This window comes from Urocampus carinirostris, chromosome 12, assembly GCF_059441175.1.
Source record: "Urocampus carinirostris isolate Australia breed hairy pipefish chromosome 12, RoL_Ucar_1.0, whole genome shotgun sequence".
Lineage (NCBI taxonomy): Eukaryota > Metazoa > Chordata > Actinopteri > Syngnathiformes > Syngnathidae > Urocampus > Urocampus carinirostris.
This window is the reverse complement of record NC_142360.1, coordinates 19,691,504-19,763,592: the sequence shown is the minus strand read 5'-3', so window position 1 is coordinate 19,763,592 and position 72,089 is coordinate 19,691,504. Positions and strand designations below refer to the sequence as shown.

Sequence of the window (72,089 nt, the reverse complement as noted above, 5' to 3'; positions counted from 1 at the left end):
AAGCAGGGTGTCTACTGTGTCAGCCGGGGACTCAAATGTGGCAGTTTTTGTCGCCTGCTTTGAAGCCCAGGCGCAGCGCTCAGCCACACCAACCCTGGTTCCCCTCCCCTGCCTCCACTACAGCACACAATACTCTCCAGCACAGCTATCCATCCCCTACCTTGACCAACAACAATCACCAGCACTCCCCAGCTTGCCCTGAGGGTCACTCCTGGTAGGTGAAATGAGTGCTCAGGGCTGTTAACCTGAGCAAAGCCACTGACCCTGAGGGAGTGCCAGGAAAGGTGCTTAAAGCCAGTGCTGACCAACTAGCACAGGTCTTCACAGACAATTTCAACAAATCACTGGCATAATCAATCATCCCGTCCTGTTTAAAATCTGCCACGGGAATACCTGTCCCCAAAAAGTTACCCAGAAGCAGCCTCAACAACTTACGCCTCGGAGAATTTACCCCCTTCATAATAAAGTGCTCTGAGAAGCTGGCTGAGCCTACTCTTGTATTCGCTCTACAAGTATGACTGCAGCTCCACCCACCTAGAGAAAATCATTGTTAAATTTGCAGACGACACAACGGTGGTAGGGAGGATAACAGAGGAGAACGAGGAGGCCTACAGGTATGAGGTTTTGAACCTATAAGGGGGTGCGCAACGAACTACTTAGCACTAAACATCTTCGAGACGAAGGAACTTGGACTACCAGGCAGTGCTCCCTCTAAGCTGCGCGCGTGCGCAGTTGCGCACTGCTCGCACATTCTCAGCGCACAAGAAAATCTATCCAGCGCACAAAAATGAGGGCTCAAAATTACTAATTAAGAAGCGACTTAAGTTAAAGTTACAGTGCATGAATGTAAAAATACACGGGTTCCCCCGACGCTGTGTCCTAAATGCGGTATTTTGAAGTCGAGTCGAAGTAGAACGAAGTTGAGTAAAGTTGGTAGAGAACCGGCTTCTTCGGCTCGGCTCACTAAAAGGTACCGGCTCTTTCGGGTCCTAAACGGCTCTTCAGCTTGTTTTTGCTTCTTTAATCCCAACATGACCAAATATTATGTAAAACTATGCACAAAATGACTTAAAAGAAGGGGGGAATAGAACAAAAAAGAAAAAAATACCAAAATGAAAAAGTAGTGAAAAGCTGAAAAAAAAAGAAACAAAAGGAAGAGAAAGAAAGAAGGAAAATTTTACAAAAAAGCCAGAAAAAAAGAAAAGAAAGAAATGTAGGAAAAGAGTAAATAGAGAACAAAAAGAAAAAAGTAACAGCTCGGAAAAAATAAACACAATGAGACTTTTTTTTTTAAAGAATTTTAAAAAAAAGTAGAAAAAAAACACGGAAAAAAGAAGAAAAAGTTTGTGTTGCATTCAAATAATTTCCAATTATATCAAGGGAATCTTGCTGCCAACATTGTATTTCCACTAAAAAATGTGATTAAGTATCATTAAGATCATTAAGTACAGTTCTGTATCTTACAACCGACTAAACAAGCCCCCAAAAATGTTAATAATTTGCGACAAAATTTATCAGGAAAAAAAAAGAATTGTGAAAGAATTGTAAGAACAAACAATGTTTGTAGGCCGTACAACCTTTGCAATAGTACATGAGTCAATTCATTCAAAAGAGAAAAATAATTTTGCATTGCCGGAAACTCAGCAAAATGTAAAGTTTTGGACATATTTGATAATTAATCATCTTGCCACACTTGGGATAATGGTTGCTCACTGTTGTGTCAAGCTTTGCTCACCGACTTTCTGTGAACGCTCAGACCCGTGGAAAATTAGAGGGAACATTTCTACCAGGGTAACAGCGCCACTCCTGCCCCCCTGTATATCTAAGGCGAATGTGTGGAGCAACTACAGCCGTTTAAATTCCTGGGGTCCATATCCCTGCGGACTTATAATGGACGGCCAACAAGACAGCCTTGGTCAAGAAGGCCCAGCAACACTTACACTTCCTGAGAGTGCTCAAAAAGGAACTGCTGAGCACAAGCCTGCTGGTGACCTTCTACAGCTCCACTATAGAGAGCCTGCTACCCTTCGCTGAGTCAGTGTGGGACTCAGGCTGCACAGTAGCAGACAGGAAGAGGCTCCAGAGGGTGACAGATACTGCGCAAAAAAAAAGAAAAACTTCCTTACATCACATTTAAAAAAAAAGAGCAAAAGGCATTGCAAAGGACATCACTCTGCCCGGTTTTCATTCGTTCAGCCTGCTACCCTCTCGTAGGCGATACCGATCCATTCGAGCCAAAATAAATATACTCACAGTTTTCCCAAAGCTGTCACAATACTAAATTCAAATTTGCACTGAACTAAACTGCACCTATTTATCAAATCATGTAATCTGTATTTGGACTTTAAAAGACCAAATATCTTTAAATAACCAATATTCATCATTGATCGCTGCTACATAAGGGGCATGCATACTGGGTTTTGGTATCGTGTTCCATTTTGTGTTGTGCAATTTAAAATTCTACGTCACTTTAGATTCTAAGTGTATATGCGCACTATATATACTATTTCATTGACACTTTGGGTAATGACAATAAAGGCGTTCTATTCCATTCTATTTTAGATTGGCGAAAAATAATACTAGTACATTTGATTTTCAGTAAAATTGTAGCTTTCCTGTTTTTAATTTGAAAGTATTCTTTGACAAACAGATGACAACGAAAGAGATCAAATGCAGTGGTTCTTCACTGGTCTGATTTGAAGGAAACCATTAGTTTCTCTAAATACCACCCTATGTGGTTTCCGACAAGGTGAGCCACATAATTTGACAACTGCACAATATTCCTTTGACTAGTTATTGCCAATGGTGTTGAATAGTATAGCTTTTTTGTTGTAGTTGTCTACTGTTTACTGGCTTTGTCCAGTGTATACTATGGCTTCTCACTGTCCACCATGCTGTCGTTACGTGGTTACTCGCATATGAACCTCCATCGCATATAAACAACTCCCTAAAACAAAGTTTTAAAATAGCCTCGTAGAAAAATAAGTTTGTCCACAAAATATCCAGAAAGTGTACCCAGCCAACGATAATTACCTAATTGCGGGGTTAAAGATCAATAAACAGATAAAAAGCTAGAAATGTAACGTTTTTAAAACAAATTACTGTACCGTGAAGCTGTGCTTCAATGGAAGACACTCATACAATATTTTTGCATTTTTGCAATAATTTCCTTCTTCAACTCGAATACTGTTGTCACTGTTTCCCACTTTTCTTTCTCCTTATCAATAACTTTATTGGGACCCATCATTATGGGAAGAAAAGGGAAATAAAACAAAAAAAATCACAATGAAATGAGATGTGATGTCTCTCAAACACAATTGAGACATCCCTGGTTGACTTAACAGGAAGAATGGATCAAACAGCGCATTATCGCCATCTACTGTGTAATTGACCCTATTGTTTTTCTTTTTAGCATTATCTTACAAGGGCAAAGGCCCACGACCCACTCTGGTCCCGACCCACCAGTTGAGAAATCAAATTGACCGGCTATTGATTGAAAACTGCTGTAACATTCGTCTTTTTTCACAAAGTTTAGTTCAACTGATGCAGAGTCTTTAAGTACCCTTTGTTGTGAAACGGCGCTCAAAGAATACGCTGAATAGACCCAAAGCAAATCAGCATTTCCCACAGTCCCCACCTGCCTTCACAGTTTCGAAGCCTCGGGAGCCTTTTGGCAGCTTTTGAACATCAACAACTGCTGGTCGAAGCGTTACACTCGAGCGAGCGTATCCCTGCTGAGATGCTTTTGCAAATTATTACTGGAAATCGTGACAGGGGCACATTCTTGGCATACAATTACGGGAATGGTAACTGTTTGAAATACCTTTCCATTGATTTTTTGAATAGACCGTGTTAGTCGACGAGTAACCATTACATCACCACATTTAAACAAACTCCCTTGCCGAAGCTTACGCACTAACACCCGTTAATCCGTTTTAATCGAATTTGGTTTTCTCCCTGGTGTGGTTCAGTTATACGTGTGTCAAGACAAATCATCTAAAACGGGTGTCAAACTCGTTTGAGCTCAAGGAACCACGTGCTAGAAAAAACACGGGGGCCAGACTAGAAGAAAGAGTAAAGATGAAAGTAGAAAGAGAGAGGGGTGAGGGAGAGAAAAAAAAACAAAGAAAGGGGATGGGAAAGAGAAATAAAATAAACACAAAAAAGAAAGAGGAAAAAGAGAAAAGAAAGAGAGCGAAAGGAAGGAATGGAGAGAGATACGGAGAAAAGGAAAGGGAAATAAAAATAGAGGGATAGATTTAAAAAATTCTACTGAGGTTGCATATCTTATCAAGTCAAGTCAAGTCATTTTTGTTTGTAGAGCCCTTAATCACAAAGAATCTCAAAGGGCTGCACAGGTTATTGCAAACCACAGACTATTATTACAGACTATTATTACACTATCCCCTGGTCTAAAACCTACATGAGGGCAAGGAAAAACTCAAAAGACCTCAACATAAGCCTAGATTTAAACATTTCCACTGAGGTTCCAGAACGGATCTCAGGGGGAAGAGCATTCCACAGCACCGGGGCCCGGATGGAGAACGCTCTCGAACCTGCGGAAATCTTCTTGGCTCTTGGAATCATTAGTAGACCAGCGCTTTCAGAACAAAGGCTCTGGACCAGAACATAGGGGGATATTAAATCTGAAAGATATGAGGGAGCAAGTCCATGCATGATCTTGTATAATACCAAGAGAACCTAAAAATCACATCTTAAGCTAACAGGGAGACAATGGAGGTTAGCTAAAATCGGGGTAATGTGATCAAACTTTCTTGTCTTAGTTAAAAGCCTAGCTGCAGCATTTTGTACCAGCTGAAGGCTCTTGATTTCTCACTCCGGGAGACCGGAGAGTAGTGCATTACAGTAATCGAGACGGGAAGTAACAAACGCATGATTTCCGCATCTGACTGAGACAGCATAGGACGAATTCTAGCAATGTTGCGAAGATGGAAGAAAGCTGTTCTAGTAATATCTTCACGTGTGTTTGAAAGGACAGATCGAGGTCAAATATGACACCTAAATTCTTAACCAAGTCACTCTGGGTTATCTTACATTTGTCAATGTTTAGAGCAATTTTTGAGAACAAGTCACAGCATTTAGATGGACCAATAACTAACATTTCGGTCTTTTCAGAGTTAAGGCGCAAGAAGTTGAGTGACATCCACTCTTTTATCTCAGTGAGGCAGGCCTCCAAATTTCCACAATTTAGTGTGGCAGATTCCTCCATCGGAAGATATAGTTGGGTGTCATCTGCGTAGCAATGGAAACTGATATTATACTTGCGAATAATATCACCTAGTGGAAGCATATAAATGCTGAAAAACGTATCTCATAATATCTTCCTCAACGCTTGCGAGACATGGACACCCACAGAAAGGCTGAAAGAGGAAATCCAGGCCATGGAGATGCCATGCTGTAGGAACCCTTTTAGGCATCCGCAACATAGCCCAACGATTCGCAACTCCATAAAGGGTCTCGTGGGTACGAAAAACTGTTTTCAACTGTGCGCATACAAAAACATCAGTGGCGGGTAACATCACAAGATCACCAAGACTGGCCAAGATCATTCTCCAGGGCACAGTCAAAGGGGGTAGTTCAAGAGGAAAACCGAACAAGAACTGGGCTGACGACATCAAGGAATGGCCACCACCCAAAATGAGACCAAGAACTGTCAGCAGTGTAGAAAAACTGTCCAGAATTGCGTCCTCAGTCGTGCACTGACGACCCAGACTGTAAACAGTCAACTGTATAATTGTATCAATCTGATTGTTGTGGTGATCATACTCGGCTGCCAAGGTTTGTGCATTTGCATACATTATTTTATTTTTTGGGGACTAAATAAAACCAGTTAAACCCCTTGAACTCCCAAAATGATGTATTTCTAAAATAAATGTGTATAATGGTTTATTTTCACTCAGAGTCCCTCGTTTTATTTTTAATCAGTGTAAAGCTGGGGTGACACATTTGTAGTGTCCTTCAAAAAAAAAAGTATTTTTCCCATGAACAAAGCTGTCAACCTCCAGGGCTCCATGCCCTTACAAATGTTGTATATTCCCTTACAAAATACAAAATAATCTTACACCATATTTTTTTTTCAAACGTGTTTATTTATATAGTTTAACATGTTATATTGTACATGTGCTTCGTTATATCATATATATTGTTAATTAACATTTTGTCGTGAGCTACTGAGTTGCTCGACATGAATGAGGTTTAATATAAAAAAAGTTCAAAAACTAAGTAGCTTGGACGTTCACTGTAGAAGGAAAAAATACGTGCAAATATAATGAAGTAGAATAATACATTTTCTTATTCAAATTATTAATTCATTTTCTGCATTAAATTATTTTTGGTAATATACTGATTAAAGGAATAACCACAAACCTGTTTTTTTTCTCCTTTTATACTTCCTTTTTTTCTTAACTTCTTTCGTCATGGCACCCAGCTGGCCCTTACCTTGACACCGGCTGAGACGCATTGAATTGATTGCTTGTGGAGTACTTAAACGCTCCTTTTGGGACTGCCCGTTACCAGACCATTGCTTAACCTTGAGGAAAACCCGTTCATGCCTGTTTGTTCTGAGTAAATGCCTAGTTTGTAATTTTGATTGCCTTTAAGCCTGTTTTGTTTTGTCTTTGGTCCGTTTGTGTTGGACAACTTTTCTTTCCTAAATTAAAGTGACGGATCGTCTACGCATTTGAGTTCACACTTCCTGCTTCCTGGCCCGTTTTCTGACATATACAACAATAATCCTTCTCTCCTTGCACATTTGCTCTCTGCACTATTGTACTTACAGCGTTATTGTTACAGTGTTACTGTTACTGTTTACCTGACTTGTTAACCTGACTGCCCATTTTGCACATCTGGTTAGCTACTCCTCTTGCACTATCGGCACTATGGTATGGTAAAATACTATACGTAGCCATAATACAATACAACTTTTACTTATATCTGTACATTCGAGGAAACTGTGCGGGTCAGATGTATCGACATTTCGTTCTGTATACACGTGTACTAGAATGACAATAAAGTAGATCTGAATCTGAATCTGAATCTGAATCTGAATAATGATTCGTAAAATAATGCAAGGGCAGCACGGCGGCGCAGTGGTTAGCGCGTGTGCGGCACAGTTCTGAGGTCGTGGGAACCTCCTGCGTGGTTTCAGATCCAGCTCCCGACCTTACTGTGCGGAGTTTGTATGTTCTCCCCGTGCTTGCGTGGGTTTCCTCCGGGCACTCCGGTTTCCTCCCACATTCCAAAGACATGCATTTCAGGTGAATTGGCCGGTCCAAATTGTCCCTAGGTGTGACTGAGCGAGTGAGTTGTCTGTCCCCGTGTGCCCTGCGATTGGCTGGCAACCAGTTCAGGGTGTCCCCTGCCCACTGCCCGATGATTCCTGGGATGGGCTCCAGCACCCCCGCGACCCTACTGAGGATAAGCGGTGCAGCTGATGAGATGAGATGAGATGAATATAATGCATCAAAGCAAGTGAGCCGTTTGAGAGCCGGCTCTCTTTAATGAGTTGAGCCGAAAAAGCCGGTTCTCTAAAAAGAGACGGACTTCCTTTCAGTACATAACTACCACATGAAATCCAAGGTGGCAGATACATGCGCACAGTAGCATCAAAGCGCTTGCTTCGTTTGCAACGGAAAAAAAACATACCGAGATAGAGGATACCACGGCGAACTTGTTTGACTTGATTGATTTGCCATGACGTGATGGTACCCATAATTGATAAATTTGCGTTTTTCCATACAGATTTTCTTGTACGTCGTACACATCTTAAAATGCATAAAAAACGCACTTTGTACGGCAAACACGTACAGGTTGACAGGTATGCATGAGGTATTTGTTAACAATGCCCAAGTGAGTTCAACAAGCCTTTATTCTTAATTTTTTCACAGCGCCTGCTTTTATCTCACTTTTGTGTGAAGCACATTGTAAAGCGCTTCTGGAGGTCTTCAGTGGCTTGAAAGAACTATATAAATGCAGTCCAGTTACTATTTACTTTTAGAAAAGCCTTTCAGGGCAGGAGATATTAGGGACGGAGGAAACAGGGGTTGGAGAGTTATGCTTGTCCCAGTGTTTTTGTGTTTTATTTGTTAAATTAGCATGAGATTGGTGAAAGTAGGAAACAACCTGCTTTGAGTACAGTCCTAACGCCAACCCAAACCCCAAGAAAGATGAAAAAAGAAGAGTTTATTTCAGCGCTTCTATAAATTCCACGTGCCTGCACGAGCATCATGAAGGAGCTGTATTGATGACATGAGCGAGGAGATGGCGCCAACAGGTGGGGGGGGATATCCTATTCAGTCGAGCTCCTTTAAAGAAAATATAGATGTTTCATTCCACTGACTACATTAGACTGAAACAGTCAAACCATCATGCAATTCAGAGTAAACAAACCCCACTAAAGGTCCCCACCACCGAGCCAGAAATGCCACCATTTCCGCGTTAATTGAACTCGACCTTCTTCGGAAATAAAGAACAAGAAAACATGGTGCTTTTGCCTTATGTAAGAAATTCCATTATGTTCCAATCCAACAACCTCCGCCCGTCCAAGTTAAACTAATGCCTTACATTCCTCAACCTTTATAAGCTGTCGAGGTCCGGATGCACGTTGGTCTAGTGCACGGGTGTCAAGCAGGCGACCCGCGGGCCGGTCCAGGCCCGCCCAGGTTTTTGATACAAATGACACGCAGAGAAGCGCGAGAGAAAAATGAGCTGCAGTTTTAAATGTGTCCACTTGAAATCACCCTAGCCTGGCACCACTCGCGAAGCAACTGTAGTAGTGTTACTTTTTCTCTCACTCCTTCTGCCGCTCTTTTTTTCTTTTTTTTCGTTTCCCCCTCTCAATTTTTTCTCTCTATGTCGCTCTCTATTGTTCTCTCTCACTTTATCTATCTATTTCACGCTTTCTTTCTTGCTCTCTTTCTTGTATCTCTCTCTCACTCTCTCAAAGTCTCTCACTTTCTTTCTTCTCTCTCTTTTTTCTCTTTTTTTTCTCTTTCTTCCTAACCCTCTCTCTCCTTCTCTCCCTTTTATATTCCTCCCCCTTTCTCTCTTTTTCATCTTCTTCCTCTTTTGCACTTTCCTTCTTTTTTGTCACTTTCTGTCACCCTTTCTCACTCTTTTCTTCCTCTCTCTCTTTCTCATGCTCACTCTTTTTATCTGTCTTTCTCACTTTTTTTTCCCTTTATTCATTTCTCTTTCCTCTTCTGTGTTTCTCTCTCTCGTTCTTTTTCTCCTTTTCGCCTACCTTTCTGTTCTTCTCTCTCTCTCTCTCTCTCTCTCTCTATCTATCTATCTATCTATCTCTCTCTCTCTCTCTCTCTCTCTCTGACTCGCTCTCCTTCTGTCCCAAACCTTGTAGCCCGGACCCTGTGAGTTTTTTTTCCTAGCGTGTGCCCCACCACCTTTTTTGGGACCCACTATTATGGGAAGAAAAAGGAAATAAAACAAACAAAAACACAATAAAATGTGATGTGTTCCTTCTCAATTTGGAGGACACTGGTTGACAGGAAGAAGAGATCGAGCATTGTGTTATCGCCATCTGCTGTGTTACGAACCCTCAGTTTTTTCTTAGCATTATTTTGCCAGGGCCTGCGACCAACTGAAATTAGGTCTGCGACCCACCTTGGGTCCCGACCTACCAGTTGAGAAACACAACCCATGCGGGACTAAACCTACAGAGCTCATGAGATTTGTACTTCCAAAGCACCCACCACATTTTATTCTCAGAGGAGAGTTCAAAGAGCTCACACGAGTCATTAACCCTATCAAGCGAAAATCTCAAACTCCCGAGGGGCCGCCAGCGTGCTTTTTCTGCAAGTGGAATTCGAAAAAAAACGGGGGAGGGGAGTCAAAAGTTCAGGTTATCTCAAATCGCCATTATATGATAGAAAATGCTTACGTATCGCTGCCGTTTGTGGGATATCGTGGAGATTCTTGTTCGGTTCTAATTGGCTGTATTCGGGGCAGCTGTCTGGAACAGTCGAGTGGACATTTGGCGGGAGGGCGGGAGTTGCGCCATGTGGCCACTTTGCCTCGGGCTACGCCATAATGAGGCTCTGGGAGGCCACACCAAATGAAATCGTCCGTTGTGTCTTCATGGAGGCAAACATCTCAATTGCAATTGTTGGTACATATTGCAAAACGCAAGATAACCTTGAGGTGACGTCCTTAACGACTGAGAGTATACGACTGTGAACAAACAACAACCATAGTCCTGCAAATAAAACAGAATTGCAGTCTTGAATAATAATAATAATAATATCGAAGGGCCTTTCGGGACACCCAAGGTCGCTGTACATATGAGTAGGACACAACAATAAAGCAAGAGTAAAACAAGAGTTAAACAAGAAAGTATAAATAGCAAATAAAACACATTATATATCAGGAAACCAGAACAGACCAGTGGACCCCAGAGCATTCGTTTAAGTCTTCAGGGCTTGCTGGAGACGTGATGGCCGTCAGACGTCAGCAGCGGCACCGGGAAGATAACTTCGGAACGAGCCCGGAATCGTAGTGCGGAAGTCAGGCAGGTCGTGTTTACCGGGGCTGGAGAGAAGATCAAAACGTGGGACAGAAACAGGTCGGATCGGAGGCAGGCAGAATCGGGTAAGCAGAGTTGTTAATGAACGGGATATCAGGAGAAACACACAGAGTTACAAAATGTACACTCTGACACTGCTCTCTGGACGCAGCGCGCTTAAGAGAGAAGTGCAAGCCAATCAGAAGGCGCCCACCCAGGCGCCACATGATTGCTCCAGGTGATCTGAGTTAGTAATCATGACATTATAGTTAAAAGGGGCGGTGTGTGAGTCATATGGTCAAGAATAGGCAAGTCGAAAGAGGTGAGTTTTGAGTCTGGATTTGAAGGTGAACAGGGTGGCAGAATTTCGCAGGTCAGGCGGCAATGAGTTCCAGAGCTGGGGGGCTGAGCGGCTGAAAGCTCTGCTCCCCATGGAGGTGAGGCACGGGGTATAGTGAGATGGAGGGAGGAAGATGATCTGAGAGTGCCGGATGGTGTGGCAATGTAAAGGAGGTCAGAAAGGTAGGGAGGGGCAAGGTTATGAATGGCCATGTAGGTGTAGAGCAGGATTTTGTAGAGGATTCCATGGTAGATTGGGAGCCAGCGGAGTTGCTGAAGGACAGCGGTGATGTGATGGCGAGAGGGTGTTTTGGTGATGATGCATGCAGCAGTTATGGCCCAGCTGAAGTTTATGGAGGGACTTTTGAGGTAAATCGTAGAGTAGGGAATTGCAGTAATCGAGGCGTGAGGATGACAAGGCTATGGACGAGGATGGCTGTTGTGTGTGGGGTGAGGGAAGGGCGAAGACGGTCGATGGAGCTGACTGGGTGATGTTATTTATTTGAGAGTTAAAGGAGAGTGTGCTATCGAGGATGACACCCAGACTCTTGATCCGAGGGGAGGGAAGAACTGAGGAATTGTCAACAGAAAATGAGAAGGAGTCATCTTTAGAGAGGATAAATTTGGTGCCAATGAGAAGTAGTTCCGTTTTATTGCGGTTCAGTTTTAGGAAGTTGACGGTGAGCCATGATTTCATCTCAGAAAGGCAAGAGTTGAGGTCAGGTGGTGGGAGAATTGAGTTGGGTTTGCAGGAAAGGTAAAGCTGAGTGTCATCCGCAAAGCAGTGGAAGGAAAATATTTAATTTTCTGAAGGTATGACCTATTGTCATAACATAAAAGTACAATAAAATTCAGCGCTGGGTATCTCCGGAATGAACCAGGTCTCTGTGATGATTAAAAATACAACCCTCTGTAATTAAGCGGTTTACCATGAATTGTAGCTCCAGATAAACCGTTTCATTAGTAAAAAACAGGCTTGACAGGGGAAGCTTATGAGAGTTGTCACATAGCTTAGCCGTAGCAGTACACCGGACATTAAGCCTCACACTAGTCCCTTCCTGGACCTGATAACAATCCACCCAATGGTGATACTCCTTTCCATGCGCTCTTCTGACTTTCCTCAGAGTCCGTCCAATTTGATTGATTAATTTATTTTCAATGTAACAAGCCGCCAAAAGCTTGCTGTCACCATGCTCCGCAGTTTGTTTTGGTGGACACACTGAGTTGTGCCTATCACAGCTGCCCACCTAACACACACACACATACAGCCTCTCATAATAGCATTTGCTGTGTGCTGTCTGCTGCAGAACAATATGCACATTATCAATGCCAATGAAGACAATTCAACAGAAATCAAAATCCCAGATGTAGTGAACCGGCCATAACCGAAGCGCAACAATGCGAGGGATTACTATTGCTCCAAGTTGCATTCCATTCATCTTTTACTCGATTCGTTTTCATCAATCAAGCTTACAGTTGATCTGAGAAGCTGTTATTAGAGGAATTTAAGGGGGTTGTAAATCAGCCTGAAAATCCATAATACACATTAAGCTTGCTACGAAAAGCCATATGTGCACGAAAATTCATCTCTGATCATCGCACAGATTCCCTGTCATTTGAATTTTCTATTTTGGTCTTCTCTGGCACCTTAGGGTAACATCTGTCTGTTTAAATGCTAAAAATTGAATCCAATGCATAATTGTGTTACTTTCGATTTATTTTTATCCCAACAGGTTTGATCTTCCTTTCAGTTATTTCGGATGTTCGAGTCAAGTCCAAGCCTATCTTGTTTCAACTCCAAATGGTGTATTCATCGTAATCGATTTCATGCTTCTAACTAAAATTATACTTTTGCCACTGTTATATCTACTTTGATTTATTAAGCCTTCATCCAAGAGATGGAATGGAAAATAGAATTTAATTTCCAATGTTTAGCAGGCAGATTTATGACGAAGTACAAGCAGGGGACCCAAACGCGTAACGTTTCACACAATGCTTTATTAAGGGATCGGGACAGCAATCTGGCGCTCGCTGGGCAGAAGGAGCAGGAAGCCCTCGTGAACGAAGCGTGGTCGGAGATTGAAAAAAGTCGGGCAGCCGGGACGGAAGACAGATCGTGGTCAGAGATCGGAACAAGTCGGGTAGCCAGGGATCGGAGATGGATACAGGAAACAGAATCAGGATACGGGTAGCCCGGACATGAGAACGGAGTGTGAATCAGGGGTCGATACCAAAAACAGACCAGGATACGGTTAGTCTGGATAGTAAAACGAAGCTTGGATTGGGGATCGATACAGAAAACGGAACCAGGATACGGGTAGCCAGGAGAGGAGAACGGAGCTTGGATCGGGGATCGATACAGGAAAAAGTTTGGGATCAAAACGGGCGCCGGAGTCAAAAGTACTTGCCTTGCATTCGCTGAGGTTCGCAGACGGACTGACAAGGAGTGAATGAGATTGATGTGTTTAAATATGAGGGGAACCAATCAGGAAACGAGCAGCAGCTGGGGCTAAACGAGTGGGCACAGGTGAGGGCAATCGGCAAAATATGACACGATGTTGTCTGCATGTCCCAGACCTACAGTAGGGGGGCAATATTTTACCAGGAAGTTTCAAAGTAATACAAGGTAGCATTGATTGATACCGATCCAAAACCAATACAATTGTTCGGAAATGTCATGATCATTAAACTGTACCCGTCCCCCTTGAATTAGTTTCTAATTACAATAAAAGCAGTACAAATATTTTAGGCAGCAAAACTGTTTTTTTTTTTATTTTATTACGACAATGAAAACCTAAAATATAAAAAAAAATAGACATGAGAATTTCTATTACAACGTTTTCGGATCAAAAGTCAAACCAGCAATGCAACTAACGTACCAATATAACAAAAATCAGCATGACAGGGCGGCAATAACTCTAAAAAGCACTCGTTTTGGGATCAAGAGGCCACAGGTTAGATTCCCGGCCCCTCCGTGTTATATGATAGAGTGTCCTTGGGCAAAACACTGAATCCCAAATGCCCCATGATAAGCAGATAGTTGCCTTGCATGGCTGACGCTGCTATCGGTGTGTGAGTGAGTGTGTGAATGGGTAAGTGTGAAGCACATTGTAAAGCGCTTTGGGAGGTCTTTGTTGACTTGAAAAGCGCTATACAAATGCAGACCATTCCATTCATTCATTCAATTGTAATACCTACCATCACACTCATTATTTTCAAAATTGTGAACAATACTACAGATGCTCCCCTACTTACGACGATTTGACTTATGAAAAACAATAGATACGAGCACTTTGTTTCGGGACGTTGAAAAATATCCGGACATTGCTGTAAGTTAGAATTTGTATCGTGTGCACCTTTTTCCGAGTACAGGACATTACTTTAGTGCATCTTTCCACCGCGCTGTGAGAGGTCACCCAGCATCCACTTGGAAGTAAAAAAATCCACTTCCTCTTCCTAGTTCGTGTCTAAACATTTCTCTTTCACCTGCTCGTAATCCCACTGCTGCCACCAATGTAGCGTGTCGTTTTGTGTGGATAATGGATTGCTCCTCATTCATAAAAAAATACTCAAAAACACTTACGGTCTCTTTGGAGAGCGACAACCGTCAGCACCCGCATCTTTTGAAATGAAAGTGGATTAAGAAAGCTTGATGCGGTTGATACGCCTTTTTTAGATAGATAGATAGATAGATAGATAGATACTTTGTTCATCCCCGAAGGGAAATTCACATTTCCAGCAGCATCCCTGAGCTGAGAACAATCGAGAACAATCGAAAATAACATGGGAGCTGCTGGAGTGGCTGCCATTCGTGACGGCGCCGGAAGAAAAGATTCAATTTGAATCATGTACAAACAAACAAACAATTGAATCATGTACAAACAAACAAACAAACAAAATATTCATGTTTCAATAAGTGGAGTGTTAATAAAATGGGGGGAAAATAGGCCACCTTTTACCATGGAGGAGGACCTCTTGAAGTGCATCTTCCAAAAGTAAGTTAAACTTAAATTTATTTATCTTAATAGAGCATATTATTTTATGAAATGTTTTGTTTTTTTAGTAAAAAATACAGGTTACTTATAGAAGCCTTAAACATACTTACACAAACCTTAATCATACAAAATATAGCACTGAAGCAACTTACAAACAAATTCAATTTACGAACGATCGTCCGGAACCTAATCCCGTTCCTAAGTGGGGCAGCGTCTGTATCTCAAAACCTTTAATTATATAATAATAAAAATAATTCTAGTACGACAACTGTTTCACAACAATGGTCAACAGAGACAAACAAAAAAAGCAGTATTGTAACAAAGATACAAATACTGTATCAATTGGAATACCTTCTATTGCACGTTTTGAAAAAAAATAAGACAGTAGCGTAATAAAAGTGTAAAAATAATTGGATTGAATTTGAAAGTTATCATGTACGCCTAACCTTAGGACCCACAAATAACATGATCATAATGATAGTGGTAATGTGAAAACCGTCTCGATCACAAGACAATGGTATCGATTCGATCCAAGTATTAGCTCAATCGCTGCTTCGTGAGATTGGAGGTAAAGTGTCCTCTGCAAACATAATTTTCAAATATTATTACTTGTTTTGTTCAAGTCCAGCTTTTTCTATGTTTTGCTTTGTGTTCTGCTGCTATTCCCAAGCGACCTACTCACCTGTTCTCTTTGAACGCCATCATTTCTTCAGAGGCCCTACTCCCTCTTGTGTACTGTGATGAACCTAAGGTTTTGCATACATTTTTAACGCCTTTTGTTTGTAATGTTCGTAGTGCTCCTCCATGCACTGGATTTTGTTGTTTTTCTGGCAATAACCCAACAATAGAAAAACAAGTGTTCCAGGATGATTGCTTTGATTGCATGAGTTCACATCGCAACCCCACTCGTTTCTAAGCAATTCTTGGATCTAAATGTTTGTTTTACACTGCCAAGAATTTAACATTCAATTGTGGGATTTTTATGCACAGCTTACAGTGCTCAAATGTTGTATCGGGTTAAACATGGTGTCAAAATGTACAAGTGTTTCTCAAGACTCGAAATGTGTGGGGTGGAAATAGCGCAAAGTTCTTGCAGCCGGATAGCTTCACGGACAGAATTTTTCAAAAACAAATTTGCCTTTCGACATGTCTTATTTCTCTGCTAAAAAATATACTGGTGCTTAACTCATTCTCTGCCATTGACAGCTGTTGACGTGAAGGCTCATTTCTAGCTAGGCTGCTATTGATGTCTCTATACATCAGTGTTCTATTTTAGCTAAACAACCAAAGACTGCACCGGATGTTAAATCTTCACATTTTGCTTATTATTACTTAATTGCTGCCATAGTCTGTTATGGGCGTCAAAGGACATTTCTAGCTACGCTGCCATTGATGGCTATATACATCAAAGCTCCATTTTTGCTGGAAAACCCAAAACTGCTACAAACAGCAAAGCTTCATATTTTTTACACATATTTAAAAAAAAACACAGGCCCTTCTGCTTGTACCACATAAACCTTGTCTAGATGTATTGTTTATTCCATATTGAGATAAAAACTCAAAATTCATTTCTAGCTACAATGCCATTTACAGCTAGAAACGTCAAAACTCTATTTTACCTAGACTGCCAAAGAAAGCTACAGTCGTGAAAAATTCGCATTTTTCTTATTATTACTTAATCGCTGCCATAGTCCGTTATAGACATTAAAGGTTAGTTCTTGCTAGCCTAAAGAAGCCAAAGCTCCATTCTGGGTAGAATACTAAATACAGTTACAGGCGTCAGAGCAGTATATTTTGCTTATTTTTAACCAGCTGCTGTCATTGACAGCTAAGGGTATCAAAGGTTATTGCTAGCGAGACTGCAACCAACAGCTAGAAACATCAAAAACTCCGTTTTAGCCGGACTACCAAAGTCAAGTCAAGTCATGTTTATTTGTATAGCTCTTAATCACAAAGAGTCTGAAAGGGCTGTACAGATCAAAGACTATTGCAAACTACAGACTATTATGACTACCAAAGACAGCTAGCGACGTCAAAGATTCATATTTTGCTTATTTGTACTCAATCGCTGCCAATGACAGCTAGACATCAAAGGTTATTTTTGCTGGACTACCATTGAGAGCTAGAAATGTAAAGGTCTTCTCTGGGCTGTTATAGTTTACAGACTGCCATTGACATGGGAGTGAATGAGTTAATATGCTTGATTGTAAAACATTTGAATGGATTGCTTACATGGAGACCGAAAGTAAAAAAGAGAAAAATGACTGCACAAAAATCAAAGTGGATTAATGAGATTGAATTTACTTGACCTTTTCAAAGGCTGTTATTATTTTTGTATAACTGCATGCTGCTCTTTTTGTTGCCCAGATAATAGGCACGTTATGCACGTTCCATTTGTTGTTTTTTCATATCCTCAACATAAAATTTACATCAAAATTGGGTTTCTTTATTAGAAAATCACGCATTGTGATTTCTGGATTTTTCCTTTTAGTTTACCTCTTTCACAGTCGACATGCACCTACGATGAAAATTTCAGACCCTTCCATGATTTCTAAGTGGGAGAAATAGCAAAATAGCAGGGTGTTCAAATACTTATTTTCTTTACTGTAGATACATACAGCACGTGTTGCATTCATTATAAGGCTTACATGATCTTTCTTTTTTTTTTTCTTTGCAACTCTGAACAAATTTGTATTTTTGGGTCCAATAATCCTCTTTCAACGCTTTGGGTTGCCAACCCGTGGTGGAGGCAAACATTAGAGAGGGAAAAAAAAGGTTTTTCGATCCTCCTCAGCCACCCCAAGAAGAGGATTCTCCAACTAGCCGTGCCGTATTGATTTCTTCTCCAAGCCATTTCTGAATTGATGTCAATAGAATCTGAAGTGCTTCTCTCATCCAAGAGTCACCAACTGTTAGATTTAATAGAAGTGATGACGTGGGGGGGTATGTTTGAGTGGCAGGACACTCGAAAAAATATTTTGCCTTACAGTATAGTTTAACTCTGGTTTCGTTGCAAGGGAAACTGCCATGGTCTAGAACAAAAGAAAGGTGACCATAATTTGTATGCTTATGTTTTTTTACGATAATCCTATTGTAGATGTGTTAATCGGATTAAAATTTGGCAGTAAAAACACTTTTTTTGAACTGTTTTAAAGGATGGATATTTTCTCATTTGCGTACAAGTGGACCTTAGATATCGACCAGTGAAAAGGGAAAGTAGGGCTGTGACTCACCTGTCATCATGAAAATATGGGATCAAAAATACATATTTTTCAGTGTTAATGTACTTTCTTATCAAACTTCACCTTTTGGGGGAGTTTATTTTTCAAAATTACTGAATTTACACAATATACTATGAATTTTTACTTGTATAATTACTATGTTTACGTATTACTGTGATAAGTTTCTGTAGATGCAGAGTGAGGCACAGTGAGGTTACAGTGAACAACGGTTGTGATTTGGCTCACACCTCTAGCCCCAAACAATAGAATTAGTGATAGTAATAGGGAGCTAAAGACAAGTCATTACCTAGGTCTTGGGGGTTTTATCGAAACGTGCCACATAAAGACTACATTTAGAAGTTAAGGTGAGACAATGGAACCTTGTTTTCTTTGCTACAGTTTAAATAGTGCATTATTGATCCACCTATACTAGCAGGAATAAGATCTAAGTGGTCTCCAACGTTTTGGGTATCCCCAAAGACAGCTGAGATGCCCATAGACTTGTTCTGAAAATAGCTCACCAGTGCTGTGTCATTGGGATTTTGTATTAAAATCATTTTTTTAGTGGTTGACTAAGTCTATTTAACCCTACTTCCAACACTTAACCTGGTTATAACTTAGAAACAACATAGTAATAACTTAATAAGTAATTTTTTAGAAAGGTATTCCAAACTGAGTGCCCTCTGCCCTATTAAGGAACAAAAAGTAGCTCTCGGTTTGACCAAGGTTACAGATGCCACATTTACAGTAATCCCTCGTTTTTAGCGGTTAATGCGGGTCAGAACATTTATTTATCAATCAAGAACAAACCTAATTCACAGACTCAAGTAATTGTTCAACAGATAAAAGTCTGTACTTTCCATCCATCCATCCATTATCTGCACCGCTTATCTTCAGTAGGGTCGCTGGGGGTGCTGGAGCCCATCCCAGCTATCTTCGGGCAGTGGGCAGAGAACAACCTGAACTGATTGCCAGTCGCAGGGCACACAGAGACAGACAACTCACTCGCTCTTTCACTCCTAGGAACAATTTGGACCGGCCAATTAACCTGACATGCATGTTTTTGGAACGTGGGAGGAAACCGGAGTGCCCGGAGGAAACACGCGCAAGCATGGGGAGAACATGTAAACTCCACACAGGATGGTTCGATCTCATGACCTCAGAAGTGTGCCGCACACCCCCTAATCACTACGCCGCCTTGCTGCCAAAGTCTGTACTTTACAAATAACTTCCTATCCACTTCACTTTGCATGATACTTTGCCGCCATCGTGTGGACGTTATGGAAAACAGCATTTACCTTCTAGTTCTGTCCTGCATGAACCACATTTCTTTTCCTTATCAAACATTTTTGAAAAAGCGCCAAGGAGCTACTAGGAAGAGCCAAAGACCCACAGTGGCTCCTGAGCAGGTTTAGCAGGTGGAGAGGTCCATGTTTGTTCGTGATCGAGACCATCTCCCTCTGTTTAGCCAATCAAACCGCAGAACACAATGCACGATGAAAATCCGTGAATCAGTGAACCAATGTCTCTGTATTTGTAAATTTGACTGAGGTTCACCCAACATGAACCTCACCGCACGTCACTGATATCTAGCAATCACGACCAAAGCTTTAAAAAACAGGTGAGTAGTGGTTGGTTTTTACCAAAGCCCATCTCTCTAGGTATTGTTTGACAATAATTTGTTATTGTTCTGGTGAATAATTGAATAATTAGTTTATAGACTATTACTCTTTGACACAATGCTTAATTCTGAGTTATGCTTCTTAAGTTATTATTTAGTGAAAACATAATAGTTTGCTATTAAAGTGCTTGAAATGTCAAATGCAAATCTAATTTATATCATTTTGCTTGCAAACTAGATTGGTTTGACCTTTGAAGTGTTCCAAACAAAAGGAAAGAAAACAGAAGATAATGAATAAACCAAAGGCTTTTTTTCCATCATTTTTCACCCACTTTAATAGGACAGTTTTTTTTACATTACAAACGTAAAGGTTTTATTACATTAACTATTTAAAACTTTTACAGGAAAGAAAAACGCAGGGTGTTTGATAAGTTTATTGTTTTTTTAAGCGCAAAGTGCACCCTGTTTGATTTGAATCACTAAAATGGCTTGCCAAACAGCTAAGAAGGTAGCTTGAAAGTTAGCTAGAAAGGTAAACAGGTAGAATGCTAAATGGGAGCTAGATAGCTCGCTAAAAGAGTAAAAACCCATCTAAATAGTCGGATAGAATGCTAAAAACAAAGCTAATTAGCTAGCTAGAAAGGAGCCCAAAATTTAGCCTGATAACTGACATATCGGTAAAATAATATATAATAAGATAGAATGCCCAAAAAAAATGTAAAAAGCTCCCTAAATAGCTATAACGGTTGATAGATGGCTGACTAAAAAAACTCCATATATTTTTCTCATTCACTTTATAAAACCCATAAATTGGAATTCGGTTTGTTGTATTCTCAAAAGCCGGCAAAAGCAGACATCATTGGATCAGTTTTTCAAAAAACCGTGAAGCAAAAAGCTCAATTAACATTCGTTGTTTTGTTTTTATATATATATATATATATATATATATATATATATATATATATATATATATATATATATATATATACCGTATTTTCCGCACTATATGGCGCACCATGTTATAAGGCGCACCTTCAATGAATGATATATTTTAAAACTTATGCCATACATAAGACGCACCCCATTATAAGGCGCTATAAGTGCATGCTGGTTTAAGATCAGGTAATTGTGCAATTTTGTAATTGTAATCCTTTGCAGTCCTTCGAGACATTTTTGGGATTAAGGGCTATTTACGGTAAATAAATGTGACGACTTGACTACAGTAGAGAATGTAGTTACGTTATGCAACCTCTAGATGTTGCCACGCTCAAGGGAATGTCAACAAAACATTCAAAAAGGTCAAACTTTATTAACAAACAAGCTTTCCACAACTCCATTCACTCCCAAAATAAATAAACAGCCGTTTTATTATTTTCTCTGAGGTAAAGCATTTTCGTGACACATCTTTAACATCTTTGAACAACATCGACATATCATTTTATTTTTTGTCCATTTAGTCAACACGCAAAGAAAAAAACGTCTGATACTGTTATTTTAAATGAAACGTTAGTGCAATCGCAATAAAGTGACACTCGTAATGTGCAAAAACAACGAGTGCAAAACGATAACAATAAAGCAATAACATAATAACTGTAAAATGTAAAACGTAAACACACAAAAGAAAAACAAAGATCACTCTATAAGCTCCTCATCGACGAATCCCTCGAATTCTTCTTCTGCTGTGTTCGAATTGACCATATCTCAGTGAATGGGCCATCCAACACGTCCGGTGTTTTTGTGCCAGCGCTGTTGCCTTCATACGTATAGTTATCGTACTGACACTTCTGCTTGCCGCTCTTTGTTGAACAACCCACTGTTCAAGTGTCTCCTCTAACTCTGGCCATCTTGCTTTATTGCCACGGAAACTTTGTTGAGTTTTCCTTACTTGGCGGAGCTTATCTTCATCCTTTCTCCACTTCCGTACCATCGATTCATTTAAGTTTAACTCTCTCGCTGCCGCTCTATTGCCGTGTTGTGCTGCGTGACTGATCGCTTTGAGTTTAAACTCAGCATTGTACGCGTGTCTCTTAACAGGAGCCATTTTTTATACAAATGCACGTATGAAAGAGAATCTCGCTCGCTCTCTCTCTCTCTCTCTCTCTCTCTCTCTCTCTCTCTCTCTCTCTCTCTCGCTCTCTCTCTCTCTCTGTCAAACGTGACATTCTGAATAATTCTGCGTTTGTTTAAGGTAAATTGTGCTTTACATCTTCACCAGTCAAAACCCTGGATTCAGACAAATACTGTATTTGTTGAATATGAATTAAGCAGTTTAATGGGGTAGCCATTTTGCCACTTAGTAAACAAATACAACACGAGCCCCGGCAACTACCAATCGTTTAATATTTCCCAGTATGCACAGCGCGAAAAATGGAGTCGGCGGCTGTTTCTCGTAGTTGCGAGACCTTGCGAATTTAATATTGAGCCATATATAAGGCGCACTGTGTTATAAGGCGCATGGTCAGCTGTTGAAAAAAATAAGACTTTTAGGTGCGCCTTATAGTGCGGAAAATACGGTATATATACACATCATGTGATTATTGTGCGCTAAATCTAATTTTAACACATATTTGTTTCATGACCTGATGCTCTTTATTGAGTGTAAAAATAAAAAGCCACACTGTACTTTTGCAGGGCTTGGAACGGATTAGCGCATTTACGTACAAAATGTGTTATCTACTTACAAAGGTTTCAGGTTACCAAGCTATTGGCAGAACGAATCAAATTCATAAGTAAAGGTACCACTGTATATTATGAAACTGTGAAAATATTTCTGGTGACTTATTCTTTTTTTCTTTGTTGCTGCTAAATGTTATTGAACTTCTTTTCATTGCAGTATCAATACAATGCACTATTCTTTTTCATTCAAAACCATATGGACTCAGATATACTTCTTTGATATTCTTGAACACATGTATACAGAACCAAACATTGATACATCTGACTCACTCAATTTCCATAAATATATAAAAATGAGTATGTAGTCATGAGTGGAGTACATTGCACCGATATTATAACTTAAGTCAGTCTCTATTCACTACCCCTTAAATATATTGCCTATTCATTCTGCCATGTCTAATCTCGTTCCATACCTTGTTTACTACATTGTTATTAATGACAATAAAGATAACTTAATTCAATTCAATGTATGATCAGTGTTAAAAACAATTAATGTTTTGTGGAAGAAACGTGGGTTCCCATGTTCCCGTGTTATGTGCAAACCTGCATCTTCCAAAAAGTCATGTTGTAACAAATGTGGTTATTTAAATGTATAGAACGCTAGTTTGCTCTCCGCCATCACGTTCCCAATGCTTAATGTTGACCTTAAGAAATGCATTGGCAGAGAATGAGAACGCTTCCCTCGGTTAGCAAAGTATGACCTTCACACCCAAATACAGGAAGTTAATTTTACATCTCATTGAGACTTCCCGTTTCGAGCCGGGCTCCCCTGCAGCCGTCATGCAAAAAAAAAAAAACGAATCTGCATAGTGGCGTTTAATCTGTCTGACCTTTTTGCCCGGAAAAATAGATTACCTCAACGCACTCCAAGAGCTCTACCTTCTCTTAACTCTGTGTGTTACTATTTGGCATACCAGAAAGGACATTATACTTCATGTCTATCATTTGAGTTTTGTTAGTCTTCCCCCCCCAAAAAAATAAAATAAAATAATGGTCACACTTTAATGCCATTGTAAGCATGGAATTGCTGATGTGGAGGTAATATATTTTTACTGTCCAACTCGTTGGCTCCACTTTGTTTAAACCTGACGGCATGAACGAGTTCAAAGTTGTTTAAATTGAACAATGGAGGAGCTCAAGTCAATCAAGTACAAAATCAAATTTATTGGAATGAAAAAGAAGGTTTTAAGTTGATGCCTCTAAAATTGAATAAAAGCATAAAGTTGCAGGGCATTTTAGTGTCCCTGTCAGGACCAGAACAGAAAGAGGACCCAGATGCGTAACGTTTATTGAGATATAGAGGAAAAACAAACGCCAGGGATCCGGTGCTCGCTGGACGAGGGAAGCAAGCCGCTTACAGGATCGGAGCGTGTTCGGAATGCGGAAGTGAGCAGGTTTAGCGGGTGGAGAGGTCCATGTTTAGCGGGTGGAGAGAGCCTTTGGTTTATTCATTGTCTTCTGTTTTCTTTCCTTTTGTTTGGAACACTCCAAAGGTCAAACCAATCTAGAATTTGCAAGGATAACAGGAGAAGACTCTACGAAACCCTAATATAAGAAATTCCAACCTGTTGTAAAAGGTCCTCGTCCGAGCCCTTTCATTTTCTTAAATCTAGGTTACAAAAAGCAGATCAGCCCTAAGGAATGAAGGACATTAATATGATTGGACAAAAGTGACAATGATGTAAACAGCTCATAATAGTCAAAAATAACGCACAATAGTGCCAGAGAACAGTCGAAATAACAAACAGTTAAGCCAAAATAACAAACAACGCCGGCATCCCTACCTAGCAAACATTTTTTGCATTCATATAAAAACAGACCATATTATTTACTTCAATCCCCCTTTTTTATATCACAGAAACAAAGACATTCTAATTAGAAAACCAGAAAAAACGTGCAATTATTTACTAAAAAGTTGTCTTAAGTTTTATTATTTCCACACTAGTACGATTGAAAGACTTAAAACAGTAACTGCACTGTTAATTAAGGGATTACTGTTTCATCCTTAAAATGAAGTGGAATCCACTCTTTGCTCCATCAAAATTTATAATTTGTTCTTTGTCTGTTGTGTGTTAAAGAAAGAGGGGAGAAAAGCACAGTAAAAATTAAGTGACAAATTAAATTTCAAAGTGTAATGTCACAAAACCTCCCAACATTTTACCTGAACTGTATGTAGCTTTTATACAACAATGAGAGGTGAACGACAAAACCTGTCTAAAGCAATATGTTATTGAACTCTTAAGTAGTCATTGACAATTAAATCTTCTACAATTATAATAAGTACATGAATTTCTTTCCTCCCCCTGAAGAATGATTCCAGAAAAATACCTTTTAATTTCAACATAAATGATTTTGTTGAAAATTAAACAAATAAGGTGAAGTGTATTTCGTTTACCCAAATTTAAAACCAGTTTCATAAAATTCTTTGATTTATAAACACATAAGATACAGAAACCCGTCGCTACCTTGCGCTTCAGTTGGTTCACTGCTTCAGAGATTTTTAATTGAACTGAATTGTCTAAATTGTCATTGATACAAACGTATCGTGCATTGTGTTCAGACAGCGGACAGCAAATGCTATTATAGAGCAGGTTAGGGAGGGCTTTGTGTGTTGGGTGGGCTTGACTGTGATAGGCTAGTGTATGCTGTCAGTCAAACAACGGGGCGGGTCCTGTGTTTACCCAAACAAACTGAAAAGCACGGCTTTAGCTTGTAGCTTTAGAGGCTCGTTAAATTGAAAAGATATTCATCAATTATATGGACTCTGAAGTAAGTTATGAGAGCGCCAAGAAATGGTCATCAACAGCGGTTGCTCCGTGGATTATTATCAGGTTAGGGAAGCGACTGAGGCGGCACCAGGAGAGAAACCAGTGTCCCTTCTGCCAAATATTTTACCCAATGCAGCCCACAACTCAAAAAGTTTGTTTACCCCTGTGCTGAAAGTTGAATGCTTTTTGTTGACAGGAGCCACATTTTTACTCTGTTTCAAGGCTAACCTTGAGCTGAAACCAAAACAACCAAATAAATAAATCCCCCGAAGCTCCAGTAAATTGTCCAACCAATTGCCACAAAATGCAGAAGTTCACAAGGTCACCGATTCCAGTTTCATTCCTGCAATTCGACAAAACGCATTCCCACAGCTGATGTGATGCGTCGTTTGGGTGATACAAGTCTCCGGGCTGTATTGCTGCAAATCGGAATGAACCCAAGCACCAGGGACAACAATAACAACAACAACAGCACATTTGCCATCTCCAAAGATCCATATGATTTTGCTCCGGCGCTCTGCTCCGAGGCCACAAATGTACTTTTGGTGTCGTTTTGACTCGGGGAAAGCTCGAGTTGTTTCTTTTATTTCCTCCTGCCTGACGGGCCCAGCAAGCCTCGTGGGATGATGAGGATAGAGGTGAACGTGTCAGTGTGAAATGAAATGGTCTCTATCTCCGGGGGGAGCTCCCTGCACCACTCGAGGAGAAATAACACAGCGGCGTACGCGGATTTGTGAAGCAAACTGTGCGACAACACTCATATTTGACCAGAGGAGGCAGAAAAGAGGCGGTGCTTCGGAGGTGGGGGGGCAAATGCTCATTCACGGCCATCGCAGTTACACTAAAATTGATCTTTTTACAAGGTTGAAATACTGTTTTAGGACTAATGCGTAACAGAGGAACACAATCCTGGAACCCAATTACTTTTCTTGGAATGAGCAATTTGTGCTACATCGTATAAGTACGTTATCAGAGGCATTGTACCTGAGTGCTTAAACACAAAAATATGTTTTTTGTATGGGTTTGGCACAGCTCATCAGTAAGTATCAAGCCTCTGGGAATTATTTCAGAATGGAAAATAACCATTAAACAACAGGACTGGCTTTGATTAGATTTTTGTCCTCACATGCAAGACAGTTAGCCGTTTGCGTTTTTTTTCTTTCTAAAAAAGATGAAGTCCCTTCGTCATCGTCGGGTCGGAGAGAGATGACGTATTGTGCAAGTCCACAAGAACGTGATCACCAGGGTGACTGAAATCTTGTGATCACTTCACCAGAAACATCGGGCACTAAAAAGTTCTCGCAATGTTCATGCATTGGTTCATTCAGAGTTAATGCATCAGTTCAGGGTTCTTGCAATTTTATGATATTTTGCATCAAAGTGCGCATGTGTTGTTTAGAAGTTTTCTTGGAGACAAGTTTTACTCAGCAGTGGGGGGTTTTTTCAGATACAAACGCTCCCCTACGAACATTTGAGTTACGAAAAACGGTAGATACGAACATTTTTATCGGGATGTCTTAAAATATCCGGACATTGCTGTTAGTTAGATTTTGTATTGTGCGCCTTTTTTCAAGTACAAGACAGTACTGTAGTGTGCGCTGTGAGAGGTCACTCAGCATCCACCCGAAAGAAAAAAAATCCACTTCCTCCTCCTAGTTCGTGTGTAAACATTCTATACTGTATCTCCAACGCGGTATTTCCAACGCGCTAAGAACTTTGACATTTGTATTGTTTAATATCTCGCGCATCCATTCAATATGGTTGGTGTAAAATGTAAAAGAGGCGAGCTGTTTCATTTGAAATGAGAATGGAATAAGGAAGCTTGATGCGGTTCAGAAAATGGTTGGATGGCTTTCTTTTGGCCACTCTCTACCACTGGGTCGGAAGTGGCCTTACTCTTGAAGCCCATCTTCCAAAAGTAAGTTAAACTTTACTTTATTTATCCTTATAGAGCATATTATTTTATGAAATGTATATGTTTCAGAAAAAAACAACACAGGTTACTTATAAAAGCCTTAAACCTATTTATATAAACCTTAAACATATACTTATATAAACCTTAAACATACATTCCAGATCGAATATAGCACTGAAGCACCTTACGAACCAATTCAACTTACGAACGATCGTCCGGAACGTATCTTGTTCATTTATTAGTGTAGCGTCTGTATTCCCCGATCCTTAGTCATTAGTTGACCGAGCCCCTAATTCCAACCCGGGGCGGGCATCCAACCCTAAGGCCACTGAGCAATGTTTAAATGTTGTTAACAAAACATTATTAAAAGCTAGAAACATACTTATTTTTTCATAAGGGAGAGGGTTTAAGCTTTGTTTTTACATGTTCAATTTCTATATATGTTTAAATCACAAGAGTGTCCAATTATCACACACCTGTGCCCAATCATCCTGAACCCTTTAAAATGACATTTTTGTTCAGAAAACTCTGTCTGGTCATTTTGAGTTTTTCTGTCATCCTTCCGTGCCAGGTTTGTTTGTTACTTTGTTGTTTTATTCCTTGCCAGTTTAGTTGGTTCTAGTTTGAACTTTGTCAAGTTTGTTTTTTGTTTCTAGTTTTTTTTTGGGGGGGGGCATTTTCTTTAGTTGTTTAGTTCCAGTTTGTTTGTTTGGTACTTTGGTCTTGATTTTTGTTGTTTTTGAGAACCTCTGCCTGCAGTTCCTGCCTCCATCACATGGGTTTATCACTATAATCAAATCATAACACACCCACTGATTATAGCGAGAGATTTGTCCCCAAACAAATTTCTTGTTTACTTAAGAGCTAAAAGTCATATGTTTTGATAAATGCACACAAAAAAAATAAAAATCGCAAAGTATATCGCAGATATATTTGTGGATTTGCCAAATACCTGATTCACACCATTTTTTTTGCTTTCAATGGTCCTGGAGTTATCAGACGAATAGCTTTAAAAGTCCTTAAAAAGTGTTCGAATTTGGCCATGAAAAGGATATACGAACCCTGTAGATAGATAGATAGATAGATAGATAGATAGATAGATAGATAGATAGATAGATAGATAGATAGATAGATAGATAGATAGATAGATAGATAGATAGATAGATAGATAGATAGATAGATAGATAGATAGATAGATAGATAGATAGATAGATAGATAGATAGATAGATAGATAGATAGATAGATACTTTATTCATCCCCGAAGGGAAATTCACATTTCCAGCAGCATCCCTGAGCTGAGAACAGTACAATAATAAAGCCAAAAGAATACAATATACAAATACCCATTGTGACGTGCAAATGCCCACTGTAGCGTGTTATATAGATTAACTAAATAGTGCTACACAGAATAAATATTGCAGTAAGATTCGGTAATATCCAATGTAGGTGGTGTGGTTTAATGTGGGCCTTTACTCTGCCGGGTGGAGTTAAAGAGCCTCATGGCATGAGGAAGAAAAGATCTCTTCAGTCTGTCCGTAGTACAAGACAGTGACAGCAGTCTGTCGCTGAAACTGCTCTTCTGTCTGGAGATAATGCTGTGTAGTGGATGCGATGGATTGTCCATGATTGACCTCAGCTTTTTCAGTGCTCGTCTCTCAGCTACTGTTGTTAGGCTGTCCAGCTCTTTGCCTACAACAGAGCTCGCTTTCCTAGCCAGTTTATTGAGACGAGAGGCATCCTTCTTCTTGACGCTCCCTCCCCAACACGCTGCCGCATAGAAGAGTGCGCTTGCCACTACTGTCTCATAGAATATTTTCAGGAGCTTTTTGCAGATGTTGAAGGAGGCCAGCCTTCTGAGGAAGTAAAGTCGGCTTTGCCCTTTCCTACATAGAGCTTCTGTGTTGGCAGTCCAGTCCAGTTTGTTGTCCAGCTGCACACCCAGGTATTTGTAGGTCTGGACAAATTCTACACATTCTCCCTTGATGGTTACAGGAACCAGGTGAGTTCTGGTTCTCCTGAAGTCCACCACCATCTCTCTGGTCTTGGTGGTGTTTAGGTGCAGGTGGTTTGCGTCGCTCCATCAGACAAAGTCCTGAATCAATGTCCTGTACTCCTCCTCCTGCCCGTTTCTGATACATCCCACGATCGCAGTGTCGTCGGCAAACTTTTGCACATGGCAGGACTCAGAGTTGTACTTAAAGTCCGATGTATATAGAGTGAATAGGAACGGAGAGAGAACGGTCCCCTGCGGAGATCCTGTGCTGCTAACCACAGTGTCCGATGTACAGCCCCCCTGTTTCACATACTGGGGTCTGCCTGTCAGGTAGTCAGTAATCCATTCTACAAGGTGTGAGCTAACTCCCATCTCTGTCAGTTTCCTACTCAGTAGCAGAGGCTGTATGGTATTGAAGGCACTGGAGAAGTCCAAAAATGTAATCCTCACAGCCCCCTTTGCCCTATCCAGGTGAGAGAGGGATCGGTGTAACATGTATACTATAGCATCCTCCACTCCCACCTTCTCCTGGTAAGCAAATTGCAGTGGGTCGATGGCGTGACGGACCTGTAGCCTCAGGTGGTGCAGCAGCAGCCGCTCCATGGTCTTCATCACATGTGATGTCAGGGCAACCGGCCTGAAGTCGTTGAGTTCCTCAGGTCTTGATTTCTTTGGGACTGGGATGATGCAGGATGTTTTCCACAGCTGAGGGACCCTCCCCTGTTCAAGGCTCAGGTTGAAGATGCGCTGTAGTGGGTCTCCCAGCTCAGACGCACAGGCTTTCAGCAGTCGGGGGGACACTCCATCCGGACCAGCTGCCTTGCTGGTTCGTAGCCTTCTCAGCTCTCCACACACCTGGGCTGGAGTTATTTTTAGTGGGGGGATGTCTTCCATGCTAGTGTCCAGAGGGGGAGGGGGAAGGACAGCTGCATTATTCAGGGGTGAGGATGTGGCGGAGTGGTCACACCTGTTGAAAAAGTTGTTCAACTGGTTGACTCGCCCCACATCTATATCCACAGCCACACCCTGCTTGGTGCTGCAGCCAGTAATTGTTTTCATCCCTTCCCACACCTCCTTCATGTTATTGTTCTGCAGCTTTTTCTCCAACTTCCTCCTGTACTGCTCCTTCCCTTTCCGGAGCTGGACTTTGAGCTCCTTCTGTACTCGTTTTAGCTCCTGCTGATCACCGTTTTTAAAGGCCCTCTTCTTTTGGTTCAGAAGGCACTTGATATCGCTTGTGCTCCAGGGCTTGTTGTTGGCATAGCAGCGTACAGTCTTTATAGGAACAACATTGTCCATGCAGAACTTAATGTAGTCAGTAGTGCAGTTTGCCATCTCATCAATGTCCCCACTGCTGGACCCTAGCAGTACATCCCAGTCCGTACATCCAAAGCAGTCTCTCAGAGCCTGCTCTGCCTCAGTGGACCATTTTCTAAAAGAGCGTGTGGTTGTTGGTAGCCTCCTCACTTTTGTTTTGTACTGTAAACAGTAATTTGTAACGAGTAATGCGCCACTTTTTGTTTTCAGTAATCTGTGAGGATTAGTTTCCAAATGAAGTAATAAGTAACTCTTTGTAATTACTTTTTTCAGTAACATTCCCAACAGTGGACAGAGATGGGGGCAAATGCTCATTCATGGCCATCCCAATTACATTAGAATTAATCTTTTTAGAAGATCTTCATTGGCAGTGAGAGTCAATAGTTGATAACTTAGCCTCACTGATCATGTGAATTAATCCGACACAAGTGCAACTGAGGCCTCCTATGTGATCTGAGTTTTGTACATTGCTTCCTAAGGTCTGAAAATGAATGTCGGCTCCATTAGAGGATACGTTGAGATCTAATGAGCTTGGTAACCGTTTGAAATGGTTGCGCTTGCTGAGGGGACGATTAGATGCTGTTTTCATCAGACAGACTCATCGCTTCCTCGCGCTCTATTTGGAAGTTCAGACACATTAAGTTGCAGTCATTATGATTGCAGTTGGCTTTGTTGTGAGCACAGTTAAAATTACACTCACTAAAGTAAAACTGATGAAACTTACAGTGCAGTTGAAATGCATTGTAAAGTAGGGAAAGCATTGATAGAATTGATTCTTGAGTTAACGTGTGAATACCAAAATCATTCATGTACATCATTTACATTTATTGACAACAGATTATCGTACTGTATTGAGATAATGAAATAACACTATTAGTGTTGATACATGTATTGTGTTTTTAATGTTTGACATCTGCAAAGGATATTTCATAGGATGCCAGTTCAATATTTTGACTATTATTGCCCACTGTTGTTTTGACTGTTTCATCATTGTCGCTATTGACCAATCATGTTTAGGACAGATCACCTTTTGTAAACTAGGACATGTTATAAAAAGACAGAGCTTAGGGGAGGGCCTTTAGAAGAGGTTGGACTTTCTTATATGAAGGATTCTCTCCTTGTACCCCTTGCAAGGTAAAAATCCATTGATGTCCACCCATCCATCGATCCATTATCTGCACCATTTATCCTCAGTAAGGTCGCGGGGGTGCTGGAGCCCATCCAAGCTATCTTCTGGCAGTGGGCAGGGGATACCCTGAACTGGTCGCCATCCAGTCGCAGGGCACACAGGGACAGACAATTCTCTCGCTCAGTCACACCTAGGGACAATTTGGACCGACCAATTCACCTGACATGCATGTTTTTGGAATGTGGGAGGAAACCGGAGTACCTGGAGTGTTTATGTTTATTTCGTTATTTGATTTTATTTTGGATTGTTTTAATGCAAACTTTGACATCATCACAATTAAATGAATGGTTAAACCATATTTACTCATTTATTCAATAATTTACTGTTTACGTTTTTGATGTTACCATCACTGTGTGCACCTCTAGTGTGAGCTCGATTCAATGGACCAATAAATTATTCATGATCAACCAACCAAACATTATCTACACCGCTCATCCTAAGTAGGGTCGCGGGGGTGCTGGCGACCATCCCAGCTATCTTCAGGCAGTGGGCAAGGGACTCCCTGAACTGGTCGCCAGCCAGTCGCAGGGCACACAGAGACAGACAACTCACTCGCTCATTCAGACTTAGGGACAATTTGGACCGGCCAATTAACCTGACATGCATCTTTTTGGAATGTTGGAGGAAACCGGGGTGCCCGGAGGAAACTCACCAAGCACAGGGAGATTATGCAAACTACACACAGGAAGGTTCGATCTCATGACCACAGAACTGTGCCGCACACATGCTATATTCATGTTCAATAATTAAAGATAATATTATTTCGTAGCATAGTAGTTTTTAAGGATGTAAAAGAAAAAAATACCTCTAATTACTAGGCAATCTTTTGCATCAAAAGCAAGTGATAAAACAATAAAATCAATTTACACCACAAAACATATTTTTAGCCAGTGCAATATATATTTTAAAGTCGTTGATGGCTTTGTAATGCCGTATGATTCATCCTGGAAGGGGAATAATCTCATGTGCAGCCCCTTCACAAGATTTCTTTGTTTTCCTTATGCTGAAGTTTTCGAGTTTTTCCTTGCCCTCAGGTAGGTTTCAGATCAGGGGATGGTGTAATGGTGGTGAGTGCAGCCCTTTGAGAATCTGTGATTAATGAATATACAGATAATCATGACTCTACTTGATGTATTTTTATTTTGCTGGACTCATCATGAATTGATTATAAAGATAGGGTGAAGATAAGAAATCAATTTAAATACTACAAGATTTTAGGAACTCAATAGTGATGTCAGCAATGGTGTTGATACCAAATTAGCAGGTATTGTATAGGTCTACTGTAAAAACATTTGCCATATTAAAAAAAAAAAACAAAGAATACAGAATTGTGTCTTATTTGATTGACAATCCAACAGTAACTCTCGCGAGTTAGACCCCATCAGTGACATATACAGAATTTGCTCAGTTATCGCGGTTAATTGGGACCAGAAAACCACATGAAAAGTGAAAATAACAAAATAACAACCATAAATCTACAAACTAAAACAGAATTACATTGAATAAATGGTCTTTATTGAGATACAAAAGCATAATGAAATTGGAGAGCTTTTAATTTCAGTGTACAAAAGCATTTAGAGAATGGCTGGCTAGCTGCATGCTAGCATTGGGTAACTTCAAATCAAGCCATGTCTCAGAAGTCCACGAATGTAGCAGTTTCCCATGAGTTGTAGCTCCAAGTCATCAGTTTCATGGCTAATCGATCTACTGTTAGTGAGATAAAGGCTCGACAAGGGTGGCTTAAGACAGTTGTTATCCTAGCCGTAGGAGTAGACCGGCCCTGCAGCCTCGGTATTTCCTTCTCCCGACGCCGTCTTGGTCGCTTCCCCGGACCCGATAACAATCCACTAAACTCCCGCTGGTGACCACCATTTCTTCGCGTTCTTCTGACTTTCCTCACAGTCCGATATAATTGATGAATTTATTTTCACGTGCCGCAAAAGTTACTACCTTTCGCCATGCTTCCCAGTTTGTTTTGGGTGGACACATTGACTTCTGCGCCAGCCCCGCTGTTTGACTGAGAGCATACAACCACCAATATAAGTTGCGCGCACAGACATTCACACCCACCCAAAGCACAAAGCCCTCCCTGACCTGCCCCTGTTATAGTATTTTCCATGTGCTGTCTGCTCTGAACACAATGCACGATAAGTTTGTATCAAGGACTAAAATATGATTTAATTCGGAATTCACAAAGTAAGTAAACCAGTGATAACCGATACATGAAGTTGCAAAGTGTCTTTGTAATTGTCTTTCCTTATATTGCATCACTACCAAGTACAACCCCCCAGCCCCCTTCGCCCCTTCTATGTATCGTTCTACCCAAAGATGGAAAAAAAAAAGTGTTATAAACGTGATGAAATTGGTGTTAGTATCGTCTGAACCTCTGGCAAGGCTCCTTGCCCTTTTTTACTCGGGGCCACCAGAGAAGATGGAACCACATAAAAGATTTTTTAATCGCCCCTCGATGTGTTATCTCACCATTGGAAATCCGATTTCCGGGTGAAATCCTTTAATCTGCGTTCCCTCTCGAGGCGTGCTGCTTTGGTCAATGGGGAATTATCTCAGACCACGCACCTTTGTAAAATTAACGTATCAGCTAAATGACCAACGTAGAGCTCATTTTGTAATTTAGGATGAAATAAAGACCTTGTAAGTGGTAGCGAACTCGATAGTTTTCCTTAACTGCTAATAACCGACTCCCATTCGATATTCGCTCGCACACGATTTTTAAAGGTTTCATTTCTGAAGACGTGAGGGTGCATTTTAAAAGTCTTTTTCTTGAAATTCACTCTTTTGCTTCATCTGAAAGGTTCACACTTTTGTTGGCTCTAATATAGTGGTAGAAGACTCCTGGCTGACTGGTTCCTCTTAATCAACTTTTTTTTAATTAAGATGATAAAATCTTATTTCACAATCATTTTTTTCTTATAGTGTTTCATGATGTTTCATGCGGCTCTTTAATATAGGGCGATAAGTGTTGCGCTCACATCTTAAAACGATGAGACGTTTTCCTCGTACGATTTACCGCGTCAGCTTTTTCTGCCGCCCGCGGTAATTAGATATTTAATTGAACCTGTTCAGTGTTTAATTGGACACCTTTTCCTTTATCATACAAGATTGCACGGAATACTAATCGATATATTTTGCGTCGAGTCACTCACAAAAAACCTGGAATGTATTCAACTTCTGTCTTGGAAATATGTGCAAAATTCAAGGAATGTTAAGTTTGGAGGATTTGTATAGGAAGATAACTGGTTTTTGGGGTTTACAGTAATCCCTTCCTGTATCGCAGTTTACTTATCGCGCTTTTGTTACTTCAAGGATTTTCACTGTGGATTTTCATCGTGCATTGTCTAATGCATTCTGACTGGCTGAACAAAGGAAGCTGCTTTCTATCGCCAACAGAGTTGAAGTTCTTGACCCCCTAAACCTGCTCTGGAGCCACAGAGGGTCTTGGGCTCTCCCTAGTGGCTACCTGGCACTTTTTAAAAAATATTTGAGGATGGAAAAATATATGGAATCTGTAGGACAGAACCAGATGGTAAATTCAGTTTTCCGTAACGTCCACCTTTTCTTTTATCATATCAGATTGCATGGAATACAAATCGATATATTTTGCGCCAAGTTACAAAAAAACCTAGAATGTATTCCACTACTGTCCTCAAAATATATTCAAAATGCAAGGAATGTTAAGTTTGGAGGATTTGTTTATGAAGCTAACTGGCTTTTGGGGTTTACAGTAACCCCTTTCTTTATCGTGGTTTACTTAGCCCGGTTTCGTTACTTCAAGGATTTTCATCGTGCATTGTCTTCTGCATTCAGATTGGATTAACAGTGGAAACTGCTTTCTATCGCCAACAAAGTTCGAGTTCTAGACCCGCTAAACCTGCTCTGGAGACACAGAAGGTCTTGGGCGCTCCGTCCTGCCTCCCTGGCACTTTTTAAAATGTTTGAGAATGGAAAAATATATGGTTTCTGTAGGACAGATCTAGATGGTATATGCAGTTTTCCATAACGTCCACCTTTTCTTTTATCAGACAAGATTACATGGAACACAAGATGATATCTTTCGCACTAAGTTACTCACCAAAAACCTGGAATGTATTCCACTTTTGTCTTGGAAATATATGCAAAATGCAAGCATTGTTAATTTGGGGGGATTTGTGTTGGGTTTACAGTAATCCCTTGCTGCATTGCGGTTTACTTATTAAGATTTTGCTACTTTGAGAAATTCCATCATGGACTTTTAGCGTGCATTGTATTCTCCATTCTGAGGAATGTAAAGTTTTGCGTATTTGTTCAAGAAGACACATGGCTTTTTGGGTACAATCCCTTGTTGTATCGAGGTTTTCTTATCGCAGTTTTGCTACTTGAAGTTTTTTCTTTGTGTGTTTTGCATTTTGGTTGGATAATGATTTCTGTAGGACACAAGGTAATTGCAGTTTTCCGGAAGGTAAATGCAGTTTTCCATGACTCCCACGAGACAGCACCAAAGTATCATTTATAATGAAGTGGATCGGGTCCTTAATCCATACAATTGTTTAACAGCAGGATTATTTTCAAAATTCAGATTTCACTGAACAGAATGTATTGTCTTTAAAAAAATACTCTAACAAATACTTGAGCCTGTTAATTGGGGTTGTTCTCTTCTTGATATCTGAAAGAAAAAAGAGGCTATTGCTTCAGTGCTATATTTTGTATGTTTAAGGTTTGTATAAGTAAGTTTAAGGCTTGTATACATAACCTGTATTGTTTTGTACTAAAAAAAACATTTCATTAATTAATATGCTCTATAAATATATGTAAAGTTAAGTTTAACTTACTTTTGGAAGATGTGATTGTGGTTAATGAGAAAAAAAGAAAAACGTATTTCCCTTTGTACCTTTTGGCTAGGAAGTTCAGGTCAAGAACAATGTTTTATGATTGATTTATCATTTTTCTATTGTTATTCATTGTGTTTATACATCTTTTAAAACAATTGTTTTGATAAAACAAATATGTGAGATAGGGCTTGATGGAGAGCTAAATCAATGTCTTCCTTGTGGTTTAAACAGTATTTTCGAACGTCTGGTCGGCAGTCACAGCATACAGTATTTAGGCTAATTCAAAGTATTTTTCGGTTTTTACAAAGATTTGGTCTTGGATTTTTTTATTTTTATACAGTATTACTCACACTGTTTTCATTTTAACCCGCTATATTGTGTACACAATAATTTAATTTAATCTGGGAGTAGCTTTGTAACCTGAAAACTTTGTGAGTACAGTCGAGACGCAATTTGAATGTAAATGCGCTTATCCCTTTCAAGCACTGCAAAAGTACAGTGTATTTTTTTAATAAATCATAAAAACGCATCAGGACATGAAACAAATACATGTTAAAATTAGATTAACCGCACATTAAACATAAAACGAGAGTCTGTAAAGACATCATCGTGAGGTAAGTATGACCCTGGGGGCCTTTTATGAAGGGACGTCACTACTTTGCAGACTTTCACATTCCGCAGGGAGTTCTGAAATAAAATTTGGTGGTTACCGTGTGAGCGACATACCATCAGGAGTAGTCTAAAATATCCTCTTTTGTCTCTGTAATATCAAGAAGAAAGCAAATCTCAAAACACATTGTATTTCTAGCTTTAAATTATCGATATTTCAGTTCATTGTAATCCATTTATTATCTGCACCACTTATCCTCAGTAGGGTCGCGGGGGTGCTGGAGCCCATCTCAGCTATCTTCGGGCAGTGGGCAGGCGACACCCTGAACTGGTTGCCAGCCAATCGCAGGGCACACAGGGACAGACAACTCATTCGCTCATTCACACCTAGGGACAATTTGGACCAGCCAATTAACCTGACAAGCATGTTTTTGGAATGTGGGAGGAAACCGGAGTGCCCGGAGGAAACCCACGCAAGCACTGGGCGAACATGCAAACTCACGACCTCAGAACTGTGCCGCACATGCGCTAACCACTGTGCCGTCGTGCTGCCCCCAGTTCATTGTAATGGATAATAATTGATAAGTCCAAAAGAAAAATATATAGAGACACAAACACATAATGTACGTTGATTGATTCAAACAAACTACGATTTATGTACATGGCAAGGAAAATTGAATTAAAATAAAAGAACAAAGAACATTGTTGACACAAGAACTTGCTGTGTTAGCGAGGGGTGGGGGAAGAAATTCTGTAACAGGAATAAAAGCACTCATCAATAAACTTGTTTAAATGAACAGGAATGATTTCAAAGTGTGTCAAAATAAAATTTTGATGCCAGGCACCAAGACAGCTTGTTGCATTATCCGTTGTTGTGTTTAACTTTGGGTCAACAAGGTGGGACTCGAATGGAGATTTCTTTACTTTTTTGGAGATTGATCTTGCAGACTTCATGGCGGCTTAACAAGGAGGGACCAATCCACAGGCCATCCACGCCTCGTCATTGGCATGCAGAAGGCTTCCTCACAGAAAGGCCTACTCTAGGTTTCAGCCTTATTTGTCCCCATGGTCCAGGTGGGAGAGGCAAACAAGGTTAAGTCAACTCACATTTATCTGGATAGCCCTTAACCCCACAAGTTAAATTATACCACCCTTGACCCTAAATCCATATGTGGGCAAGGAAAAACCCTAAAAAAATCAACATTGGGAAAATAAAAAACCTTGAAGAGGCCTCACAAGCGTTAATCCAAGATGACCAGGGTGCAATAGATTTTACGTTGGGTAACAATACACAAAACATTAATAAGAAAACTATGGGTGATATGGAAAGATTTGTGCCTGACAGCAACAGCGCCTCGAGCCTGTAAAAGTGTCCACAACGTCCATGACAGCAACAATGCAGCTTTCCTTCTCTGCCGGCTGGTCGATGCAGAGGTTGACATGCTTCAGGTTCAGACGCTGGTCCGCTAACTCATCTCGAGTGAGAGTAAGGGGTTGGACAAGGTTTGGGGAAATGGATTTGTGGCAGGGTAGTTTCTCTACATTGGTATGAGTACTGGTCGAACCTTGTTAAAATCCACTGCTGTTTAAACATAAACTTAATCTACAAAAAACCATAACCAAAATGCAATTGTCATCCTTGTAGCAATAAGGACTTGCCCCTGAATACCTGAAATGTTTGAAAAAGCTTCACTATGTCAGAGTCTGGCACACCACCTTCCCCTAGGGTATTAGTTCTCAACCGGTCGGACTTCAGGGCTTACCATTTCACCCTAAAGACCAGCTGTGACCCAAATCGAGAAAAAATATCCACTTCGCAAATCTATTCAATAAAAGGATTGTGCATTTTTAAGCAGATATAAACAATGACCAGCCAAACTAAAACAACTTCATGAACCATTTATACTCGCAATGTACAGTATATTCGGATATATTGCAATCCTACAACGCATATAACCAACCCCCAACTGTTTTAAAATCGGGTTGATGTTGGGGGTCAGCAAGTGTTGGTATTCAACTTCTGGAATTTGGAAGAGGAATCAGCTGAAGAGAGCAGAACAGTTATGGACTTTTATTACAAAATTACAAAATAAATGAAACAGTATATTCAGGCCATGCTATTAGGACACAGTCACCAATCCAAAAGGCATAAAAAACACAGTTTAATATACAGAGACACCTCACTTTTTTGTGCTTCGGTGATCACTGGTTCACAGCTTCGTGGATTTTCATTGTGCATTGTGTTCTGCATTCTGATTGGCTAAACAAAAGAAAATGCTTACTATCATCAACAAAATTTTCTCCAGTCTCCACCCGTTTAACATGCTCAGGATCCACACGCGGGTCTTTGGTGCGCCTTAGTAGCTCTCTGGTGCTTTTTCAAAAATGTTTCATAATGTAAAGATATATGGTTTATGTAGGACATTACCGACAGGTATATGTAGTTTTCCATAACACCACATGATGCCGGCAATGTACCACGTAAAGCAAGGTGATTTGAGTCCTTAAATTATAAAATTGTGCAAAAATACAGCAAAATTATTTTTTTAATTAGAATTTGACAATACAGACGGTATTTGTTCAAGAACATTTATGAGGTACAGTCATTTTATTTGTTAAACAAATTATTGAGCCAGTTAATTGTGTTAAATTTATTAATATAAATAAGAAAATAATTAATGACAGACATAAAGGTTTCTACTTCTTGGATTTTTACGTTTCACAAAGGGTTCTGTCCCCCACTAACCGCGATAAGGTAACACTGTCTTTTTAATTTTAGATTTCCATGATTACAGGTGAGGTGCGGCTGTGCCTCACCTGTTTACTCTGACTGCACGCGTCCGTTCAATAACATGTTTGAAAGGTGCTCATTAAGCAGGAAAAGATAAAATTGGAATAAATAAACAATCTGAAGAGAAAGTAGTGAGGAGAACCGAGACAAAGAGAGGCTGTGCACGATCGATAAAAAGAGAGGCTGCGATGATGGATCCCCTAAAAAAGTGGAACACTTCACTGCTGACTGCTGATGGCGAGAGAAGCTGACATGTGAAATAAACACTCCATTTGTATCCTATTCGGCCGCTCAACGCAAGCTTTGCTCTTCTCACCTTTTTTCGTTCCAAATTAGAGAATGCTTTTTATGATTAATATCATCTGGAAACACTATGTATGTATTTCTCCAGCAAAATGAAAAATTGGAGTATTTTGTCTGGGTTGAGAGTGTGCATGCAAGTGTGTACTGTCAAAATCTTTCATCACGGGTAACATATTTGGGGCACCGTCGACCGATGCTGCGTCGTAAATCTTCCTAGTAGGTCTAATTTATCCTGGCTTTGTGATCCAAAGCTAGGAGAAAAAGCTAGGCGAAAATGGGTGCCTCAAAACAGATGATTTGAGACCATCCGATTGCTCCCATTCTTAAAACAAAACATTACATGCCTGATGGAGTCCATGCAAGGGGGCCCTTGTCCTCAGATAACCCATGAATCATTTGATTGGGGATTCAACAAAAGTTTCAGGCGAGATTGTCATCACTGGCCAAAACTTTGGGAGTTTCGCAGACAAAATAGAACAGTGAACATAAAATGATTCCAGATATTAGATACAGTGAAAGTATTGGCCCCCCACAATAACTTTTTGCCCTTTTGCCACATTTCAGGCTTCAGACTAAAAGATAAAAAAATTGTAAATCTTATTAAGAATCAACAATTTGTGAGACACAGTCATGAAATAAAACTAAATAATTTCAACATTTTATATTGTATTCACAACAACAAAAACTGAAAAGTGCAAAAATATTGCCCCCCTGTTCTCTCAGCTCAGCCAATTGGCTTCAGAAGAACCCTGATGACTGCTGAATGATCCAAATTCAATGTAAATGAGTTATTTTGCAACATTCACACAATTCCCAGAGCCCTGTGCAAGTAATAATATAAAAAATATGGGGAAAGCATAAAACTACTGCGAACTTACCAAGACCTGGCCGTCTCTCTAAAGCTTTAGACTAAATAGGGAGAAAACTAATCAGAAAAGCAACCAAGAGGCCCATGATTTCGTTGGATGACCTGCAGGCATACGTAGCTGAGGTGGGACAATCTGTGCATAAAACAACTATTAGTCATACTCTGTATAAATCTGTCCTTTATGTGGAGAGTAGAAAGCGCCTTCTGAAAGAAAACCATAAAATAACTCAATTCTATAGAGTAAGGGGACAGGAACCTATTTATGGCCATATATGGCTCTTTTCATGAGTGCATGTGGTTCGAAGATAACAGGTAATTCATGCTATAGACAACAACATTGGCTTGATTATTACATTATTGTATTTTGATAAAATTCCCCCTTTAACGTCCCACCTAGCAACAACGAGATGTGTTACGAAGTTCCTCTTTGATGAAGATGTTAGCCAAGTCTTTACGTCCTCTGCTGTAGAGTGATGATGGATTCTGGTAGGCCTGATACGAGGACCACAGGATGCAGGGTGTTGAGGCAGAGGTTGACTCCTGGTGGCTTGAGGCCTATGTGAGGTCACTGGCTTTGTCCCACTGGTTTGGCAGCTAGCTTGATCAAGCTTGGCTGCTGACTCGGCAAGGCTCTCTGGCTACCAGTTTAGCTGAGGTATTTGGTCCAGTTCTTCTTGTTAGGTGCTAACAGTTAGGATATCACCTCTTACCTTCCTTCTGGCCAAATTCAGACTGCCCTTGCGAGGTGAGACATGTACCAGCTCTGGGTTCCGGTCTCCTGGGAGGGGCGGAGCCCCTGTGGGGGAGTTATCACAGCAACATTAGATGCGCTAATGCAAGCTAACGCCCCCCAACCTGCCGTTCCACCAGTATCAGTCATGAAACATATCTACATATGTGATTGACTTCAAACACAGTATTCACTTCACATGTCTTGCAATTTTGATCATTTTCTGACATTGAGAAACAGAATTCTCAACAATCTTAAGTAACTGCGGGAGGGAGACAAGTTTGAAATAGTTATATTTGTTGATATGAGACACGGGTTCTGGAATTTGTATTCATTCATAAATTTATCAAATCATCTAACCTCACACAGTGAAATAAAATTCGCGGAAAAATTAGCTTTTGTCTGGAGAGCGGGTTTGGCGATTTATATGAATTTGCTCTTAAAATATATGTTGTGGCTATCTTAAGAAACATCTAAATATTTTGCTATTATGGCTCTTTGGGTTAAAAAGGCTGCTGGCCCCTGCTTTATATATATTTGTGGAAAGATATAAAAAATTTTGCGATCACCTTTAAACCTTAATAAACTTAAGCAGTTTTGTCTGAAACAATGGGCAACTATTGCTGCTTTGTGATGTTCTTGTTGTAAAAAGAGATTGTACAAAGTATTCACTCAAAGAGGGCCTGTATATTTTGCAACACATACGTTTCAAAGTTTTAATTTGTTAGCTCGTTATAAGATGTTGAATTATGAATGTGTCTCACTAGTCCTTGATTCTAAGAAACTATTTTGAGTTTTTATCAATACATTTGAAGCCTGGATTATATATGACATCAAAAAGTTCTAGGGGGTTCAATAGTTTTGCAAGGCGCTGTAGTTATGTTATAGGTATATTTCACAAATGTGAATTGTGCTGTGAATTAAATGAGACCAAAATTGCTCTTCAATCTGCATTTAATAGCAGGGTGAGAGAAATCACTCGCAACGAGTCAGACTCTGCTGGATGATATATATGATCACGTTTCAGGAATCATTCGCGTATTCGATGTGGGATACATCCGTCATGTTCAATCACAAAATACCATAACGGCAAGTGGATTTTACTTTATCTCCATTGTTCCTCATATCTGTTTCTTTACCTTGATGAAACGGCTCTGCAGTTGATAATGTGCTGACTCCCGCGCTGACGAACGTTGCCATTTTTCAAGGTGCGAGTTGTGTCACCAAGCCGAAGATGGAGTACTCGCCTCGTCCCTCCCTGTCTGGTGGGCAGAACTCGTGCTGAAAGGTGAAAATCCGCGGAGTAGCGACAACCCCTCATAAAGGCCCCTACGTTCAAACTTACCTTGAGGTGACCTCCTTACCGACTAAGAGCATACGACTGTGACAAAATACCAACTTTATATCTACAAATAAAAGCAAAGAACACAAAATGGCAGTTGAATGAATGGTATTTATTGTCATTATACAAAAGTACAACAAAATTGGAGTGTAAGAAAACCATTCAGAGAGAGGCCGGCTACCTGCACGCGAGCTATAGGTATCCTAAAAATGTCCCAGGTCTCAGTGATGATTAAAATACAACCATGCCGAATGTAACAGTTTCCTCCAGTTGTGGTTCCAGGCCATCCCTTTTATGGGTAATGAATCTGGTGTTGGTGAGATACTGGCTCGAGTGGGGTGTGAGTTTGCACTCTTTTGACTTTCCCCAGAGTCTGTTTAAATAGATGAATTTCATTCCAAAGTAACAAGCTGCTAAAATACTAGCTGCAGCTGCAGCTGTTCTTTGCAGTTTGTTTTGGGTAGACACAGTACGATACAGTATAGTATAGTAATCCTCACTACTACCATTTAGGTATCGCTGGTTTACTACTTGGGATTTTGAATTGTCTTTACTACCATTGAAATCAACGTATTGTGCACTGTGTTACGAGAAGACAGTACACAGCAAATGCGATCATGGAGGCACATTGTGGAAGGCTTTGTGTGTTGGGTGGGCGTGAATGTCTGTGTGCCTGACTGTGATAGGCTGGTGTATGCTGTCAATCAAACAGCGCGGCAGGCGCACAGGTTTATTTGGCCCCCAAAACAAACTGGGAACACTGTGACAGCTCTTAGCGGCTCGTTACATTGAATATAAATTCATCAATTCAATCAGACTCTGAGGATAGTCAGAAGAGTGCAAAGAATTGGTGATCACCAGCGGATGCTCTGTGGCTTGTAATCGTGTCCGGGAAGAGAGCCATAAGGCGTCGGTAGATAAGCAATAATGTTGCTACAGGTCCAGCCTACTGCGTCTGGGCTATGTAACAAGTCACCCCTGCCGAGCCTGTATCTCACCAGTGGCAGATCCATTACCCATGAAACGGATTACCTGGAGCTACAACTCATGGGAAACTGCAACATTTGGTACAGTTATATTTTAACCATTACGGAGAACTGACTCAATTCATGGATAACCGATGCAGCCGCTCTCTAAATCCTGTTTTACTCTGAAAGAAGAAGCCCTTCCAATTACGTTGTAATCTTCTACAACCCCTATCGAATCATCAGTCTTGGACAAGTACTTACTCTGACATTTTATTCTCTAGAGCAAACTCAGATAAAAAGCATGAAAAAATAAAAAAATAAATAAAAAGTGAAAGTCCTTGGCATTCAGAATCACTAAAATAAAAGAATTTTTAAAAATGTTGTAATGGTCGGTAAATACTACTTTTATAGACCAAGCACAGGAAAATAATTATAAAATCACTCTATTTTGAGGAAAAACATATGGAATCATGAATGATTTGTGACTCATTACTGAAGATAACCTTCATCCAGTCATCCACAGTCCATGATAGCCTCTCATTACCCCATTGCAGTCTTGTTCTTTTCTGTTTAAGCATCAACAATGGTTTCCTTTAGGCGATTTTGCACAGTTCTGTCAAATACATTGACTCCAACTTCCTCCCGATTCCTCTTCATTTGTCTTGTTGTGCAATTTGTGTTTTAAAGACATATGGCCTTTGGTTGTTTGTATTGACGCCTACATGTCTTTCTTGGCCTACCAGTACGCTTGAATTTAACAACCTTCTCATGCTGTTTGCACAATGTCTAATATCTTATATAGCCCATATCTTTGGCAACCATACAAGTAGAGTTACCTACTTCAAGAAGGTTGACAATCCTGACTTTGGTCTCAAGAGACATCTGTCTTATTGGATCAATGATTCTTACCAACCCACTTAGTCCAGGAGCTCTCCAAGGTGTGATAACTGCACTGTTTTTAACTGCTGACTAACAAGCAGACTTAATCTAAGCCAGGTGCCCAAATAAGGAAAATAAATTGACGGGGTGTGTCCTTATTATCTACTCAAAGTTCACTGATTCCATTTCTTTCCCTCAGAATTTAGTGATTCCATAGTTATTTACCTGCACTTGCTCTGTAGAAGTAACATTTACTGACCATTTCAAAGTTTTTTCTGAATTTATTTTAGTGTTTCACTTTGGAATTACCTTACGATTGTTTCATGTTTGCGATCTGAATTTTTTTCTACAGTATAAAATTTCTGAGTGAGGCCTTTCCCAAAAATCGTGATTCCATACTTTTTCCTAGGGGTTGTATAATGACAGTAGGTACAATTCATTCAATTGCAATTCTGTGTTTGTGTTGTTATTTGTAGATCTATGGTTGGTATTTGGTTACAGTCTCTCATCTCATCTCATTAGCTGCACCGCTTATCCTCAGTAGGGTCGCAGAGGTGCTGGAGCCCATCCCAGCAATCATCGGGCAGTGGGCAGGGGACACCCTGAACTGGTTGCCAGACAATCGCAGGTCACACAGGGACAGACAACTCACTTGCTCAGTCAAACCTAGGGACAATTTGGACCGGCCAATCCACCTGAAATGCATGTCTTTGGAATGTGGGAGGAAACCGGAGTGTCCGGAGGAAACACCCACACAAGAACGGGGAGAACATGCAAACTCCAAACAGGAATGTTCGATCTTATGACTTCAGAACTGTGCCACACACACAGGAGGTTCCTAAGAAAAACTGTGCTGCACACGCACTAACCACTGCATCGCCGTGCTGGTTACAGTCATATACTATCAATCTGTAAGGACGTTATCCCAAAGTAAGCTTGACCTTTGGAGACTTTTATGAAGGGGGGTCACTACTTTGCGGCTTTTCACATTTAACGGGGGGTTCTGGTCCCCATTAACTGCGATAATCGAGGGATTACAGACACTCCAAACACAGGTCATGGAACTGAAGATGGAGTACCCAACTCTTCCCTCTCTGTCTGGTGGGTGACAAGGCTCCTCCCTGGAAAACCTTCACATTCTCCTAATGAGGTGATAAAGTGAAGGAATGAAGCATGAAAGCAGTCATACCGCCAAGGCCGACACGTCCCCCAGACGCCGCTCGCCAACCCGCAACCTTTCGGTGTCTCTGTGTTTCCTGGGCGAGAACAGCGGAAAGTGAAACCCCCGGGGGATGAGGCAATTGCAGACATGTTCCTGCAACGCATTTATCAGTCAAGGGTGGCGTGCCGGCGGCCCAGGTGCCCGACGCGATTAGGCCGAGGAACGGTAGTCAGGGAAGATTTGTGAAATCTTTGCCGCCATCCTACACTCTTGTCATTGTTAACGCTGCTCGCCGCCACGATTGACGTATCTTTGAGCTTTACAATACCGGAAAATACGCTCGCCCCGCCTCGTGCGTTCAAACAATAAAGAAAATGAAATATGGAACAAGAGCACGTCTTTCATTTCACCTGTCCGGCCGTGTAAACGTTTCGAATTTGGGAGATTCTTTTGTCACAAGGAGAAAGAAATAAAAATCCTTTGAGGTGGAAGAATAAGCAATCAAGCGGTGCGATTCCAGCAGTGTGGGAGAAAAGCTGATTTATTAGGAGTGAAATTAAAGGCGGGTTATTTGAGGAAACACGCTGTGTCAAAACGGTTTCCGCCTCTATTTTGCTGATTGGCTCTACAGTACAGTAGGTCGCTTAATTTCAAACAACGTATCCAAGAGAGACAGACCCTTTCAAGCGAATACATTAGGGTAGTATTTATATTCGAGATAAAGAAAAGGTCTGTAGGTTTAATTAGCGGGAAAACCAGAAGGAAATATTTTTGAAAAGCGGAATTTTAATGCGGCAAAGGCCAGAAAAGGATATAAAGACAATCAGGCTATTTTCCTCCCAAAGGTGCTTATTGTAATACTCAACAAGCTAAGTGGTGTCCAAACTTTTTTGTTACTGGACCTCGTATAGAAAGATCCAGAAGCTTATGCCAAATGTTCAGACTTGAGTAATTAAACATACTAAAATCAGTAAAAATCAGCAATCATATGTAACGACCAGAACATAATCAGGACCCATATGCGTAGCGTTAACCACAAGTTTATTGATAGAAAGAGGAAGATAACCGCCCGTGATCCGGTGCTCGCTGGACGCGGGAAGCAAGCCGCTCACACGATCGGATCGTGATCCGAAAACGGAAGTGTATCTTCCAGAGCGGGAGAAGGCGGTGTCAAGGATGGAAAAGACAGGTCGATAGCCGGGACAGGAGAGCAAAAACATGGTCGGGATCAAAAACGGGTCGTAAGTCGGGACGGGAGAGCAAATGTGGTCGTGGTCAAAAACAGGTCGAAACTGGAGACAAAACGAGGAGATCAGGAACGGACGGTGGAAAAACGGGTGCAATAAGCGGGACCGACGGGAGTCATGGTCAAAATGCACAGGTGATACTGATCAGTAATGATGACATCATATGCTGTATATTTTCCTTCTAACTCGCTCAACTGCTACATAACTATTTGGAGATCATTAGCTAAGGTTTTTTTAAAGTTTTTGTGTCTTGTTCCACAAATCAAAACCATAACAAGAAAATCTTGAGGAAAGCTGAGCATTTTTAAAAGTCTCCAGACCCGCCACCCGGACACATATTTGAACCCAATGTGCCCCGCGTCTCCAAACGTTTGCCCAACTTTGCTCACTTCTCAGCTTAAATCTAAATTACAAAACTCGAACAAAGTCAATTGACAGGGAATCTTGTTTAAAGTTGAGAATCCGACAAAATTTAGCTTTCAAGGGTCAAAAATAAGTTACTTAAAAATGTGATTTTTCATTCGTGCCAACCTGGCAACCCCGTCAGTATTTTATTTTAATGTGTGGGTTTTTTGAAAGATTAAATAAAAAGGAAAAGATGTGAGGAATTCTTGTGTGTATGTGTCGGTCCTGAGGGTAAGTGAAGCCATCCATTTTCTTCACCTCTTTTCCACACAGGAGTACTTTTACTGTTTGCCCCTTTTCCAACTGTGTCTAATTGGCTCAACCATCCCATTATATTTGCTCTGGACATGCCTATATTCAATCCCATAGCCCTCATTTTGACGTCTTTCTCTTTATCTTGGCTAGCTGCCACATTTTGAGATGTAGACATAATTACAAATACCCAAAGTGAACATTAACCATGTGTGGAAATCTCTTGTTTGCAGGACTGAGGTCGTTTAAATCGGAATTACCTTTTACCAAGGTCTAATATCCGTGCATCAAATAATTAAAAATTAATTGAAAAAAACTGTCTGGATAGACATTGGCAAGTGAAGGATTAGTTAGATAAGTCGGAAGATACAACTCCTTTTTGCCACGGGGGAGCGAAACAAGTAGTGCCAAGTACAAATTCCGAAACAACCTTAAATGTATAATTTAATGTCAATGTATGACCACTAGACGTCGCTCTTTTGCAGGGGTCCGAACCAGATACGGCTCTTTTCATGAAAACATCTGGCTCAAAATAAAAATGTGGACCCAACTAATTGTCTCTGTGACTTACTAATTTTAGAATACACTAGTGCCAAATTGCAGCTAAGCAATAATGGGCGCAGTTAGGTATACATATAGCACATTCTTAACTTAACCACAGTGTGCAGTCACGTTGATCAGTAACATACCCCATTTTTTTTGTACGTTTCTAAGGAATTTCATTTCATTGTAGAGGCACTCTAAGATGAAAACCCACAGAACAAACTGTAAACACCCTAAAAATGCCTGCCGAGCACATAGAGCAATTTGATCGTGTGAGCTGTAGGGGTGGGCGATTTCTGCATACATTGCGCGCTCCCCTCTCTCTTGCATGCCCCCACTGAGCTGAAGGGAAATTACGTCCGTAAACTTTTTGTGTAACGTGCCATGGCGCCCAATTGGCCCCGCCCATGTGGCACCAGCTGTGGCTCGTTAACAGATTGGCTTTCTGTCTATTTTGAGCTCAGCGCTGTCAAGCTTCCTTTGTCAGTCCGTCAACGAACTTCTGCCTCGCAAGATGTGGGTTTCATCTCGGTCCAGTCCCTGTTGGTATTTCCTGTACGGTATTGTTCCCATTTATTTTGTCCTACTTAATATCGGTTTTCAGTTTAGTTTCTGTCTATTTTGTCCTGTTTATTATTTTCTCCAGTTTTCATTCCCGTCTAGTTTGTTTTGTTTATTTTTGATATCCTGATTCATTACCTATCCTGTCTGTCCGGTCCTGTCCGGTATCGACCCCATCTGTCCGAAATCAACTCGGGCAATTGGAATCGCTCTCATTGGTCTCTGGCTTCTTGTCTTTCCACGCCAGACCGCTGCCTAGCGTACCAGTATAATAAAAGGCTTGTGTGAGAACGTCACGCGTTTGAGTCCTGATCCTGTTCTGGTTCATGACAGTGAGCCTAATGTTATATAAATTAAACGCCAATCTCTCAACAAACGAGTCATGAAAAAAATGCAGGTCTATACAATAGCATTTCTGCATATCGTTCAAAACAGTATTCTTTTTGGGAAGAATGAAGGTTGTTGTCACCACTAGGAGGCGCTAAATGATACAAAATGTCCCTTTAAATTGTGGCCATTTTTCAAAAACACGCCTAAGAATTACGTTGACACTAAGCAGACAGATGAACTGGGAACAACCGTTTCCATTCTATGAAATATACATCCCAAAAAAAAAAATCAGCATTTCACCAGATGATGGCAGTAGCCCCTTAGCCACATTGCCCTTGGCTTTCTGTGAGAATTTTAGCACCAAATCGGGATCTTTGACCTCACTATCGCCATCTGCCATGAGGCAATAGAATTGCTTGCCTCACTTTGTACCTACAGACGCTCAGTACAGTAATAAGTTACAGACGAGTTGCAACAATAATTCGAAATTCTGTGAGTTTTAAAATTAAAATCCCAAGTTTCAAGTTGAAAGGTTTTTACATCATTGTCACTATCGCCCAATCGTGTTGCTGTTTTTTGGAATTCCACACCATTTGTGGTGGATGTGCTTTTGAAACCGCAAAAATTGATTAAAAATACTGTTTGGAATTTCTCATCTAAGTTTTGGCCATTCCTCTGTTCTCCTGGCAAGTACAAAATCAATTCATGTCTTCTTTCCTTATGATGGGGTAATAATAGTCTGAGATAATAGGCTGTGCAATAACCTGTGCAGCCCGTTGAGACTCCTTGTGATTAAGGGCTATACAAATAAACATGACTTAACTTGACTTGACTTTAAAAAGGTTGGTGATCCCTGCTGTATGCACTATGAAACCAATAAATAACATGATTCAACATAATTTATGCAAATGTATTACTTCTAAAACAAGCATCAAACCGGTATTCCTTTGTACAGACCCGTTGCTCACAGCTTCAAGATGTTGTTGACCTCTGCCTTATGGCATATTTCCCTTGCTATCTCCAGCCCACTAAACCGAACCTTACCGAAAAAGATGGGCTGAACTGCAAAAATGGGATGCCTGCGGGGCAACTTCAGGCTGTGTTTAGAATGAGTATAAATAAGCTTCAAATGGAAGATGACATTCAGACCATGATGCAAGTGCTGAGGCCAAGCGTTGGGCCTTGGAGCGGGACCGAACCACAACCCAATTGATATTCCGGCTTGAGCGTCAGCTCCGGACGGCCGCAGCTCATAAATAATATGATAATGTCATATATCCGGTGCTGCTGAGGTTAGCTGTATGGCAGGAGGGGAAACAAAGCACTGAATTACGAGTGTGACCCCGATTGTGCGTGGAAAAGGGGTATCGGACCTACAGTGCCTTGCTAAAGTATTGGCGCGCCCAAGAACTTTTTGACATACTGGCATATTGGCCCGGGATCGAATCCGGCCGGCGAGACAACGCTGAGGGAAGCGCAAGAGAAAAACAAGCTGCAGGTTGAAATATGTCCACGTGATGTTTCCAAATGCAGGTGCCTCTCAAAAACGCTGTACTTGTATTTCTTTCTCTCTCTTATCCCTCTCTTTTCTTCTCTCACTCCCTATATCTTGCTCTTTCACTCTTCCTGTCTTGCTTTCTCTCTTTCTTTGTTCCTCTTTGTCTCTTTCTCTCTGTGTCTTTTTAACCATTATTTTGCTCTCTCTACCTTTTTCCTTTTCTCTTTCTCTCTATCTCTCTTGTGTTCCCCTTCTCTCTTACTCCCCTTCTCACTTTCTCTCTATTTATCCTTGGATTACTCTCTTTCTCTGTCTTTCTTTCCCACTCTCTCCCTATTTCTCTTTTTATCTCTTTTGAATCTCCTATTCTCTCTCTTTTATCTCGTTCTCTATTTCTCTCTTTCTCCCTTTCTTTCTTTGTCCCACCCTCCCTCCTTTTCTCTGCATCTCTTTCTCTCTTTTCTTTCTCTTTCTTTTTCTTTCTCTTTAGTCTACTACTCCGGCCCCCAAGAGAATGTATGTTCTATCGCGTGGCCCCTGAGTTAAAAGGAGTTTGACACCCCTGCTCTATAAGTTTTGTACATCTTGGAACATAAATAGTTGCCCATTCTTCCTTACAAACAGCTCAGGTTCCTTAGCTTGGCCTTTGGCTTTGATGCTTGGCCTTTTGTGTACTTTCTATGAAGTCACTATCTTTGATTTTTGCATTCCGGAGATGGAATATGAGCTTGCTCTGTCCACTCCACGCATCCGCCCGGTATTGCAGTACCTCCGGGAACGGTGCATTCGCAATGATCGCAGCAAGGCTTTAGGGCTAGGACCTTAGCTTGGCCTTTTGGCTGAGAGTAAGTGTCTCGGCTCCTAGGCTTTGTAGCGTATTATGAACTGACTGATAACGGATAATGGATAATGAATAACGAAGATAGATCAATAACCCTTAAAAACCCCAAAACCCCCCTCCTTAAGGTTTGATGATGATGATTTTCATATTCTTTTTTATTGCAGGGGGTGGGAACCAAAATGCTATGAAAGCGAAACTATTTTTATTTTTCATTTTTTTTAAGCGCGCCACTCCATATATTTTAAAACAAAATTCCACAAAACCGCCAAACCCGCTCTCCAGACAAAAGCTAATTATTCAAGCACATTTTATTTTAATGTCTGATGTTTCATTATTTGATCCAATCTATGAAATAATATTAATGCCAGATCCTGTGAACCAGATTAATATAAATATAACCTTTAAAATTTGTCTCCCTCCAGTAATTAATTAAGATTATTGAGGCTTGTTTTAAGGGTCATTTTTTTCCCGAAATAACGTTAAGTGGGAGCAAAGTTATTTAGTAAAAATGTCACAAAATACTGCAAACTAGGATATCAATGTATTTATCTTCAGTGCAGACAACGATGGGTGAGGAGGAGTATGCGTGCCCTGTGTACAGCTCCGCCCATTCCAACTGCTCACCCAATAAAATTGCTCTAGGTCAGGGGTGTCAAACTCATTTTAACTCGGGGGCCACACGATGAAACGAACATTCTGTCGGGGGCCGGACTAGTAGATTAAAGAGAAAGAAAAAGAGAGATAAAGAAATAAGAGAAAGAGGGAGGGAAAAGGAGAGAGGGCGGGACAAAGAAAGAAAAAGAGAGAGGGAGAGAGCGTGAGAAACAAAAGATTTAAAAGTTGTGAGAGGGGGGGGAAATAAAAGGAGAGGCACCTGGTTTTGGCAACAGCAAGTTGACATATTTCAACCTGCAGCTTGTTTTTCCCTTGCGCTTCTCTGAGTGTTGTCTCGCGGGCCTGTTTGACACCTGTGCTCTGGGTGCTTTTCTAGAACTTCTGGGTATTCAAAGTTTTTTATGTGGCTTTTCATCATAAAGTGTCTCAACAATGAACTTAGACTGTTCAATGGGTTCCCATATAACGGATTATTCAACGATTTACAGCCAAAACTGTCAGTCTGTTGGTGGGAGACCTTAACTGTAGTTAAAATTGTGACCTATAAAATTTACAACAGTCTGCATTGTATCGCAAGTGTGATAATCTTCTCTGTATGTTACAACATAACACAACACAACACAACATAACAACTAAACGCCTATTTTTACTTCTGAGCAATATGTATTCATGAAAAGAGCCATATATGGCTGGTGAGCCATAGGTCAATGACCCATGCTCTTAAGATTGAGGTTTGGACTTTGGCTTGGTCATTCTAACACCTTTATTATGATAGTTGTAAACCAATCCATTGTAGGTTTTGCTTCATGTTTCGTGTTTTGTCTTGTATGAAGGTGAAACTGCACCCCATTCTCAGGGTTATTGCAGACTCCAACAGATTTTTGGCCAGAATCACCCTGTATTTGGTTCCATCCGTCTTTCCATCAACTCAATCGATATTCCCAGTTCTCGCTGAAGAAAAGCAACCGCAGAGCATGATTCTGCCATCACCATGTTTAACAGTGGGGATGGTATTTTCAGGGTTATGTAGATTATTACTCTTATGCGAAACATTACACTTTTTTTCTCCCCATTCTTCCAGGCAAATTTATGCAGAATATGATCAATAGTTGTCTTATGCATAGATTATCCTACCCCAGCCTTCTATGCCTGAAGGTAGTCTAGTGTGATTATGGGCCTCTTTGATGCTTCACTCATAAGTTTTCTCCTTGTTTGGGCCAAAGGTTTAGAGGGACGGCCAAGTCTTGGTTTGCAGGTGTTTTGTACTCTCTCCATTTTGATATGATTGCTTGCACAGGAGATGTGTATATGTTGTGTATTGTCTTGTATTTCATTCCTGCTTTGAACTTTTCCAAAATTTTATCCTGAATCTACAGGGTGGGTTTATTGGTCCTTATACTGCTTGTTCTCCATTGTCCGCTTTCACAGACCTCTGAGTCCATCACCGATTAGGTAAATTTAAATTGAGACTAATGCACTCTATTTATCATTGTTAGTCATTTAGGTAGAGATTGGATCGTTCAGAAGTCACCAGGGAACTTCTGGAGTCAGTTGCCTGAGCTAGGAGAATTGGGGGCCGATATTTTTGCAACTTATTTTTTTCTTAAAAATATTATCAATGATTTGGTTTCACTTCACGGTTGTGTATCACATGTCTTTGATTCTTGTAAAACATTTCCAGTTTTTTTAAATTTAAGTTTGAAGCCTGAAATGAAGGAAAATGATAAAAGGTTCTTGGGGGGGGCAATAATTTCGCTAGGCACTGTATCCGGCAAGGGGTGGAGAGTGCGCTCAACCTTGGCATGATATGAGCCACTGAAGGTGTTAACCATGCTTACCGGGCTCTCCGGAAAACAACTTAATGAGAGCAAAAATCTCTCGTGCATAAGAAAGCAAACCATTTAGGCAAGATTGTTTATTTTAAGCAAACTCAATTTTGAACAAAAGGGCAGGTTAAGTTATTCCAGGCTTATGGTTGAGCCTCTTATTTTTTGGTGGGTGGCGCATTTAATACATCTAAATGTCAAAAACAAATTGAAGAATACAATAAATCCAATTCCTGGTGTTTTATTTTGAGAACAACAAAGAAAAAACAATGATGAATGACCAAAATCAACGACACTGCCATGGGAAATTCATTTTTTATTTTGCATAACAAGCATTAAGTGCCCTAGAGTCACATTTGCTTAATGACTAGAATACAAATAATGAGTGTACTTAAATAAAGACATTAAGACACTCATGTCCAAAGTCCGGCCCGGGGGCCAATTACAGCCCGTGATCAAAGTTTTACTGGCCCTCGGCCTCTGTCATAAAATTAATAATATGTGGCTCACCAATAAAAGATATATTTGTACCCCCCAAAAAAAAAATCAGCATTTCACCAGATGATGGCAGTAGCCCCTTAGCCACATTGCCCTTGGCTTTCTGTGAGAATTTTAGCACCAAATCGGGATCTTTGACCTCACTATCGCCATCTGCCATGAGGCAATAGAATTGCTTGCCTCACTTTGTACCTACAGACGCTCAGCACAGTAATAAGTTACAGACGAGTTGCAACAATAATTCGAAATTCTGTGAGTTTTAAAAGGAAAATCCCAAGTTTCAAGTCAAAAGCTTTTTACATCATTGTCACTATCAGCCAATCGTGTTGCTGTTTTTTTGGAATTCCACACCGTTTATAGTGGATGTGCTTTTGTAACCGCAAAGATTTATTAAAAATACAGTTTGGAATTTCTTACCTAACTTTTGGCCATTCCCCTGTTCTCCTGGCAAGTACAAAATCAATTCATGTCTTCTTTCCTTATGATGGTGTAATAATAGTCTGAGATAATAGTCTGTGCAATAACCTGTGCAGCCCTTTGAGACTCTTTTTGATTAAGGGCTATATAAATAAAAATGACATGACTTGACTATTTGAGTGCCTACTAACCTATAAATGTCATGGATAAGAAAAGTGAATTAAATAATTACAGGGAAAGCAAACTACGTTGCAAAACACAAGTTTAGTTAAGTGATCCTTAAGGCCAACCAAACAGGGGGATTGTAAAATTAGGCATCTCAGATATTGGATAAAAGCCTTGAGCTGACCTTCCATGTTTCTGTGACTTGTCCTTGCTTGGCGTTTTCCCATCTAAAAGCACTCTTGCACGCATTATCCAGCTTGAACCAGTTGACACCATTGAGTCTCGTGTAGCCACATTGTAGAGGACATGTCCTCCCCTGCGTGGTTTCGGCGGCTATAAAGCTAGGCACTATCTTAGATAAGACAAACTTCTTCCGCCTCATGTGGAAAAAGGCTCCACAGCTGCCTGTTTCATACTTCTGGCATCCAGCAAATAGTTAAAAAATATGAAAAAGAAAAAAAAGTTTGTCAAAACGAGAATACAAAAAAGACAGGTTTTGGGGGTCCCCTCAATAATGTAAATTATGCACAAAATGAATTAATAATTTTACTTTACCACAAAATGTCGTGGTGTAACTCATTTTAACTTTGAGCTTTTTTTATACTAAGCAACTTTCAGGGCAACTTGAAGCAACTCATAATCTCTGGAAAAAAAAAACATAAAGAAATAAAATATGCTAATGGAGTCGATTCTTTCGAGAACAACACATCACTAATGCCTGGACCGCCACCAATGACAGACAGACTTACGTGGAGGTGATATAAGTAACGACATAACACGTTCAATGTTGCCTAGTGTAGTGGAGTAAGAGTACAGTTTCTTCTTGTTAGGAATTAAACTATTAAAATGTACCGTTTACCAAATTGTTCGAATTAGTTATCTGACTCCATCAACCAAACACAACATACATTCTGTCCTAACAATGCATCCTCGTTTCTGTTTGTGAAAAGACGGACAAGAGACCGGCATTTCCACACGGGGGCAGATTTAATTTCTTAAAGTATTCAACTAAGTGAACTCCATTGAATTAGCCGAAGTCGAGTCTTTGTCGAGCCTCCTCTCTCGATTCTCTCTCTCGATCTTCTCGATCTTATGAAGTTCACCCGGCCCTTGCCTTTTTCCGGAAGCCGGTGCCCCGGCTCCTCCCATGGGCGGGCCAGTGAATCCACATGTGGGCTCCACCTCGTCGCCTCGATTTCTGGACCCCGTGCGTTCCTGCGTCACGAATGCCCCTCTTGCGCCGGGAAGCGCTGATTTTCATATCAGCCCTTTGTCCCAGTTCCTGCTGTTTTCTGTAAACGTCATTCTTCACAAGGTTGCATTGACCTCGCCCCACAACTCAGCCAGTGAATATCTTTTGCATTTAAATGTAATTTTTATTTGATTGTACAAAATCCCTTATAGTCAAATGTATAAAATATTTCATTCTCTATTTAAATAAAAGTAAATAGTATAGTAACAATACTCCTAAAAGTACAAAATGTGTCAAAACTTACTTGAGTAAATGTAACAGAGTAAATGTAACTGAGTAAATGTAACTCGACTACCCACCTCATTTAAGATAAAAGAACCAGGCTGAGGTTCAGGCGAACCTTTCAATTCTATGACTAGATATTCTATAAATAAAATTTTTATAACTGCCACTTAATGCAATACACTTTTAAGATGTGCACTCATTTTAGAGAAAAAAACATTCTAGATTAATCACTTTTTTATAGTTCATTTGCAAAAATCTATAGTTATTCCATCCATCCATTATCTGCACTGCTTATCTTGAGTAGGGTCGCGGGGGTGCCGAAGCCCATCCCAGGTATCTTCGGGCAGTGGGCACCATGAACTGGTTGCCAGCCAATCGCAGGGCACACAGAGACAGACAATACACTCTCTCATTCAAACTTAGGGACAATTTACAGCGGCCTATTAACCTGACATGCATGTTTTGGAATGTGGGAGGAAACCGAAGAGCCAAGCAAGCACGAGAAGAACATGCAAACTTCAATCAGGAAGATTCGATCTAATGACCACAGAAATGTGCCGCACACGCGCTAACCACTGCGCTGTCTTGCTGCCACTCTATAGTTATTGTAAGGAAAAATATCTGCTGCTTTTTCTTCCTTCCACTTCTCGTCAATGTTTTGCAGTATTTGGAGCACTGTTGGGCTTTATTTTAGTTGATTTCTACCTGCAGCGAGAGCAACTCGATTGATTCAGAGTCTTGACCAAAAAAAGAAAACCCTGCCAATTTTAGCATTCTCCTCCACAATTGAAGCCTGACTCAAAATTGAACCCTAAGACATGCTCAGTGCAGTTCTTGTAGCTTCCTAATTTGTTTAAGTATATCTCTTAAAGAAGATATTTCAACCATTTTAATTAGAGGCTGCCTTTGGTTGCCATGGATGTTGATCACAGCTTTTAACACCACATTCATTTCTTCTCCTTTTGCAGATTAATCAGGCACATCCACATTAAGCAATGCGGCGCGACAAGAAAAGCACTAAGAGGACTGTTCGTGTTTAGTCTTTAATTAGGCCGAACTAACATATGCAAGCCAGCGACGTAAGTAATGTCTGCTGGAGCCATGTGGGCTGTATCTCTTTTGATGCTGTGAAGAAGAAAAAACAAAGCTAATTTATTCAAACTGCCTGGTGATGTTTTGCCATTTTCAGTAATTCAGTAGGTCATGTTTAACACGTTGAAGAGGTATGAAAAAGATGCATTTAAAAGCGAAAAAGGATGATTAGGGCAGTGTTTATATTCATTCAATATCAGTTCCTGTGCAGTTCAAAGAGAAAACAACAAAGACCTTCACTTAAAATAGCATTGATATTCTTGGGAAATTAAGGATGTTGTGTTGATGGAGTGGATGGTGTGGGTTGAAGCCCGTGGCTAAACAGAAAAGTTCGATTCTCCGGGTAAACGTGTGCCAACATTTCGGAGCTAACTATGGCACAGACTCTCAATCTTAACAACCTCGGGACTCGTGCACACTTAATTGACTTTCTGACTATGCCAACACACCACCTAGAATAGTGAGTTTGTGATCAATAGTTGGCCGGTTTCCAAAGATTTATACGCTGACTTGAAATCTATCTATCTATCTATCTATCTATCTATCTATCCATCTATCTATCTATCTATCTATCTATCTATCTATCTATCTATCTATCTATCTATCTATCTATCTATCTATCTATCTATCTATCTATCTATCTATCTATCTATCTATCTATCTATCTATCTATCTATCTATCTATCTATCTATCTATCTATCTATCTATCTATCTATCTATCTATCTATCTATCTATCTATCTATCTATCTATCTATCGTTCTATCTATCTATCGTTCTATCTATCTATGAGTTCTTGGGAGGCCAATACTTTTGCAAGGCACTTTGTCTGTCTGTCTGTCTGTCTGTCTCTGTCTGTCTGTCTGTCTGTCTGTCTGTCTGTCTGTCTGTCTGTCTGTCTGTCTGTCTGTCTGTCTGTCTGTCTGTCTGTTTGTCTGTCTGTCTTTCTGTCTGTCTGTTTGTTTGCATTTAATGCTTTTTTAAAGAGTCGGATAAACCACAGACAGGGTTTCATTGATACTCCATAGTTCATTTATTGCGAATTCAATGAATCACAGACTTCTTATTAACGACCAAATCATGAGATTTGTGAAGAAGTTTCATGTTAATGATAGTCTTTTTAGAATTACCTTGTTCATTTCCAACCTACCAGTAAAACTGTCGCAGTGTACAAAAAGATGTCAATGGCACTAAAAGTGACAAAAATAAATCAGTTTCAACAGCTCTATGTTTATTCTGTTGTATGCTTAAAGTGGCTTTTTTTTCTACTGTAGCAAACGTTTAGAAAGGTGTGAGAGTTAATAGAGGCTCAATAAAGTCGTAAATGGAGATCCCCTCCTTACAAAATCAATTAATTAAAATGATAAAAGGTTACGGGGGAAAGCTGCGTATAATTTTGACCTAATTTGTCATTAACAAACAGAACCAATCAAAATCTGTGGTCATGCATTCGTGTCAAATGCAGTTAAAATGACAGACAAGCTAGCAGACTAATTATGTGAATAGTGACACATTTGTTACGGTTGTAAATTTAAATAAATAAATAAATAATCATAATTTTAGGGTTGTTTTTTTTAATGCCAATTTTGGCCCACGTACATTTGACTTGAAAAGGTTGACATCCAACAGAAAATGCACCAAGTAAAAGTGAATTTCATTGTTTGGATTGAAATTAAATCAAAATAGTATGGATGAAATACCAAAAAACAGGGTACCAACGAAAATATAGCCTACATTTATCTGGATAAAATGAAGATGGCATTTTTCATTCGAATTAGTAATGAGGCTAAATTACAGAAAAAGACTAATCTAGTTCATAGCATAGCTTGTTTTCAGCATACAGTAGAAGTACAAAACACTTGTTTTCAAGGTACAGGGAAAATCTGCTCATTGCCAGCATAAAGAGAAGTTTGAAACAAAAAAAAATCATATGCTAACTAATTAGCATACTTTTATGATTAAAGCTATTGATTTACCAATACAGGAGGAGCTAAAACTGCGAGACCATAGCTTGGCATAAAACGGTATTTGAATAAACTCTTGTATAATATTCCATCAGTAAATGAATGAATAAATGACAATTTAGAGCGTAAAACAGCACAATGTTTACTTTACAATGATACAGTTCCGAACCAAAGCATTTTTTAGCCACAATCTATATATTGAGCATCAGGGATATTAAACTCAGTTTGGCTCTGAAGTCGGATCCAAACTTTATGTTCTGAGACAGGCCAGATCAGTGAAAAAATGTCAACTCCACATTTTTTGCTTTGTTTTTCAGTATTTGGTTTTATTATTGAGCATTATCTTGAGTAACATACCCTACATTTCATGATCATGAAAGACAAGAAATATTTTCTAAACACAAAACATTTATTCACAAGCAATGGGGAAAAATATTTTAATGTTAACTGGTTTATTTTAATAGATTGAGTGAATGCAATTTTACACCTGAACCAACTCAGCGGGCTATACAACCTCATCACTGCCCTCTAACGGCCAGAGCGATCATTTAAATTTGCATTTATTTAAAAATAATAACTTTTGCTAGAGGGGCAGCACGGCGGCGCAGTCGCAGTTCTGAAGTCGTGAGATCAAACCCCCTGTGTGGAGTTTGCATGTTCTCCCCGTGCTTGCCTGGGTGTCCTCCGGGCACTCCGGTTTCCTCCCACTTCCAAAAACATGCTTGTCAGGTTGATTTGCCGGTCTAAATTGTCCCTGGGAGTGAATGAGTGAATGAGTTGTCTGTCCCTGTGTGCCCTGCGATTGGCTGGCAACCAGTTCAGGGTGTCCCCTGCCCACTGCCTGATGATTGCTGGGATGGGCTCCAGCATCCCCGCAACCCTACTGAGGATAAGCGGTGCAGCTAATGAGATGAGATGAACTTTTGCTAGAAATGCCGTAGAGACTAAATCATCAGATTAAATCATCCTATGCACTGGATCTCGCTGGCGGGCTGTATGTTTAATGTGCCTATCTAGTTTTTGTTCTATAAATGAGCATTTTGTGTGTACTGGAATTTGCTAATAGTTTTTTACAAGTAAATCATGTAGGCGTTTCCTTCTAACCCCAGTAAACCTCTATGGCTAAATCCCTTGACCCTGTATTTAATGTCACCGTTTTCTGTCACTGTAGAGAAAAAATGCGAGTGGTTGTTAAAGTTGTGATTGTGCTCCTGAGAGAATTTTGCGCTGCTGCGGAGCATGACGAAGCTTTGGCATGACCCGACGTTCAGCTCTCAATCCGGGTGAGCTCGGGGTGCACTTGACTCGAACGAACAGCAACATCCTCACTGGAGAGAAAGCCTTGTAAAACCCATGAAAAAGTGTTATAACTGGGTGAGCGCAGGAAAAAAAAGGAAATGCCAGACGAGACAAAGCCTTGAGAGGGAGGAAGACGTTGCAGTGGAACAGATTTTCAGTTGGTTCTTGAGAGCGGCTTTTAAAGAAACAAGGAGACCTGCCATGAATAAACGTCGTCACTGTGGGCTTTGGTGTTAGCAACAACTAACTAGAAACAAAAAAAAACTGAATAACATATAGACTAATCTCTCAGATGTTGGGGTTGTTAGGTTTAAAATAATAAAATGTTTACCAAATTGTTCAAATTAGTTATCTGACTCCATTAACCAAACAAAACCTACATTCACCTAACACTGTGCGCTCGTTTCTTGATGGAAAAGATGGACAAGAAAAGCCAACATTTTCACACGGGGGCAGATTTAATTTCTTTAACCATTTAACTAAGTGAACTCCATCGAATATGGCCCAATTAGCTGAATTAGTGTTGCTCGAGTCTCTGTCAAGCCTCTTGTCTCGATCTCCCGCCTTCTCTTCTCGGCCCACGATTTTCTGCAAGCTTGTGAGCCGGCTCCTCCCATGGGCGTGCCAGGGAAGCCCCCAAGTGGGCTCCATCATCTCGGAGAAGAGTGTCGCGATGTCTGGAATTAACCAAAACAACTTCTCCAAACAATGCCTGCCATCCTGCGCCAGAGTCCTGTTATCAACAGAATTTGACAAAACATTCCGCATTCGGATCAGCGTGACCTGTCATTGAACTTATGCCTACTCGGTGAAAATCTTCATTGCACTCAATAAATGTAACTTGTATTCAATCGTATAAAATCTTTTATAGTCAAATGTATAAAATCCTTCAGGGTGAATGTGGACCAGAAACAGGGGGGTAGCGACACCCCTCAATAAAAGCACCCAAGGGTCAAACTCACCTCGAGATAAAGTCCTTACAAACTGAGGCTATACAACTGTAACAAAATAAAAACATAGATCTACAAAACAAAAATAATTTAGTTGAATGAATGGCCTTTAGCGTCATTATACAAAGGTACGGTTTAAGAGAGCAATTCCAAGGGCAGCTGGCTACCTGCATGCTAGCATTGGGTATCCTAAAATTGAGCCCATGATTAATATGCAACCTTCCCAAATGTAGCGGATTCCCACAAGCTGTCACTCCAGGTCATTAGGTTCAATGGTAATGGATCTGGCGTTGGCTAGATACAGGCCCCACAGGGGTAATTTGTGAGGGTTGTTATGTATCTTATCCATAGGAGTTGGCAGGACCTGCAGCCTCGCGGTTGCCTACACTTGCCTACTTTGTCACTTCCCGGACCTGATAACAACAAACGGAACACCGGCTGGTGATCACAAATTGTTTGTGCTCTCTAGACTTTCCTCAGAGTCCATTTTAATTGCTGAAAGATGTACAGAGCCTCTAAAATACTACCTGAGCTGTAGCCGTTCTCCTGTTTTCAGGGGCATACTCTAACACACAAAATACGTTTTCTTTTAAAGTGGCATTTCTTGCTCTGCATTTATATAGCGCTTTTCAAGTCAATGAAGACCTACCAAAGTACTTTACAATGTGCTTCACTTTTACCCATTCCCACACCGAGAGAGCATTAGCCATGCAAGGCAACTACCTGCTTATCGGGGGCATTGGGGATTCAGTGTCTTCCCCGGGAAACTTCGACATATAACACGGAAGAGCTGTGAATTAAATCTGCGATATCTTGATCCCAAGACAAGCGCTCTACCTCTAGAAACGCCAGATGTTACACAAAAAACCTGAAACTTTTCTATACAAGCAGTGAAAATTCAAGGTTATTCCAACAAAAATTGTCTAAAATATAAAGATTCTGTTAGCAGATCCCTTAACTGCCTTAGTTGTTGAGGCACCACTGAGGACACAACTCTGGACAGTTTTTTCCACTGCTGACGGTTCCTGGAGGCAAAGCTGGCATCAGGTAATTCCTTAATGTTGTCAGCCCAGTTGTTTTTCAGTCTTCCTCGACTCCTGCCCCCTTGGACTGTGCGCTGGAAAATTATCTTGTCCATTCCTGATTATCTTGTGACGTGACCATACCACTGAAGTTTCCATCTGCACACAGTTGATAACAGTTCTTCGTAGGGTCAAATGTGACCTCTGATGGTGTTGCGCACCGTTGCGTTCGGCCTTGTAGCTGATTTCTAGAAGTTTCCTGTAGCATTGCATCTCCATGACCTAGATTTTCATTTCTAGTCTTGCTGTGAGAGTCCATGTCTTGCAAACGTAGAGGAAGATTAGGGTAACCAGAGCTTACATAGGTTGGATGTTTGATTTCACGGCTATGAGCTTGCACCACTAGATGGGTTGAGGTCTGGCAATTGGGGCTGTGGTTTTTGCTATCCCTATGATTTCTGGTTCTGCCCTTTCTGATATGACGGCTCCAAGATATCTCACCCTTAACTTGCATTAGGATCTCCAGTGACCCACTTCAAGATTATGAATTGTAGTAACTGATGTATCTCAATGGCCATGAATCAAATTACAATGGGAACACATGGTTATAGATGCATATCATGCTTTTTAGGATGTTGAATTACGATATTGAGTGATACTCCTTTCTTTTTTGTGATCAGGACTGAGTTAGACCCCGGTTCAAAGGTAACCTGGGGGTCGAGGGGCTACAAAATATGCTTGCAGTTCATTTCACTTTAAAAATAAGTCATCATCCTTTTTCTGTTGTTGACCTTGCTATTTTTCCTACCAAAGTGAAAGGCTTGTCATCCCTTTGTTCAAATGAAAAGCCCGAGTTCACACTGTCACAGGTGGTCCTCAAAGCTCTTGTCAAGCCGTTTTAACCTCACCGTCTCAGCGTGTGCCCTGAAAAACCTCACCTTTGTATGGGGTGCTCTGTGCCAATTCGGGTATTTATATTTTGCTGGCGAAGCAGCGCCACGACCTGGCAGACGGAACGAACAATTGGAGGCTGTAAAAGTGACGCAGGATAATGAAGGATCCAGTTAAACTCTTGTATTTTGAATGGAAAATGTGTGTGATAATTGAGCGATATCCTCCAAATATTAAGAGATTACTGAAGGACATTTACCGGCTGTACTCTGCATGACATAAGCTGATTTTCTCTCCCCTTCGTGGCAAGAAAAAAAGCCTGTGCAGCAGCAGATCTGTTCAGAATCAAGGTCACGCAAGTAATAGCTAGTGGAATCAACTTTTTATTGTGAGGCCTTGGGCAACAGTGGGTAATAATTTGACCAGAAAAAAAATGCTTCACCAACGGCTGGTAATAAGAAGAATCGAACCTTATTGCCAAGGTGACCTCGGTTTCTGAGTCGGTAGTAATATCGACGCCAACTTTACTGTTGGTAGTTATGTGCACTACTCAACGATGACGAGTTGACGTTTTTCGGTGCTTGTTTTTGTGCCGTGCATAAAACTTTAGTTCAGATATCTGGGAAGGCCAAACAATCCTTGGTGGGGCTGTTTGGGGAGGGATGTGTGAGGCAATAATGCTCCACTTACAATCTGGTGAAGCACTAACCAGACTTGGAGGTATCATTATTGCTTTGTAGAGGCAAAACAAAACGATATTCTTTAAAAACAAAAAAAAATCGATTAAAAAAAATAAAAAGGACATGAACTACAATAAAACAACACAACAAGAATGTACTGTCTCAAACCCCCTAAAAGGAGATTATGTATAATTTAGCACCTCCCATTTTCATTTGACTTTATTGTCAAACAGGCCGTATTCACAGCAAACAGTACAGATGAAATAACTTCCTGTACAAATACAAATGACAAAAAGCACCAATGAAAATAATGTAAAAAAATTAAAGATGATATAAAGTTTCGAGGGAAAAATGTGCAAAGTATAAGCCTGAATCAAAATAGAGCAATTTTGAATTGATTTGGCAGAAGGTAGAGGGGTGGGAGGAAATGGGGCAGGGATAAGCGGTGCAGATAATGGATGAATGGATGGATGGTTGGATAGTTTTGTAGAAAAACTATGTTTGTGATTAAAGATTATCTGTTTTATGTACAGAATTGTCTTCCGTAGGAATGGTGGATATGCCTTGACAACCTGGATCGTTTCCTGTGGTGTTTCTTGGGGAAGTACAGCCTGGCGGTGCCCATTCCTCCCCAGGCTGGATTTTTGGGGTAGGGGTTTGCCCCTCCCTATATGAAACAGATAGTACTGGTTTTCCATGGTTACCAGTAGTTCCAGAAGCCTCCTGATCTGTCCGAGATATTCATTATTTGGTCACCGTTTTTTTTAAGGCTTTTAAATATATTTTTGTGTCTTTTTATCCCCTGTAAAGAGTCTTAGAGTGCCCAGAAATGCACGATACAAATATTATGTATTATTATTATCATCATTAACATTATTATACTTATCATGTAGCCACTGGCTTTGCTTTTTGCTTATTTTAAGCGTTTGTTTTTTTTTTCATCTTTTTACAAAATATTCTTTTAGGAAACTATTGTACTCAAATGATATATGAAATATCTGTGGGAAGAAAAAATACGGCAGAATGAATTTTGACCTTGGCTTCACTAAGCCTTGAAGGGAAAAGTGGGAGGTGAACAACGGTGCAAAGGTTGAGACCGCACAAGCTGCTCCTGGCTTCACATTTTTTCCAAGAAAGCACACAGAATTTTTCTTTTGGGTTTAAGGCTTAAGATTTTTTATCTATTATCTGCGTATGCACAATTAATATGTTTGCGTAATAGGAAATTGCTTTTTTATCATTTAGCCTCTAAAACAGGAGTGCGCATGTCTTTTGAGTGGCAGGCTCCATTGCTTTAAGAAAATTGGCAGAGGGGTCAGGAAAGAAGAAAAATATGATCTATTTGCTTTTTTTTGTGTGTGTTGCCGATCGAAGGCACCTACTTCGCTTCTCCATGTGTTAGTTTCTTTTTCGGCCAATTGCAGGGTTTGTTTTGGCCCTCTAGCCAATCCGAGGCTCTGAATAACTTCAGCCAATAGCGATCGATTCAACGGATGATTAATACATCTTTTTCGGCCAATTGCAGGGTTTGTTTTGGCGCTCTAGCCAATCCGAGGCTCCGAATAACTTCAGCCAATAGTGATCGATTTAACGGATGATTGACACATTGGTTAGCTGATGAAACGCCGGTATATAAATCCCAGCATGCACCGCGGACTACTCCACGTTCGGGGGAAAATCGAGTCGGCGGCTGTAGCGTAAGTTGCGAGACCTTGTGATTTAATGTTGATCCATAAATAAGACGCACTGTATTATAAGGCGCATGGTCAGCTTTTGAAAAAAATTGAGACTTTTAGGTGCGCCTTATAGTGCGGAAAATACGGTATACATGCCGACAATCGTTACGAACCAAGGAGTGGTCGACAAAAATTATCGGGCTGACAGTTATTGGACTGACAACGGCCTAAAACAACATCACAGTGTTCGGCCCGAAAACCGCTACCATACTAAAATATTCAATCAGCTGACACTACTTATTAGAAAGACTTCAAGCATTTATGGATAATGATTATACTGATTTTTGTGTGCTAGTAGCAATACATGGTGCCCTCTTTATCGCTTTGTCATGTCTGCAAGGGATGGGAGAGATTAAAATCAGTCGCTGGCCTCAGCATGTGTACAGGCTTTTGTAGTTGTACAGGCGTCTTGAATTTGTCAGTACTGTGCATTGAGTTTTGTTATGAGAACGTCTGTATGTATATATATATATATATATATATATATATATATATATATATATATATATATATATATATATATATATATATATATATATCTTTTGGTCCTGTACCACAGAAATTAAACATTTCATTTTTATTTTTGGGGAGCCAGTAGGGAGTGCCAGAGACTTGCTTGTGGCTCCTGTGTCAGGACCAGAACGGAGACAGGACACACTTGCGTGCGTTTCTCTTAGTTTTATTGGGAAGAAGGAAAAGGATGGTTCACACGATCCGTAGATCGCTGGTCGCAGGTAGCAGGTTGCTCAGACGCAGGAGTGGTATTTCTGTGGCGAGCGATGGCGATGTCGAGAGCGGAAAAAACAGGTCAGTAGCCGGGACGGGGGGAGCCAAAATCGTGAGAGGGATCAGAAAAAGGGTTGGAGCCGGGAAACCGACGGGAACCAGAACAGGAGAGAGTCAGGGTCGAAAAGCTTGCCCAGCGCAAGCTAAGGTTCGCAGACGGACTGACAACCGGTGACAGTAGGACGGGGTTTAAAAAGTGACAGGGAGCCAATCAGCATCCGAGGCAGTTAGCGCCAAAGGAGCGGGCATTGGTGCCTTGCATCAGTAATCATGACATCCTGAGCTGAGCATGTTTAGCTAGCGGAGAGGTCCATTTCGTTGGAGATAGAAAGCATCTTCCTTTGTTTAGCCTGATGAAAATCTGGAAAGTAGCAAAACTGTAATAAGTCACCCGTGATATTGCAAGGGACTACTGTGGTGCTATTGAGAGCTGTTATGACTGTCAGTGAAGGAGTTTAGAGCTGAACACCGAAATTTCACCTGAAACCAGCTGGACTGGTTCGAGTACTCAGGTGTCTCTGTATAATATGATTTTCACTTTTTTGGTTTGGCAGGCCAGATTAATAAACCTGATGGTTTATGGCAGGTTTGTTTGTGTTTGTTCCTGCTTTCTTAATTTCTCGGTTACTTTATCACTTTGGTACTTTTTTACTTTGCATTTTTCAGTCCGGTTCCAGGTATGGTTTTTGTTTCAAGTTTGTCGTCTGAGCATTTTGTTAGTTTCTTTGTGACCACTTGTTTGTTTGGTACTTTGGTTTTGTTAATAAATATCGTCCTTGTTTCGGACCTCTCTGCTTCTAGTTTTGCCTCCACCACATGGGTCCATCACATTAACTTGACAGAATTACCCAACCACCAAAGGACCCAGGAGGAGGCTCCAACATCCCTATCGTGGCACATCTCCTGTCTCGATGGCAAGGAGAAGACCCCTTGACTGTTCCTGGTTTGTGTCTCAGCGGTGAGGAGAAAGCCCCTGAGACGCGCCTGGGTTCCTGTTTTAGCAGTGAAAAGGCTATAGTTTGGCCCTAGATTGGCCCGCCTGCGTTCCTGTCCCGTCTGTGAGGTAAAGGTCACCTGGTCCATGCTTAAGCAGAGAAGAACAAAGACCCTCCACTGCTCAAGGAAAGGCCCTGTTCCAGTGCAGAGCAGATGAGTCTTTGGCTGCTTCTGGCCAAGTTTTGGCGGGATGGACAAGGACCCTCAACCTCCCCTTTTCCGGTGATAGTCTATTTGATGCTGCATCTGTCTTTTTTTTGTTGTTGTTTAAGTCCATCTGTCATCCGGCCCGTCAGGTGGAGGTAATCTGGTGCGCCACCTTCCCCCGGAAGGCCCCAATTAGGTTTAGTATTGGGCACAGGTCATTTAAATCTCCACACGCCTAATCAGCCTAACCTTTTATACTTCATACGACTGTTTGGACTGTTTTTATTTTTACCACCACGCTAGGTTTGCTTGTGTTTGTTTCTGGTTTATCAGTTACTTTTCCCTTGGGATTTTTCAGTTTGCAGTTCCAGGTTTGGTGTTTTTGTTTCTCTTTTGGGCATTAAGTTGGTTGTGACAGTTTGTTCAGCACTTTGGTCTTGGTCTGCCTCCCCCACATGGGTCCATCACCCCAAACTTTACAGTATGTGGCCCTCAGGCCATAGTTAGCCCAACCCTTTCAATGAGAGGATATAAACGTACAAATAAAAGTATTTTTTAATGTATGTATGACTTTTTTGGAGGGGGACTAAAGCATACATATACAGTGGGACCTCGGTTATCGCGGTTAATGAGGACCAAAACAATTTTTTATTTTTTTTTAATCATTTCAATTTATTATTATTATCTTTTAGACCTGCGAAGTTCTGAACCCGCGAACGTGGAACCACGAAGTAGCAACGCCCCTTCAAAAATGCTTAATTTTTAAAAATTATTATTGTTTTTTTTTTTAATCATTTTATTTTATTATTTTTTTTTTGGACCTGCGAAGCTCTGAACCCACGAACGTGGAACCACAAAGTAGCGACGCCCCTTCAAAAATGCTTATTTATTTATTTATTTATTTATTTTAATTATTTTATTTTATTATTATTATTTCTTAGGCAGCATGGCGGCGCAGTGGTTAGTGCATGTGCAGCACAGTTCTGAGGTCGTGGGAACCTCCTGCATGGGTTCAAATCCAGCTACCGGACTTACTGTGCGGAGTTTGTATGTTCTCCCCGTGCTTGCGTGGGTTTCCTCCGGGCACTCCGGTTTCCTCCCACATTCCAAAGACATGCATTACAGGTGAATTGGCCGGTCCAAATTGTCCCTAGGTGTGACTGAGCGAGTGAGTTGTCTGTCCCCGTGTGCCCTGCGATTAGCTGGCAACCAGTTCAGGGTGTCCCCTGCCCACTGCCCGATGAATCCTGGGAATAGATGGGATGGGCTCCAGCACCCCGCGACCCTACTGAGGATAAGCGGTGCAGCTAATGAGATGAGATGAGATTATTTCTTAGGCCTGCGATGCTCTGAATCCGCGAACGTCGAAGCGCGAAGTAGCGAGGTCCCACTGTAGTCTTTTCATAAATTCACCATTCTATTTTATACCAAAAACAAGGCCATTAAAGAATAAAACTTAGATACAACTTGTATGACATACCGTATGCATGAAGCACGCTGCTCACAGAGAGCTCGTAAGCGAGCCGTTGAACTCCTACGAGTGCATGTGTGACTGAAAACATAATTGATGCTGTCACAAGAATTTTGCACATCGCTTTCAATTAGCAAAATAGTGAAAGAGTCTGCAGGCTTTGCTAGGAATAGTATTAGCTTTCTCCTGCGGAATTTTACGGCTTAAATATTTGAGAGGGTGTCTACTCGTTTTCACAGAATTTAAATATTGTTCGAGATAATTTGCACAGTATTATTGGATTAGTCAGAGCGGGATTGAGCTATTAATTTATAGTTTATATTATGTGCAGACATATTAGTTTGACTAACAAACAAAAGAGCAGAAGGGAATTAAACGGCATTGACAGTCATTTGACTCAACATAACAGTGTCCATTAGGGGAATAGAAAATTAAGATTATTTTAAATAATAATTAATATGATATACGAGTCATTTATTCAAATTAAATCCCAAATACAGTACAGATTATAGCGAGAGCAAAAGAAACTGCCACAAATGTAAGTATATAATGTCAGCTACAATTGGCCCAGAGGCCTTGTGTTATACACCAACGATATGACTATAGAAATACTATACTTCAAAGCAATAGACTCTCTCATTCCTTCACTCTTTTCCTCTTTCTCTCTCATTCTCTCCCCTGCCCCTTAGCTCTTTTTCTCTCACTACCTTCTCCTCTCGTTCTCTGTATTTCTTGCCTTTTTCTCTCTCACTCCCTCTCTCTCTCTCACTCTCTCTCTCTCTCTCTCTCTCACTCTCTCTCTCTCTCTGTGCCCCGCGACTGGCTGGCAACCAGTTCAGGGTGTCCCCTGCCCACTGCCTGAAGACAGCTGTGATGGGCTTCAACAACCCCGTGACCCTACTGAAGATAAGCAGTGCAGATAATGGATGAATGAATGGATATAAATACAGTACCGTTCAAAAATTTGAAATCATTAAAAAAAAAAAATGACAAAAACAACCTATGGATAATGTTTTTTTTTTCCTAAAAATAAATCATTATTTCTAACCTTCTCAATGTCTCAATTATATTGTGTATTTAATTGGCAACTCATTTGATCATTTCATGGAAAACACACTATTGTCTGGGTGACCTCGAACTTTTAAAATGTAGTGAGCAAATAAAAAAATGTTTGGAGACGTTTATGTTTCAAATAGATCATTGAAACGGGTATTTCTGTCTCTTATCCCTAATTGCTGATTGTTCAAGGAGGTAAAGTGGTAAACGGTGGCTTGAGTACAGTCGTCCGAAAAACAGACTTGCAGCGTATTTTTGAAATGCAGTTCTTTTCCCTTATTGGGCAGTGAAATGCAAATCAGGGCAGTATCTCATCTTTTACTGGACGGGTTCAATTTCAATACTGAACCTATCAAACTTTAACAACTCAAGTTTGCTATATATTCACTGTTTATAAAAGTGACAAAATCGATGCTCTTCTTCTCGGTATTACCCCGGGAGCATCTTCAAATGCTTCTGTAAAGAGTTCCATCTGTTCAGTCCTGAGGTCCAAGGAGTCCATGTGAGCAACTAAAGAGGCGACTACTTTTTAAGAAAAGCAGGGGGATGTTAGGAAGCCACCAGGCTGCTCTTCTAACCCATTTAAAAATGTTAGCTTAGTAAAAAATGCTGTCAATTAGCTAATTTGTTTACATGCTAACTAAATACGACATTTTTCTGTATGCAATGATGTTTACGTTTTGTCACATAAAAAAAGTGCCTTGAAGTCAGGTACCAGATCAAAACAAAATGTACAGTACAGTTATCTCACAGTTATCGTAGTTTATGGAGACCAGAAAACCCCACGATACGTGAAAATCCACGTGACGTCCCTTCATAAAATCCCCCCAGATTCTAATTTACCTCAAGATGACGTCCTTACTGAATGAGAGTATACGACAAAAAACAAAAAAAAACATCCATAGTTATACAAATATAAAAACACAAAACACAGAATTGCAATGCGATGGCTTCTCCTTTCAGTCAAAGAAAGCGATTTGGAGAACGGCTGCCTAGCATCCTGCTAGCATCAGGTATCTTCGGATTAAGCCATGTCTCTGTGATAATTTAAATAAAATCACTCGAATGTAACAGTTTCCCATAAGTAGTAGCTCCAGGTCATCCGTTTCATGAGTAATGAATCTAGCATTGGTGAGATAAAGGGGAAGCTTTGTGAGGGTTGTTATGTAACTTAGCCGCAGTTGGCCGGACCTACGGCGCCGTTATTGCCCTCTCTCCCAACGCCGCCTCAGTCTTTTACCGGACTCGATAACAATCAATGGAGCACCTGCTGGT

General features: G+C 40.5%; 1 pseudogene; it reads left to right on the top strand.

The window, feature by feature from the left end:
• Positions 1-51,520: 51,520 nt before the first annotated feature.
• On the top strand, positions 51,521-51,677 carry LOC148355200 (U2 spliceosomal RNA; annotated as a pseudogene).
• Positions 51,678-72,089: the final 20,412 nt, after the last annotated feature.